Here is a 60,948-nt window from a genome sequence, read left to right as displayed (position 1 = left end):
CTAACAGCTTGCTGATCCAAGTTAACTCAGCAGCAGTATTAGCTAAAGAACGATATTTCGAGAGTTTAGAGAGAGTTTAGAGAGAGAAAGTTAGAGAGAGAGAAGAAATAAAATTGTGAATTGTATTATCTTGAATAAGATTACACTTGGTATATATACTAGCTATTTCATATGTCCCAGCTGCGTTAAGGGTTCGAGTTTATTACTTTGTCCTTATACTTATCCAAATGTTTGAGCTACTTCTGCATGCATAATAATGGCCGAAGACTCAGCAAACAACCTTACATTATACAGTCCACATATACACGTACGTGTTCTTCTCAGAATAATATCGACATGTAATGGATGCCACATATTCACGTAGGTCGGCATGAACTACAAAATCGATTACTTCGTAATCTTGATCTGTCGTTCTACATCTACCAGAAATTTACTGTATATATTAGATGTGTGTGTGAATAGTGATAAATTCATAAACATTTTGTTCAAGGTCGTTCCAACATATCAATAATTTCATAACCCTTTTGTGTTTATATATGAAAGCTTGAGTTGGTTAAAAGTCCTATATCGATTCTGACCCCTTCTAATCATACAGTCCATCAAACTTCAAAAATTTAAGCTATAAGCTCGACCTCCTTGCAAAATATATGACTCACCTCCGTTGTAAAGCAGCTATATATCCTCATTCTTACTCTCTACAATTACTACGGCTGGAAACTAAAGGGTAGGACACCATAAAGTCGGTCCAGCCCCAAAGGAAAGGTTCTGAATTGTTGCCCTTGATTTTCCCAGCAATATAAGGTTTGATGTACAATTGTGGGTACATTTGTGGTCCAAGGATAAAGTGGAGGGGATCAAGAAAATACCAAATGTGATGGTGATAGGTTCAACATGCCGTATTTTCAATTATTAAAAAAGTGGGTGACCTTCAATCGTTCATTGACATATAATTATTCATACGAATGATCTTTTTGAACAATTAAGGCCATCTCCAACCAAAAGGTCCAGAGGGTTGGATGAGCAAAAATAGTCTGAAAATCATCTCTAACCGAGCAGTGGCGAATGCAGGAATTTTCGGCAGGAGGGGCGAAATTTAAAAGCGTAAAAGGTTCATAAAAAATATAGACAACCAAATCTTTGTACATAATATACAATATTAATATTGTTCATAACTACCTAGAATACTTGAAGGAGGATTTGGAGTAACCGAAATATTCGAAGAAAGACTACCTGGAAATATTCGAAGAAGGACTATCTGTTGTACCGGGAATATTTGAAGAATGATTTAAACACTATTTCTTATAGTATTGTTACGTACATTATGTAATTGTACAATAGAAACAAAATGGATAAAAAGCATATTACGCTAATTCTATATCAATTAAACAACTAATGCAAAACACCACTTACAAATTGTAGGTATTATAGCAGTCAAACAATGTGCATAGTTATTATTTTTATATAAGTATGATAAATGTTTTATATAAAAAATAGATAAGTATACCTAGTTCATAAAAGGAAAAAACAAACAAAAAAAACATAAAAAAATAAAAATAAAAAAATGAATGAAAAATTAATTAGAGATGCTTGGGTTCAAATGACATGTGGACCATAAATGTCAAAGGATGTGTTCTATTTGAATAAAACGTCATCGTCCACTTTAAGTGCTCAGCCAAACGACATCGTTTGCTAAGATTTGTTTTATAATATTGCTTCTTCCTCCTTGCCGATTTTGTTGCTTGGGTTTTGCCTTTCCTCACAAGGTGGTTTCAGGTAGTCTGGGTGGGTAAAATAGACTTCGGTGAAGGGGTTTTTCGGGAACCGGATGGGCAACTTCCCACTCTTTCCATAACGTGTGTCCGCCCATGGCAGCAGCAAAAGTTGTAGAACGTTCTTACAGGTTTTCCGACTAACGAGAGGGGCGGCTAAGGGAGTGGTGGCCGCCACTCCTCGTCCTCATGTGGCTTTGCCATTGCAACTAAGGGCTAGGCCAGAGGGCTCGTGGGCCCCACGGAATCTGAAAGGGCCAACCGGCTGGCCCAATCCAGCCAGCCAGCCCCGAGCTGGGCTAGAAATTCTAGTATTCCTGTCAGATATAACCGACAGGAATTTTAGGTCAAATTCCAAATGTAACGGCTAGCTGACGTCAGTTAGCCGTTATTTTTGAAATGTTTTTTACAGTTTTTTTTTATTTTTTAATTTTACACAATTTTTTTCCTATAACTTTTTTTTTTTTTTCTATAACTACTATTTTACAAAATTTGTTTTATATTTTTTCTATAACTTCCTATAACTTGAATTTAAGTTGTAGTTTTTAAATAATAAATTATGTTTAGCCCTATGGCCCTTTGGCCCTCGGTTGGAGACAGTTTTTTTGTGATAGGGCTAAAACGAGCCATATGACCCTTTGGCCATCGGTTAGAGATAGAGGCAAATATGGTCATATATTGTTCATTAAACTATTAATTTCTTGGAGGGCCATAAGGCTAAAACGAGCCATCTGGTCAGCCTTCGGTTGGAGATGGCCTACCAAGCATCCTACACTACAAAAAGAACACCACTCAAAAGAAAGAATTTGGTCGGGCAAAGTTAATTGGGCAAATATCGTAGCTGAAACTTTTGCCCAGCGAATTGTAGGACTTCGTTGGGCAAATGTTGTTTGCTCGATGAAACAGTTTTATTGAGCGAAGTGCGTTGATCAACTTAGCTTGACTTTTTAAACATTTTTAATTAAAATTTTAAATACATTAATTAGTTTTAATTATATTAATTTTAAAAAATTACAATATAAAAAAGTGTATTTAATTATATTAATAAGTATTGAAATATTAATACAAATGTATGGAATATATTCCTAGGGTGATGGCTGAAGGTTGCTTGGAGGATCATGAAGGAGAATGCCAAAGGTTTCCATTGTCTGCGCCATCCCAGCAATGCACGGCTGAAACTCATCATCCCACAGGGCCCAAGCACACATCTTCTTTCTGAGCTTTTTCTCAATGGCGCACTTCTTCTCGATGGCGCAAAGCCTCTAACTCCATCTCCAACTGCTATAGTTTGGAAGACGTCCCACTTGGAGACTGAGAGCTAGATGAAGAAGATCCCCCAAGGTCCCAACCCTAACCTGCTCCTAGGCTGTGAAACTACTGGCCTTTCTGTCACCCAACCCCATCCATCAGCAACTGTAGAGACACATTTGGATCAGATGTCAACTGCTCTAGTGGTGTGTCTGGTTGCTAATGGGAGAGATTGGCGAGATACTTTTCCTTCTGCAACAAACAAGCTTACCAAAAAAAGGAGAAATTAATTCAAATTATCAATCACAATTCTAAAATTTTTAAGTGCAATGAAATTTGAAATTAAAATTTGGAACATAATACTTACATAAATGTCGTCAGTCACATGGTTGCCATAATTGACATGTGTATCCCCCCAAGCGTCGACTTTCGGGAAAAGCAAACTCTTCTTATGATGTTCATTGATTCGGAATGTCAATGGCCGAGAACTAGAATGATAGAGGTTTTGCTTCACTTCATGGTTACCCTTATTTGCTGTGATTTCCAATGTGAATAAAAAATATTAACTAAATTCAAACAAATTTAAATAAATAATAAACAAAAAATTGAAATAAAATTAAAAAAAACTTACAAGAATTTTTGGGCTCTAAAAATGACCACAAAGTTAGTGACACTCCTCTATCCTTTTTGCGAACTCCATGGGTGGATTAGTTATAGCTTCAGCAGGAGATGCACAAATTTGGTAGTACATGTGCAACTCGTATTTTTACTCCCTTGTACCGATTAGTCCACACCCAGTTTACATAATCGGACATACCTGACACTTCCACATCGACCTCGAAGTTAACCTGAAATAGACAAAAAGCAAGTGTATTTGTTTAATGTTACTCTAAATAAGTAAAGGTAATAAAAATAATAATTTTATAAAACACATAAGATCTCTTTCATCATTGCCTCATGCACATCAGGGGCGAACTTGGTGTGGATGATGGCTCTCATGTCATGAGTCAACATGTTGTTGACTTTGACGTCCGCTCACTGTTGTAGTGGGTCATAAACGACCACAATCTTAGCTTGCATTATGTTGGTGATCTAGTTCGAGGACAAGCCTCTACAAATCCCTGCAAATTTACCTTCTTCCGACCCCGGCTAGAAGTTCTCTGTCTCCTGTTGGGCGCATGACCGTCGAATTAGCATCTGCCTCTACGGTGTCACCAGTGGGGGCTGGAATGGCTCAACGCCATGCCATTTCTAGTTGTGCATTCGTCAGGCATATCAAGGCTCCCAAATTGATGAAGCGAAGGAGTGGGCCCAGCCGCCGACTTGGCGATGGCCAGTTGGCTGCCACTGGTCCTACCCGTGGAATATCCGACATCACTGTCGTTGAGTCATTATACAAAAATACACTATTAAATACATTAATTCATAAAATTCATACAGAATCACCTAATACTTCCTACAAATTTCCAAATTTCAAATATTTCCTACACAGTACAAATATTTCCTACAAATTTCAAAAATTTCCTATAAATTTTCACAAATTACACATGCAACTTACATAAATAAATAAAACACCCCAAGATTTTACACATGCAACTAATATAAATCAAAGAGATGGGCAAACATACCTTTGGTTATTTGAGAATTTGAACATGACGGAGAAAGGGAAGTGAGCGAGAGGGCGAGTGAGCAAGAGGGCAAGTGAGTGAGGAGGCAAAGAGAGAGCACAGAAAAGGCAAAGATAGAAAGAGAGCACATAAAGAAAGATCAGCAACGATGTGATGAAGAAGAAGTAGAAGAAAGCTCTCGGGCTGATATAAAATTATCAAACCTTTGCACGACAAATAAGGTTCTAAAATTGTGTCACATGTATTTTGATCAGTGTGCAGACAGAGATTGCATCACACAGAGTAACATGTTCTTCTTTTGAAGAGTATAATCTCGACACGTTACGACGCTACTCATGAGTTTGTTTTGCATTTGAATTCCATACCCCATTTAGTCGTGGTACAAGCAACATATTAATTAGTACCTACAACTGTAAGTCTGTAAGTGCACAACTAAATCCATATTAATACCACAATTAACAAGAGAAATTGATCATTTCTAATCTCGATCGTTCTATTCTGTTGAAAATTCAATAATAACAAATCTGTAACATTTTTTTTAATGGTGTGTAAAACTATGTATATGTTAAAAGTTCGGTGTTAATTTCAACGTATTGCAGAATAACTCACTTCTACGTCATTATTGATGTCGAAATCTATAAGACCTTTTGGATATCTACCTATGTAGACCATCAAACCCCAAAATTTTAAGATGGTGATTATCTAAACTCATTCTGGTGACACTACCATTTTAAGCTTAGATGCGAGAAAAATTGAGATTCCATAGTAAAACTAATTGGCAATATAGGGAATAGTCCAACTTATTTATAAGCACATGGAAGGTCTCTTCTCCCGTCAATGTGGGCTTCATTCTCAACACGCCTCTTCACGTGTGACAAATTTTTAAGTCTAACATGTATACAACACAAAGGGGTGACGTGGAGATCGTGTGGTCCTTTGACTTCACACATGGGACAATATGCTTTAATACTATACCCATGAAAATTGAGGTTTTACCATAAAACCAGGTGGTAGCATAGAAAGTACTCAACCTAACTTATTTATAAGACCATGCAAGATCCCTCCCCATCAATTTTGTGAGATTCAATCTCACCAAGATGATCATAAAATCCAAGCTTCGAGCTCTCTCTGTGGTAGTAGTACACAATGACATCAATGATAGAAGATCAAATCCACTGTCGGCGATGCCAAACATGATCAGGGTGACCCGGATTTATGTACAGCTGGAAAAGGGTAGGGTTAGGGTACCATAAAGTCCGTCCAACCCACCAAGGCTTATGAAATGTGCATTTTATTTTCCCCAACCATAAAGTTATATGTACATTTGTGGTCCAAGGATAAAGTTGGTGCATATAGATTAAGAAAATACCAAATGTGATGGTTTAGCACTAGGTTCTTCAACATTCATATGGGACAAAATTTTCCACACACATATGCATCTTTTACATGTCGCAAATGCCTTGCTAGAAATAGTTTTTCAAACGATTATCACCAACGTGGGGACCTTCTCGGCCGTGCATGCCGAATTTATTCAAATACAAATCTCAAACAACTAAAACGAAATTTATGGTTTTCATTTGTCTAAGATGGAAGCAACATATTCCACAAAACCTACCAAACGAAAAGAAATGATGTGGATAGTTTTCACTGCTGAAGGAAGGATTTCTCATGACACAACAACAATTGAATAATTGAAGTGAATATGATGCCCAAATGTTACTTTATCGTAATGGTAGAAAACAATCATGTCTATATATCATGGTGCGAGTTTGATCTAATAATTTACAATTTAACTAGCTAACGCTATTATTTCTAAAAAAAAAATATGAATATGATGTCAGTTTAAAGTTGCATGTTGCGCATTGCGATGTGTATTTTTAATTATTTCTATTAACTTAAGATCAAACATATGATTTTAATTATGTTACTCAACAAGTCAAATTTTAATTATTTCCATAAAATCGCGATGAAGCTTCTTGATTCAAGCATCTAATGAATCTTAACATCCTTCCATGGCGTCGAACCTTTGGAGTAGCATGTTGAGAGTGTTGTTTATCATAGCAAGATGATTATGCGATTCCATAGCTTTCTTCGTCAACTTAGGTAGCAGAGAAGGGATGGAGGAGTCAAGATTGGCTCAATACCAATAATAGATCATCGATCAACCTTAACTCAGAGAAGCCATGAGAGAGAGAGAGAGAGAGAGAGAGAGAGAGAGAGAGAGAGAGAGAGAGAGAGAGAGAGAGAGAGAGAGAGAGAGAGAGAGAGAGAGAGAGAGAGAGAGAGAATGACAATTGAATTTCAATACTATTTCATAACTGCCTTTCTGTTACTCACAAGCCAAACTATATAGCAACTATCCCTAACTAATTTTATCCAATTACAGCTGTACTAACAACCTTATTACAAGTATTACAGCTCAATCACTCAGATGATGACATTTGACACAATCACAATTGCTCTATAACTACTCTTAGCTACGAGTAATCCCATTAGAATCCTAACAAATCATGATCAGGTGACCCGGATTTATGTACGGCTGGAAAAGGGTAGGGTTGGGTACCATAAAGTCCGTCCAGCCACAAGGCTTATGAAATGTTGCACCAAGTATAAAGTTGGTGCATATATATTAAGAAAATACCAAATGTGATGGTTTAGCACTAGGTTCTTCAACATTCATCATATGGGACAATATTTTTCACACACATGCATCTTTTACATGTCGCAAATGCCTAGCTAGAAAATAGTTTTTCATACGATTATCACCAACGTGGGGACCTTCTCGGTCGTCGATGCCGAATTTATTCAAATACCAATCTCAAACAACTAACATAATTTTATTATATGCACGAGGGATATTCTTATTCGTGATTAAGATTGTGAAAGTTGGTAACGAAATTTATGGTTTTCATTTGTCTAAGATGGAAGCAACATATTCCACAAAACCTACCAAACGAAAAGAAATGATGTGGATAGTTTTCACTGCTGAAAGAAGGATTTCTCACGACACAACAATAATTGAATAATTGAAGTGAATATGATGCCGCAAATGTTGCTTTATCGTAGTGGTGGAAAACAATCATGTCTATATATCATGGTGTGAGTTTGATCTTCACCCTTTTCCTCTAATAATTTACAAGTTAACCTATTAACGCTATTATTTCCTAAAAAAAAATTATGAATATGATGTCAGTTTAAAGTTGTGCATGTGTAATTTTAATTATTTCTATTAACTTAAGATCAAACATATGACTTTAATTCTGTTACTCAACAAGTCAAATTTTAATTTAAAGATTATTGCATAATATACTTTTACCATCACCCTGCATTCAGGTTCAAATAGGAATCGCAAAATGAAAAATCAGATTCTTTCCGTGTAATGTGGACGTGGAGTGCGTCGGCTAATGCCTGAAACAGATTCCATTCATGCTGCAAGTAGCAGCAAAAGAGAATATTGATTTCTACTACATTTTTGAAATCTATATTAAGGGAAGGGGATTCACAATATACTTTAATCCAAGTATTATTAGAGTATTCTTAAAAGAAATATTAAATGTAAAACATTAAAATGATATTTGATGACTTATACGATAATTGGACATTTTGTACGATTTTTTCTTCACTTGATATGTTAAATAAAAATGTTATTCTATAATTTATTTTCATCTCTTTGTAGGGTTTAACTATTGAGACAAATGATCAAATACTTAGAACACTCAACAATATTTATTATGATTTTTTTTTTTTATCAAGAAAAGAAATTTATTGAAAGGGACTACCCCAAGAACAACCAGTACCAGTATAATCGAAACGTAAAGCTTGGGTCGAATAGGCAGAAAGAGTGCCATACCAGATAAGAGTATTTGCACTACTGATACCTACACTTGTAATCACACCAGCGAGAACATATTCCATGAAATATTCTAAAGGCCAGACTTCTAATATCTTCAATAATTGTTTTGATTCTCCAAGAAACTCTAGACCTCCCTTCAGCCACCTCAATTACTAGTTCAAAGCCACCTTCCACGCGTAAGTTTTTAATAAATGTATAAGAAAAAGCACACAAAATAAAATCTAAAAACTAAAAACTTTTTCACCTCCATGATTTTGTTTTCCTTTTGTTCTTTTTTAGTCTTCAACTCTCTTCCATCAGCTTTTTGTCCCTCATTTCCTTTATATATATTTTCCTCATATCTCAAGTACGAAAAGTGAAAATCAAAAAATAAAAACGAAATATTCATTAAATAGACTATAAGTTATTTTGATTTTCTAGATGGTTGCATTAATTCTTCTTTGTTTATTTCCCCTCATTTCCACAGCCCTTCTTGTCACTTAAATTTATCGCAGTGGAGAAAAGTAATCATGTCTCTGTATCTTGATGCGGGTTTGATCTCCACTGATTCCCCATAGCAACTAAGAATTTAACCCATTAACGTTATTGTTTGTAAAAAAATGAATATGATGCATGACCACATTAAAGTTGTGCATCACGATAATGTAATTTTAATTAGAGAAACTTTGAATGCGATCCCTAACTATCAATATTCCTTGACTGAAACCTTGTCTGTTTTGTTTTTTTATCAAAGTCCTTGACATTAAAGTAATAGTGTAACACTATATTTTTTAAATTAAAAATTGAAATTTGTATTTGTTTATATGATAACCCATAATTTGTGGGATTAACAATAATAAAATATAAATTATACTCCCTATTATATTTTGTGTCTTACGTATATATATATGGTACCTTCATAAAAAAGTATTGTACCAAAACATGGGTACATTCTTCAAAACACAGAAAAAAAGAAGATATTAGGCTTAATAACATTAGTAAATTTCTTCGATTAAACTTGATATAGATACATTCTCAAATCAACGAAAAAAAATGTACCAATATAAGTTTAAAAATGGATTAAAATTTATGCATAGATTTTATATTAAAAAATTGGGTACATTTACATTTTATATTAAAAAATTGTACATTTTACATATAACAATTCGGTATATTTAAGAATTGGTACATTTCAGATTAAAAATTTGAGAACCTTTTTATAAAAACTAATGGGTACAAACTTATTCTAATTTAATTTTTTTTATTTTGGAAATGTTTGAATTGAAAATTAATTAGGAGTTTAATAGAGGTGTGAGTATTAAAACCCTAAATCAATTGCTAATTTTTGTTTTAAAAAATATGTAATAAACATGTAAATTTATTATCATATTAATGCTAGGAACTTAAACAAAAATTTGAAAACTAATAAAGTATCAGTTAATGAACATTTGTAATTAGGAACTAGATACTAATTTTTCCTTTTAATTATTTCTTTTAACTTAAAGATAAAACTTATGATTTTAATTCTATTACTCATTAAGTCAAATTTTAGTCTAAAAATGATTGCATCACCTGAAAAATAAACTTTTAACATCACCCTGCAAACAGTTCTAACAGGAATCGAAAATGAATCAATCAGATTCTTTCCACGTAAAATATACGTGGAGACGATAATTAAAACGACTGTGTGCGTTGGAATTTAGAAGTGTGTCGGCTAATTAATGCCATGAAACAGATTCCATTCATGCTGCAAGTTGTGACAAAAGAGAATATTGATTTCTACTAAATTTTGAAGTCTATATTAACTAAGGGAAGGGAATTCATAATATACCATAGGCTGATTTGGAAGTATCTTTAAAATTATTGAGAGCATTTTCAGAAGAAGTCGAAATTATCACATAGATATATAATAATAAAAAATAATAACAAACTCTTTTCAACAGTCATCACTTTCTTAAATGACGTTGAGTCAATTGAAGGCAAAACGATATGTTATCAAATTTGACAGTTGCTGTCAAATTTATTTAATAATTTTTTGATAGATGTGATGCAATCAAGGTTTAAAATATTGATATTTCGTCGATAATATCATTTTTTTGAGAGCGATGACGGAGACTCCTGGGAGGCGCCGATGACGGAGAGGACGGCGAAAAGGACTGCCATGAGAGCGACAACGGAGGATGCCTTTGAGACTGCCATTGTTGATAGGGTTTGGACCTCTCTGTTCGTTTAGGAATCTAGGGTTTTTGAAGACTCAGAGAGACTGAAAGCACAAAGTGGCGCAAGTTGGATTTGAGATCCAATTTTGAGGTTCTGAAAATGAAAGGGCGAAGAAGAATGAAGATGAGGGAAGAGAGAGAGTAAAAGATTCAATTTTGAGTTTCTAAAAGGGCAAGGAAAGAAGAAGAAACGAAATTTTCTTCTTGGGTTTCTGAAAGGTCAAAAGCTGGTGATGGGTGGTGATGTGAAAGAGGTAAGGTGGGCAGCTACTTTCATCAGATGGTTTATTATGAAAACCACCCACTTGCATGGGCGTGGGCTTTTTATATTTTAAAAGTTTGGGAGGTATATTATATATATATATAAATTATAAATTATTAGATATTTTTTTTCCTAGGCAAGCATATTAGATATGTACATAAAACATTCACATATGTATGTTCTTTTATAAGAAATAACATATTATTCAATAATTATTTACATCTGATATAGTAAATTTAATTAATTCATATAATATATAAGAAATTTACCTAAATTAGCCTAAGCGCTCGCCTAGATCCCGCCTAGGCGCTAGGCGCCAGCCCACCGCTCGACTAGCGCCTAGCGCCTAGCGTTTTTTAGAGCCTTGGTATTTATAGCTGGGGGTTTTTTGTGGGGAGTGGCAGGCAGGTCGGGCAACTGCTCGTTAGAAACAGGCTAGCCAATTGTTATTGGTTCGGCGCAACAACTCACATTGCTTAATCCCTTGCTTAGATGAGTGTAAAATATTGTACTAATTCATTATATATAAATGATTATGGTGTGTTTAAACTTCTTTCATTAATTACTACATATTTTCTACACTCACAGTGTTTGCCAGCTCGCTATATAATCAACTTAAATCAGTTAAATCCATCATGCAATGCATTTCCTTCCAATTTTTTGTGATAAACTAATAGATAATTGACTAAATAAACATCCTGCAAAGTTTCAATAAAAATTTGTAAGTTTTTCTTACAATTTCCGTGGTTTTTATTCAATTTTTATCGATATCGATAATTTCCTGATATTTCTATCGAAATTTTCGTGTTTTTAGACTACTGATATTTCCGATACCATCGATATTTTAGACCTTGGATGCAATACATAATAAATATTGTTGTATGTTCCAAGTATTTGATTGGTGATCTCAATAATAGGACCCCCACAAAGAGATGAAAAATATTATAGAATGACATTATTATTTAACATATCGGATGAGCAAAAAATTCTGAAAAAGTTTTAAGAGAAAAAATTTGGGTCCCAAAAGCACTTGGAAGTGCTTTTTGTAAAAATCACCAGTTATGTGCTTTCTTGTAGGAAGCACTTCAAGTGTTTTGTTAGGATTCACGTACATTTGGAAGCAGAACATATTGGTTAGAATATATCAATCCTTCTGTTTGGGCAGTGTGACTTACGTTTTGGAGCCAAGGTTCCAGAACATTGTCCCAAACATCATTGCCACAAAGGTTGTGTAGATCAATTTGATGGCTGTGTACAGCGGATTGTGCCAATAGGACCAATGTTGTTTCCATAAGCAAGCTATGTTAGGAATGTCGGTACTACAAGATAGAGAATGCACAAGGTAAAGTAGAAAATGGACACCAAGAATTTATGTGGTTCGGCAATTTATGCCTACGGCCACGAAACAAGGATCAATCTTCACTATATGAAAAAGATGAGTACAACAAGAGTAGTCTTACCAAGCCAAAGACAAGGCTTGATGGATACAAGAAAGTATGACACACACTTTCTATCACTCTAAATTTCACTCACAATGTGCAGTGGAACACTCTCACTCTCACTCTTGGAGTGGAACTCTAGCTTTGGACTTGATCCTTTGCTACTCACACTTGGTTCTTAATTGGTTACATCGCTACAACATCACACCCATATTTATAGGTGAGGGTTTGGCATTTTACTAGTTTCTAGTGTATTCTTCAAACCTCTAGCATAAAAAATTCTAGACTAGCCATAAAATTGTAGCTTCTAGATCTTTCCATTTGCAACCAAGGAAGCTAGTACTCTCTAGCTTCTTCCATCAACTTAATAACATGCTAGAATTGTCTAGCATGATCCAGCCACCTCACTTGCTTACTAGAATAATCTAGAACATTGATCATGAGCTGGACCATATACCAACAAGCTATGCATTGGGTTAAAAATGGCTGAGAGTATTGAGTAGGGAAATGAAGATCCTTGGAATCAGAAGCAGGGGTGCTTAGTTCTTTAATAAGTTCTTTGTTTCTCCGGCAATTTATGCCATATATAAGTACGTTTTGTCGAGAAATCTTGTTTACAAAGAGAGACATTCATTCATAAATGGTTTTTTAGGCCGATAGGTAATAAGCAAACCTGTACAGTTCTGAGTTCTTATACACTTCAGCAAAATCAATCTCCATAGCCATTTCTTTGGCTGACGAAGTGACTTCCAACATCCATGTTGCTGGATTGTAGCCATCCCTAATCTTACTGACGTTATCAATCCCCTATATATAAAAGTGAATGCTGAAAAACCTTCAACAATTATAAAGCTATCGAGACTTGAAATTTCTTCCTTCACTATACCTCAAAGTACTTGATCAAATTGCAACAATGGCGGCCTAATGATCCTACGTAGATCTCTTGTCGTCCTTTCTTCAGAACGAATAGCTGCAACGACATGTTATATACATATCATAGTCAAGTAGAAAAGACCAATCAAAATAGAGTTCAAAGTTCAAACAATTTATATCAGAGATGATTTTGATTTTCACCTCATCGAAAGCATCAAATATGTCAATGCTTGGCTGATGGATGGTGCAGACGACTGTTCTTCCAGTGTCAACGGTGTTCCTAACTGCTCTCATAACAATGGCCGCAGCTCTTGCATCCAAGCCTGAAGTCGGTTCATCCATGAATATTATGGAGGGGTTAGCCACTAGTTCAACCGCAATGGTCAGCCTCTTACGCTGCTCAGTTGAAAGACCGCTCGCACCAGGCAACCCTACTAATGTTTGCCTCAACAGATTCAGCTCCACAAGTCCCATCACTTCCTCAACGAACATCTGCAATCATGTCCAATTGAAAGTTAATGATCGACAATGAGGCCGGTAATTGCCTTAAAACAGGACCAAATTTTCCATCAGTTCATAAAGAATTAAATTTAAGCTTACAAATTAAGTTCATATACCACCTTCCTGGTTTCAGAATTGATTTCTGAAGATAAACGCAGCCATGCCGAGTACGTCAATGAGTCATAGACAGTAACATGAGGAGAGCCGATGTCATTCTGCTCACAATATCCAGAAATCCGGGCAAACGATTCTTGCTTTTTAGGGTACCCGGAAATTATGATATTTCCCTCAATATATCCACCAGTTTTTCTACCAGCCAGTACGTCCATTAGAGTTGTTTTACCAACCCCACTCACTCCCATTAGAGCTGTCAAAACACCTGGCCTAAAAGCACCACTCATGCGCCTAAGGAGCACCAGTTTATCCTTGGGAACACCTTCATTCTTCATTTCCTGCAATTTCGATTCAAGGAAATGTCTCACAATATTGGATTTGCACAAGGCTGTCAAGTGTCAAACACATTTTAACTTTGGTTGCATATACATTACCTGTGGCACGTCCACGGAGTATGTGATTTCATCAAAGGTGATGGAATGTGGTTCGAACGGAAGAACCATTCCTCTTTTCTTGTTACCATTTGTGTCATCAGTAGCTTCTTTTGTAACTGAGGAAGACCTGGAGGAGTTACTTCCATTTCCATTTTCTGTACATCCACAAAATTTGGTTTTCGTCAATAAGATGAAAAAAAAATTAATGCCGGATAGAACTATTGTACACAAAACCGACATACACACAATGTCAAATGTATTACCTCTACAAACTTGAAGAGTCGAGATAGGATCTTCCAACGTAACAACCTGTGGCTTCCCAATTGCTGCACAATGTTTTATATATTATGAGTTAACTCTCGCTTAAAAGATATGGTTCAAATAATTAAGATGAAAGTACTCACGCTTTAGATACATGAGAGCCAAAGTGAAAAAACTGTTGAATATAAGCATGTATCCAGCCAATACTCCCGCACTAATCCAATACCAATGAGGCTCTGTGAAGAATCCTAGCGACTTCAGAACAGTGACTCCCAATGGTTTCGTTGAGTTCGGAAGAACCTTCAAGGTAAAAAAGAAAATTCGACTATGAATTGGGGAAAACACATACTAGAATGTTAGAAATGGTTAATGTTCAAAGGGATTACATGTCTCCAACTCTTTCCGAGGAACTCATTGACTACTAATGCATTCTGTCCATACATCAAAGGCGATATCCAATAGCCCCCTGTCCACCATTTCTTTATATCCTCTGTGCCGTCTAAGCCGAAAGATAAATATACAAGTTCAAATAACAGTAAGTAATGAAACATGAAGTGTCTTTTTTACTGTTATACCTCTTGACAGGACAAAACCACCCAAGGCGAAAAGCACGAGAAGAGCAAATGATTCGAATGTTTTGGAATAGTCATGCTTCTACCAATTCCAGCAATGGATCGGAACAACCCCGAAGCCATCTGATTAAGGAGTAAGAGTAGAAGGTATTGCTTGACCAACCTGCAGAATGGGCATGTATCTATCATTTCGGATGGAGAAAACATGAAAAAAAAAGTGGGAGAATTTTCTAATTATTTTTACCTTCCAACATTTGGATCGTATCCAATGACATAATAGGTGATAAATAAAGATGAGGATGCCAAATCATGACATACATTCTTTTTTAATTAACTAATTGTAATGTGCTATGTGTACAAGTTAGTTAGAAAGGTTATTAGCTGTTGTTGCTGTTATGACTATAAATACCATACTGATGTAATTATTTTTCAGATAAGTAATGAAATTGTAATATTTCAGAAACACATTTTCTTCTCAGTTTCTTTATGGTTTCATCGCCAACAGCCTCACGGCCTCTCTCGATCCTCTTCTCTTCCGCTCTACTTCTTTGATCTCTACCCAAATTCAATCGAATTCCTTGCTGATTTTGTACTCCGATCTTCGATCTCGATCTGTTTTCTTGATCTTCAATGGCGTATCCGTCTGCGACTGCTTCTCTTTTTGAGTCGGTTTCAATTCCAAATCCTTCTTCAAACCCTAATTCCTCTCCTTATACCTCTCTCACGATCCAAAACATTGGCAGCATGGTGCCAATCAAGCTCAAGCGGTCCAATTATCTCTCATGGTGCTCTCTGTTTGCCCCAATTCTTAGGCACTATCGGCTTCTTGGTATCGTCAATGGCACCTAACCTTGTCCGGCACCACTTATGCCTGATCGCACTCTAAATCCGGCGTTCGAAATTTGGTATGAGAAAGATCAAAACCTCCTGATCTGGTTCAATTCCACATTGTCTGAGGAGGTGATTCCGTTCACCGTTGGAGTTTCGTCGTCTCGTGATCTCTGGCTCAAACTCGAGCAACGATTTGGGGGCATTTCTGATGCACATGTTCATCAGCTTCGATCGCGACTTCAAAGCATTCAAAAGGGTTCACAATCCATGTCTGATTACCTGCAATAGCTCAAAGAGATCTCTGACTCTCTAGCTGCTGCTAGAGCCCTAATCTCTGATCGAGATCTAATTGCAACCACTCTTGTTGGTCTTCCTGATGATTTTAAGTCCTTAACTGACTCAATCATGCTTCGTTTATCCTACATATCTTTGGATGAATTGCATGGATTGTTACTCACCAAAGAACTTTCTATGATTCGTCGCAAGAAAGTTGCCTCATCTAATATTACTAAACCGTTTCATGCTTTATCGGTCCAAACTCAACCACCACTACTTCCCACACCGCCTCAGGCGTATGTCATTCAGAATCAACCACTACAGCAATCTTTTCGATATAATTCGAATCGTGGAAAGAACAATCGCTTCTCCAATAATTGTGGTAATTGAGGAAATTATCGAGGCAATAATTTCAACAGTAGCTTCAATCGCAACAATACCACAACTCACTCTCGAGGCTCTTCTTCTGGTCCTCGAGCCTCTTGTCAAATCTGTGGAAATTCAAGTCATGAAGCCATTGATTGCTTTTACCGTATGAATTCGGAGATCTCTGGTCGAATTCCTCCTGCCAAGCTCCAAGCAATGTGTGCACGTTACAATGCCAAGTCCTCTCCTACTTGGTTGATTGACTATGGAGCTACCTCGCACATCACCAATGACATATCCAATATTCACTCTCCTACTCCCTACAATGGTGAAGAAAAAGTATACATAGGTGATGGTAAAGGTTTGTCCATTTCTCATGTTGGTTCCTCTACATTACGTACACCTGCTACTTTCTTTAAACTGAACAATGTCCTTCATGTTCCTCACATGAAGCACAATTTATTATTTGCTTTTCAATTTCTCTGAGATAATTATTGTTCATTAACCCTTGATTCTAATGGATCCGTTGTTAAGGATCGTTCTACGGGGAAGACGCTTTTGCGGGGTTCAGTTAAAAAAGGTTTTTATCCTCTGCAGTCCTCTACATCTAATCGTTCTTTCTCTGGTAATGTTCCTCCTTCACTCACTGCATCAGCTTTCGTCAATATTAAAGCTCTAGTCAAGATATGGCATAGTCGTTTGGGCCATCCTTTCGTCAGTAATGTTCCTCCTATTTTTTGCAAGGTTCTCTCTAAGAATAAACTTGTTGTGCAAGGTGCATCTTCAGTTGAATTCTTCTGCTCTGATTGTGCTATAGCTAAAAACCATAAGCTTCCTTTCAAAGCTGCAAGTTCTTCTGCATCCCATAGCTTGGCATTACTTCACTGTGATGTTTGGGGACCTGCTTCTGTCATTTCAGTTAGTGGTTTTCGCTATTATTTGTTGATAGTAGATGATCATACTAAGTATACCTGGTTTTTTCCATTGAAAGAAAAATCTGAGGTGTATTCTACATTTGTAACCTTTAAAACATATGTAGAAAATATTGTTGGGAATAAAATCAAGGCTATTCGTTTAGATTCAGAGGGTGAATTTGTCAGTTCTTCTTTTCAAGCTTTTCTTCAATTACATGGCATTTCTCATCAACTTAGTTGCCCACATACTCCTGAGCAAAATGGTTGTGTAGAAAGGAAACACCGACATCTTGTAGAGACAGCTCGCACTTTCTTAGTTGCATCTCATGTTCCTCACAAATATTGGGTTGAGGCTATATCTACTACCCTCTATTTGATTAATCAATTACCTATATCTGGTCTTCTTTGTTCTCCATGGGAATTGTTATTTCATACTTCACCAGATTATACTAGATTTAAGATCTTTGGCTGCAGCTGCTACCCTTGGTTAAAGCCCTATGTCTCTTTTAAGTTGGATGGTAAAAGTAAGGAATGTGTTTTCCTTGGCTATAGTCTACAACATAAGGGCTACAGATGCTTGGATCTCCTCACAGATCGGGTATACATATCCAGGCATGTCTTGTTCAATGAGAAATCCTTTCCTTTTTCACAAATTCATACTTCATAGTTCTTACAATCCACTGTTCATGTTCCTCCCATCATTGATCTTCACTTCCCTCTTTCTTCATCCTCACATTCCCCTACTCCTCAACCTCCTCCACTTGTTGTTCCACATATTTCCTCACCCTCCCCTTCTCAATCTCCTGATCAATCTATTGCTCATCCCTCTTCTGCAGCAGTTACTAACCATCATCCCATGGTTACTAGATCCAAAAATGGTATCTTTCGACCTAAAGCTTACTCTGCTACTAAACACCATTTGCCATCCACTCTTGATTATATTCCCACTACTTATAATCAAGCTTCTAAGCCCAGTGAATAACGATTAGCTATGCAAAATGAGTTTAATGCTCTTCAAACTACTGGAACTTGGTCTCTAGTTCCTTCTTCACCTTCTCAAAATGTGGTCGGTTACAAATGGGTATTTAGAATTAAGAAAAGGCCTGATGGTTCTGTTAAAAGATACAAGGCTCGATTAGTTGCCAAGGGCTTTCATCAACAACATGGACTTTATCAAGAAACCTTTAGCCCTATAGCTAAACCAGTCACTATTCGGATTTTGTTAACCTTTGCAGTTCAATATAATTGGTTTCTAAATCATCTTGACATAAGCAATGCATTTCTTCATGGTGACTTACAAGAAGAGGTGTTTATGCAACAACCTCCTGGTTTTATGGATTCCAATATGCCAAATCATATGTGTAAACTCAAAAAGTCTCTCTATGGCCTCAAACAGGCTCCTTGAGCATGGTTTGATAAACTCTTTCAAGCTCTCAAGTCCTTTGGATTCACTCAATCTTGTTCTGATGCATCTCTCTTTGTCATCAACGATCCTGTTCTAGTTATAGTATATGTTTATGTCGATGACATATTGATCAGTGGTCAGCAGTTTATTTAGAAACTTGGGTCTCTATTTCCAGTCAAGGACTTAGGTACCCTTCACTATTTTCTGGGGTTGGAAGTTCACAGATCATCCAAAGGTTTATTTCTTCATCAAAGCAAATATCTTCTGGATTTACTTCAGAAAACAAAAATGGAAGGTGCCAAGCCATGTTGTACCCCTCTTGGTACTACTAAACTGGATCACTGTGGCATTCCTCTATCAAATCCCACTGAATATAGATCCTTGATAGGTGCCTTACAGTATTTGACATGGACTAGGCCTGATATCTCTTTTGTTGTCAATCAAGTATGCCAATTCATGCATACTCCCACTGATCTTCATCTGCAAGCTGCCAAAAGGATTATCCGATTCCTCAAAGGCACCTCTGATCATGGTTTATGGTTTCAGAAAAGTTCTCTTCATCTTTCTGCATTTTCTGATGCCGATTGGGCTGGTTGTCTATTTGATTGACGTTCAACTAGTGGTTTTTGTGTATATCTTGGAACAAACTTAATCAACTGGAGTGCTAAGAAGTAGCCTACAGTGGCTAGATCCTCCACTGAAGCTGAATATCGATCTCTGACACATACTGCAGCTGAAATTACATGGATCTGCAAAGTTTTTCATGATTTTGGTTTTCCCTTATCTTCCAAACCTACAATCTGGTGTGATAACATATATACTATCTCTCTTGCCTCCAATCTTGTCTTTCATGCTCGAACAAAGCATGTTGAGATCGATTATCATTACATTCAAGAGTTAGTTCTTGCTAATCTGCTTCAAGTTCAGTATGTGTGTACTAAGGAACAAATTGCAGATACTCACACTAAATCTTTAACCAAGAACCGGTTTCTTCTTCTTCAATCCAAGCTATCTCTTGGAACTCCAACTTCTTCCAAGCTCAGCTTGAGGGGGTGTAAAGATGAGGATGCCAAATCATGACATACATTCTGTTTTTAATTAACTAATTGTAATGTGCTATGTGTACAAGTCAGTTAGAAAGGTTATTAGCTGTTGTTGCTGTTATGACTATAAATATCATACTGACGTAATTATTTTTCAGATAAGTAATGAAATTGTAATATTTCAGAGACACATTTTCTTCTCAGTTTCTTTAATAAATACCCAAACCACAACTTCAACGCAGTTGATAGGGATCTTTAGGATCCACGTGGGAAGGGCATATGCCCACGGTGGAAAGAAGTGGAGGTTTCTCTGCTTATAAAATACCGGGAGCCCTGTAACAGTCATCGAAAGATCTGCCAGTCCATTGAACAAAACAGCGACCATGGAGAAAACAAAGCACTGGTATAAACTACCCCGTCATCTACTGAATCGCAATGCATCTCAGTTCGTAGGAACAATGTCATTGTAATCATAGCCATGATTGAGAGCTAAGAAAAATAAGTAAAATTTTAACAAACATTAAATGGAAGTTTGCGCGCAGCATCGAATGGGTCAAATAAAGTGAAAACAATACTTGGGCAAGCTTGAAAAGGTAGACAAATGAGTTCCTCTTCAGTTTACTAACGCCATATTTTTTTGTTGTTAATGCAGTTGGGTGGCTCTTGGCCTTGTCAAATGGAATTGCGAGTTCATCTGTAAGTTTGTGTCCGACATGGAATGATTGGAATGCCTCGACAAATTCTTCTACCGTAATGAACCTGTAAGGCTCATCTCTGCTTGCCCAATACTGCTCCTGATCTTTCCTTGATGTCACCTGCAAAATTAATGATTATTCACACATGAAAAATTATGTTTGCGACACTTTTGTGTTAATGCTCAAACAAAAGCTATGTAGTGACCTACTTCTTGCAGGAAGTCCGCCACGCCTTTCCTCTTGGGACATATGAACCCCATGGATTCGAAAAATTCAAGAACATTTTCGCGAGGACCTTGGTACACAATGTGACCATCGGAAAGCAGAACAATGTCATCAAACAGGTCATAAGTCTCAGGTGCTGGTTGCAGCAGTGAGATGAATGCAGTTTTTTTTTCAAAATGTGAACATATTGCTTGATCAAATTCACAATTTGATACGTTGTGGAACTATCCAAACCCGTAGATATTTAGTCCATGAATAACGCCTTAGCCGGTCCAACAAGCATCTCACCTACATACAATTCATTGATTAATCAGAACTTCTCAAAAATTTATAAACCATGCTCTTTAAGAACTAGAATTATGTTTTTACCAGTTGTGACTCGTTTCTTTTGTCCGCTGGAGATGCCCCTTATTAAGTTATCCCCAACCAAGGTATCTGAACTTACATCTAATCCCAAAATCTGGAAAAATCAAATGAATTACTGATCAATAAAGTGTAATTTCAGAAAGTCCTCCTCTTATAGTACAAAATATAAACGTGATTTTGCCTTTAGTATATTCTGTCACAACTTACGGCCTCTGGCTTTCTGATGCCACTGCCTATAATAACCGAAACAATGAATTAACAACACGTAAGTCGTTGATTAGATTGAAAACATAATTAACAACACACTAACTAACTAGTAGACCTCTCAAGTAGATATCTAAGTTCTGCTAAGTAGCTTTTCTTATTTCTCACCTTCATGTAGATATCTATGTCTACAACCGGCTTGATATTCTCTTCTTTCTCTCGTCTGTTTAACTCTACTAGGATGTCTGCCTTAATTTAAACCAACCACAAATAATCTTCGATTAATAGTCATCGGTTTGGTTCTGAAAATTGAACAAAGTCAGTTATCTAAACCCACCATAACGGGCTCCGACCCCTTGGCATCTTGCAGAGAAGTTCAATGTTTCTCGGACTGTCAATTCTCCCATATGAACATCATGTTGGCTGGTATAGGCAGCAGTCCTCTGAGGCACAAACTCATGCATGCCGTGACCATTGTAGGTCACACTTCCTGAAAACTGCACAACAATTATTGCTAAATTAGTGAAAAAACCAACAGCAGCCCCAAAGCTAAAATCGAAAATCTGAAATCCAGATTGCATGTTGTCTAACCTGAAGATCCCGGTCAAGCTGTCCAGCCAAAGCCAACAAGAGGGTGGTCTTTCCAGAACTCGGAGGACCCAACAGCAGTGCCATTCTGTACAACAAACACATGATCAACCAAGTCATTTTCTTTTCGACCAAAAAATAAAACACAGATGAACCAAATTTGCAACATTCTCTCACCTGCAAGGCCTAATGATCCCACTAACATCTTTCAGGATAGACTAAGTGTTTTTTCTTGCTAGGAAGAATATGAAGGAAGTTCAACAAACCCTTTGGAACCCGAAAAACAAATAGTTAAGTAAGAATGTATGAAAACTAAAAACGAAATGGTTAAAAGATGGGTCCAAAGATTATTATATGCAAACTCTAGTAGTTAATGATTTACCTCCACTATATTAACACAGTAATTAAAAACTGTCGGCAGAGCCCTGCTTCCTGCATAAGCTTCAGCAGCAATTTTCAAATTCTGGAATCTAACTTCTATTTTCGGAATATCAATTCCAACTCTGAGATAAAAACAAGTAAAACAACCCCATTATTATCATAAACCGAGAAGATGGCAACACGCACAGTTGCGAAAACATTCAACTTCTTACCTATCAATGCGGCTCTTGAGTCTCAACCAGAAGTTCTCATGATCCTCCTCAGCTACGCCAACTAACCGCTCGATCAAATTCTTCCTGTCTTGCACTTCAAGATTGCTCACGTCAACTTCGTTGGCATGCCCTTGAGGAGTAGAGAGCAGGCCTTTGTTCAAGCGGTGAAAAGTCGGAAGTCTCTGAAGTGCAGCTCATTTGAGAGCTTCCTCATCGTCCTCCCCGCGTGAAGACGTTGAGAAAACATCGCTGTTATTGTCAATCCAGAAGGAAGAACTTCGTTTAAAACTGTGGCCTGCTTTCTCAAGATTACAACTGATCTCCATTGAAGAAGAACAGCTTGAACTTGGCCAGCTAGTAGCCTGAAACTAAAAACCAACAAAAACCCAAGTTTCTTTTCCTTCCAAAGTACCAAACTTTATGAATTAAAAGATAACAAATTACGTGTGTTGATATACACCCACACGTACATATATATAGAAAGTATGATGGAAATGGAAAAAGACTTTGGCTGCGTTGTTTGGCTGGCCACTTTCTCGAGCTTCTGTAGAAATTAATTTTAGAGGAAGATGAGGTATTAATTGGTGCTGTTAATTTCATTGGATATCATGTTAAAAAAAAATATTATTCTTATTATTTTTTTTGGTGGTAAAATTGGGGGTCAAAAGACCCAAAAAACTATTAACAAAACGTGTCTGAGGAAACTATTAACAAAACGTGTCTGAGGAAACTGAACAGCATCCTCAAAGATCAACCTATCCAGAAGAGGAGGCTCATATAAAGACCAATGTCGAACTTATGGCCTAAATCTGCCAAACCATCGACGACTCTATTCTTCTCATGATAAACATGTGAAACCATGCAAATCCAATCCTTGCGTAATAACTCTCGGCAAGCAGTAATGAGATGAGCTAAGAGGGTGCAGAGAGGAATTAAAATCCATTACTAAAGTAACAGCCACAACAGAGTCCATTTCAACAACACTTTTCTATAACCCAATCTCCAAGCAAGAGAGAAATCACCAAAAAGACCCCATAACTCATCATTAAGCACACTCCCCACACCAATATATATGGTGAAACCAGCAATCCACTCACCTATGCAGCAACACGTAAAATCCCACTAGCACTAGAGCACTCCTTGCCACTCTTCCTACTACCATCCACATTCAACTTGACATAATTAGGAGTTGGAGGAACCCAGGCTAAAAAAATCTTACTCTTCACGGGCTTATTACCAAAATTTTGCACCTCAAAGCAGAGCCGGCTTTGGGGAGTGTGACTGGTTCTATTGCGCAGGGCCCCAAAAATATTTTTTATTGAATATAATAATATATAAAATAATATTATATGAAAATACTATATAAAAATACTAATCAAATAAAAAATATATATATATATAAATCTAATAAACCCAAAAGCCATAAGACTACATACCTAAAATATGTACGGAATTATATAAAATTATAATTAACAAGCTATGTTGGCAAAGCTAATCAATTAAAAGGGAAGAACCCCATCGAGGCAAACAATTCAGTGTCAGAGACTCAGAGTCCACTTTTCTTCTCTCACGCCAAAGTCCCATCGTTGCTTCCCACTTTTCTTCTTTCACACCAGAGTCCCAAACGTCAGAATCCCAAATGCCGTCGCTAGTGTCCCAGTCTGCTTCCCTTCTCTCTTCGTGCCATTGTTCTTTTTCCCACAAATTATTAAACCCTAATTTATAAATTCATAAAATTGAAGAGAAACTGATGAATCATGAAGACAATTCAACTGATCAAAGTGATGTAGACTTCGATTAAAGTAAGATATTTACTAATTTAAGTATATTGACTTGGAATTTGAAGATTTGGGTATTTCTCATCTATAATGATTTTTTTTTTCTTTTGTAATTTTTAGGGCAAAATCAAGAGGAGAGCAGTCACAAAAAATCACTAGACGCACACGTATTGCGGACTATCAAGTGTCATTGTTCATACTTACTACAATTTTATTGTGATCTTGTTTGAGATATAAAAGATGACAGCTTCTAGAAAATATCCATCTAGCTAATTGAAACATCGAATAAAAGAAAAGTTGAACAATTGACTCAGTCTCAAAAATGAGCTATTGATAGGTTCTTTTTGAAAGAAAAAGAACCACAAAGTTCAGTGAATGATATAATTTCGGAACAACAGGATGACAATGAGAAATTAGTTGATGATTTGGGCAATGTTGAAATTGATGACGACCTTGATGAGAATGATAATCATGATGATGCTCCTATTGTCACTGATCAATCGAGTGAGTCCATTCCTCAAACATTTATGATCCTTAAATTTGGGATAGTCTTGAGCCTAAATGGATTGATTTGTTGGCAGAAAAAGGTCATGCAAGAGATCCATCAATTGAGAAAGGTCATAAAGGCCAGTTTAATAGGCATTTTAATGTGGCCTTTTACACTCGATACTTATCCAATAAAGAGAAACATGATAGAGATTGACTAGTCTATTCAAAGGATGTTGATAAAGTGTTCTATTTTTTGTTACAAATTGTTCAAGAAAGGGCCTCTCAAGGGCCAATTAGCAAATAAGGGCTACAAAGATTGGACACATCTCAATGTGAGACTAAAAGAGCATGAAAACAGTTTTGATCACATCTCGAACATGACCGCTTGGATTGATTTACGTCCTAGATTGCAGAAAAAAGAAACAATTGACAAAGTTGTGCAAGACCAGATCAAGAAAGAAAAAGAGCATTGGAGGGAGTTACTACGAAGGTTGATTTCCATTATGAAATATCTAGCTAAATACACAATGGCTTTTCGTGGAAATAATGATATGCTTTATCAAGAAAGTAATGGAAATTTTATGGGCCTAGTTCAAATGATGGCTGAACCTGATCCATTGATAAAAAATCATCTTCAACGCTTCCAAAATAATGAGATTCGCTATCATTATCTTAGTCCTACCATCTAGAATGAGTTGATATTGTTGATATCTTGTGAAATCGAAGTTGCAATCATTCAAAAAGTCAAAGAAGCTAAATATTTTACCATGATACTTGATTGTACTCCTAATTTTAGCCGCCAAGAACTGATGACCTTGATCATAAGATGTGTGGATATGAACAGTACTCTAGTAACAGTAGAAGAATATTTTTTGCAATATATGATTGTGAGTAACACATCAAGAGAATGACTGTTTGAAGAGTTATACAATGTATTAAAAGTTCTTGATCTTGATATTGATGATGTGAGAAGGCAAGGTTATGATAATGGATCAAATATGAGAAGGAGACACCAAGGTGTATAAAAGAGGCTTTTGGATATAAATCATAGGGCAATGTACACTCCATGAGGTTGCCATAGTATTAACTTAACACTTTGTACTCTTGTGGCAAAGCGAAAGACTTCTTTGAAACAGTACAACGTATTTACAGCTTGTTCGCAAATTCTACAAAATGATGATTGATTCTGAAAGAAAATATAAAAAGACTTACTCTCAAATCATTGTCGGCCACACGATAGAAAAGCCGTGTTATGAGTGTTAAAGCAATTCAATCCCAACCTCTACAAATAAAAAAAGTTTTACTCCAATTAGCAGAAAGTGACAATGACTTTGTTTGTACCATACTTGACCAATCCCGAAACTATTGAGCATCAGTCAACGTTATACCATCAAGAATCCCCAAGAGTTTCCCTCCAACCAGGAGGCCAATCACAACGCAACACGTGTCAATACCAAGAGGCCAATCACAAGGCGACATGTGTCAACATCAGGGGCCAATCACAACATGACACGTGTCAAGGGCAGAACAAAGCTAGAAACTCTCTTCTATAAAAGGAAATCATTCTCCCACAATAATCCCTAATGTCATTTGTACTAAATCATTCACTAGTACTCATTAAAGGAGAGCTTGAACCTATGTATTTGTGTAAACCTTTCACAATTAATGAGAACTCCTTTACTCCGTGGACCTAGCCAATCTGGATGAACCACATACATCTTATGTTTGCTTCCCTGTCTCTATCCATTTACATACTTATCCACACTAGTGACCGGAGCAATCTAGCGAAGGTAAAAAACTTAACACTTTATGTCGTACCAAAGTCCTCACTGATTTTGTGCATCAACAGACTTAGTAACAAGAAGTGCAACTAAATCTTTGGCAACATACAACATTGGGAATTTTGAATTTTTATTGGGCATGACTATTTGGTATGAAATATTGGCTGTTGTTAATGAGGTTAGTAAAGATTTGCAATCTAAAGACATGCTTATTGATGTTGCTATAGAACAAGTACAAGGATTGATCGCTTATTTTGAAAAGTACAGAGAAACTGGGTTTACGGAGGCTATGATTAATGCTAAAAAACTTGCTATTGAAATGGAAATTGATCCCGTGTTTCCAGAAAAGCGTCAAGTTCATAGAAAAAGACATTTTGATGAGAATGAAGGTGAATCATCACAACCAACTGAACAATGAGCGGAGGAATCTTTTAAGGTTCATTACTTCTTGTATATAGATCAAGCTATTGGTTCACTGAAGAGAAGGTTTGAAGAATATCAAGTGTATGATAATATATTTTGATAATATATTTGGGTTTTTGTTCACTTCAGAACAGTTGAATTCGATGGACAATGATAAATTGAAAGATTGTTGTGATCAGCATCAAAACTTTCTCACGAAAGATGAGCTCTTTGATGTTGATGGGGATGCATTATTAGTAGAGTTGAAGCTTTTACGAGAACGTTTGCCAAAAGAAATAAAGATATCCATTGACATATTGAACTATTTGAAGAGGATGTGTTGTTTCCCGACTGCACGAAGAGCCATCTTTAAGTGAAACTTCAGTGCTAGACTTTTTTAAGTTTTGTTTATTTGGTTTCTTTAGATTGAACTTATTGTTAGTTATTAGTACTATGGTTACTTTGTAGTTTTCTTTACAATTAATAATGTTGATGCACAAAACCGGAGGGGTCTTGGAACAACGTAAATCCGACCATGAATATGCAAGAACGTAAATAACACAAGATGTATCGTGGTTCACCCCAATGTTTGGGCTACGTCCACACTGATGTTGATATTGTTTCTCTTTAACTATATGTATGGGTTACAAGTGTAAGGGGGAGTCCCCCCAGAGAAAGAGAGAGTTTGAGAGAACTTCTCTGTTTGTGAGAGGATGAGAGGGTAAGCGCTTTGTAATGTGAGAGTAAGGCTTGAGGTTTGTGAGGGTGATGAGGCCCTTTTATAAAATAAGGGCTCCTCACTTAATACATATTTGCCCCTTCATTTATTACATAATTGCATTTGAGTCCCCCCGAGTATTTATACGAGGTCTAAATACGGAGGCCCTAAGTATGGTACAAACAGTAGTCCCTCAAGTCTTTAGTTAAGAGAGTCTTTTGGCTGGAGACTTGAAATTCAGTCCATGTGTGGGCCGAAGTAACTAGATGTCGTCTTGAATTGATACTTGATATGAGGCGGTGCTCAAAGTGAAATGATGCTTAACTAGAAGTAGCACATGTTGCGAGGCTGCTCGGTTTGTGGCTTATGTTGCCTTGGTTGGCTCGGCTTGTGGCGTTGAAGGTAAGGGAGTCCCTTTTATAGAATAAGGGCTCGCTCCTCAATACATGAATGATGGGTTAGAGTTGATGTTCTCTAATGATGGTGAGGGAGTTCCTTTTATAGAATAAGATATTGCTCCTCAATACATAAGTGATGGGTTAGGAGTGATGCTCGCGGCGTGCTCAACTGGTGGCGATGCTCTCTAATGATGGTGAGGGAGTCCCTTTTATAGAATAAAGGTTTGCTCTTCAATACATAAGTGATGGGCTAAGAGTGATGCTCGCGGCGAGGCGGTTGCTCAGTAAGCGGTGATGCTCTCTAATGAAAGTGAGGGAGTCCCTTTTATAAAATAAGGGCCCGCTCTTTAGTACATGAAGAATGGGTGCTTTCTAATGAAATTGAGGGAGTCCCTTTTATAGAATAAGGTTTCGCTCCTCAGTACATAAATAATGGGCTAAGTCCCCCAAGTATTTTTTATGAGGCCCAGTTGTGGAAGCCCAATATATGGTACATAGTGTAGTCCCCCAAGTCTTCAGTCAATAGAGGTTGTTGGCTAGAGACTTCAAATTCAATCCATGTTTGGGCCGAAGTGGCGGTTGTTTGGAGGCGGTATTTGTATACCCTGCACTGAAGCTTTGTAGGTGAAGCTTTTGAAAGTGAAACTTTGAAGCTGGAGCTTTTGTAAATGCAGCTTTGAAGTCGGAGCTTCGTAAATGAAGCTTTCGAAGCTGGAGTTCTGTAAATGAAGCTTTCAAAGCTGATTAACATAAGTGATGCTCATGAATGTTTATGTTGTTTGACATGAGTGATGCTCATGAATGTTGACATGAGTGATGCTCATGAATGTTGACATGAATGATGGTCATGAATGTTTATGTATGATTGTCATGAGTGATGCTCATAAATGTTTATGTATGAATGACATGAGTAATGCTTATGTATAATTTTGGAGTACTGGACGTACTTTTGATCACTTGGTTGGTGATAATAGCGGCATGCTGCCGAATAATTTTGGAGTATTGGACGTACTTTTGATCACCTGGTTGCCGAAATTTTGAAGTACTGGGTGTACTTTTGATCACCTGGTTGGTGATAAGAGCGACAGGCTGCCGAATAATTTTGGAGTACTGAGCGTACTTTTGATCACTTGGTTGGTGATAATAGCGGCAGGTTGCCAAATAATTTTGGAGTACTGCGCGTACTTTTGATCACCTGGTTGGTGATAAGAGCGGCAGGCTGCCGAATAATTTTGGAGTACTGCGCGTACTTTTGATCACCTGGTTGGTGATAATAGTGGTAGGTTGCCGAATAATTTTGGAGTACTGGACGTACTTTTGATCACCTGGTTGGTGATAATAGCGGCAGGCTGCCGACTAATTTTGGGATACTGGACGTACTTTTGATCACCTGGTTGGTAATAATAGCGGCAGGCTGTCGAATAATTTTTGGAGTACTGGACTTTGATCACCTGGTTGGTGATAATAGTGGCAGGCTGCTGAATAATTTTGGAGTACTAGACGTACTTTTGATCACCTGGTTGGTGATAATAGCGGTAGGCTGCCGAATAATTTTGAAGTACTGAACGTACTTTTGATCACCTGGTTGGTGATAAGCAAGTGGGTGTCCGGTCAGACAATAGATCACCATGAACACGTGGCTTATCAATCTATAAGTTGGTAGACTTCTTTAATCAACAACAATGTTGATCAGTGGATCTAGTTGCTCAATAATTCCTGACAATAAATGACAGTATAAGTACGACCGTATAATGAATAAATCAAATTGACAAAGTTTGTTAAGGCAAAATTTTGTATTATGTGCCTTTTGTGAATAAATGATTTATTCTGTTCTGTGATAAATGACATGCTGCATAAATCAACAATATATTAGGTATTGCCTAAATGTGTGTGTATATATATATAATCATGAATAAATGATTTATTCAGTTGTTTGATAAATGACATGCTGCATAAATCAACAATATATTAGGTATTGCCTAAATCTGTGTGTTTATATTTATAATCATGAATAAATGATTTATTCAGTTGTTTGATAAATCACATGTTGTATAAATCAATAACGTGGTAGTAATCATGTGATATCAGAAATAATAATTGTATTATTTAATCATAAGTCATTATGACATAAAAATAATAAAATTATTATTCTATAATTAGTCATCATGACACAAATAAAATAATAAGATATTAAATAAACAATGATACTGAGAAAACATAATGATGGGATATTAAAGGAGAGTATCTTATCTTTTTCCATGTGGGTGGTCGACAGTTGTAGATCGTTGGTGTGTAGCAGATCCATCTCACATGACTGTACCAACAACAATCCCAGAGACCAAAAAAGTATGGTCAAAATATTGTTGAGTATACTGAATTTATCACATGGTTGCTGGGTAAAGCTTCGGATGACAGCTCAAAACATCAGAGACCAAGAAAGTATGGTCAAAATATTCCTCTCGCACGTTCCTCCACGATTGTGTCTGTCAAAATATTCCACAATATTGAGAGGGTTCTGATATCAGCACCATTTTTAACCATATATCTGGACACATTCTGGCGAACCCACAAATCAGAGGCGTCGGCGGAAGAGCTCAAGGCGGCCAACATCTCATTGGGGATGCCAACCATGACCTGGATGCCGCTGCCCAAGAGAGCCCGAAGAGAATCTGGGTCGGCATCGAAAAGCTTCACCTATGATATCTTGTTATCTTTCATGAGATCCACCACCACGGAATGCTTGAGCCTGTGGAAGGACATGCTGCCCCAGTTCACTCTTATGGCTGACTTCGCCCTCCAAACCACCACTAGAAAAAATAGAGCTGCTGCAAATGCCCAACTCCATTTCCTCTTGGCTTCTAACATTTTGTCAGATTAATAAATAATCTTATCAAACCCCAACAATTATGAACCAGATTATTCATTCATTCATTCCCCACCTGGGTTCATTAACTCGACATCTGCTAGGCAGAGACTGAGAGTCTGAAAGTGCATTGTATTGTATGTGGTTGTCAGATTTTTTTTTTTTTATGGGTGCTTGGGAGAGTGTGAGTCGGCTCTCCCTGTTTGCCGTCATGGCCGTCGTAGATGCCGAAGAAATGAAAGGGTAAGATCTCGACGGAGGATGTGGAACCAGACGCTGTACAACCGCTCAATCGTCGTCCACGAGACCTCGCCGGAGCTCATTCAAGCTTCTGTTGTTACATGAGCTGAAGCGTGAGCCTGTCCTTACTTTAGAGGAAACTTGGAATTTCTTGCAACTTTTGGCTATGGCGGAAAGCTGAAGACGGAGAGAGACTGAGCGTCGACTGAGCTTTTGGTTGCCCTAAGATGGTTCCTTCACCATGAGTACGAGTCTCAAATTTCAACCAAGATGTGTGGAGATTGCTTGTGGACGAGAGAGTTGTACAGTAACAGCCAATCCCTGCCATCGAAAGAGTTTCTCGAATCCTCAAACTTCTGAGTTCTATCCTCCGTTACTTGTGGACGTAATCAACAGCCAATGATGGCCCAAGAAATTTGGATGCGGCAATGGGTTTCTGCAGATTCACGGTGGACAGTGTGAGATTTGATGAAAAAATGAAAGATAACCGACATAGCTTTTCGTGTCGAATCCCACAAATGGCGCCAAATGTTGATGCACAAAACCGGAAGGGTCTTGGAACAACGTAAATCCGACCGTGAATCTGCAAGAAAGTAAATAACATAAGATGTATCGTGGTTCACTCCAATGTTTGGGCTACGTCCACACTGATGTTGATATTGTTTCTCTCTAACTGTATGTATGGGTTACAAGTGTAAGGGGGAGTCCCCCCAGAGAAAGAGAGAGTTTGAGAGAACTTCTTTGTTTGTGAGAGGATGAGAGGGTGAACGCTTTGTAATGTGAGAGTGAGGCTTGAGGTTTGTGAGGGTGAGGAGACCCTTTTATAGAATAAGTGCTCCTCACTTATTACATATTTGCCCCTTCATTTAGTACATAACTGCATTTGAGTCCCTCGAGTATTTATACTTGGTCTAAATACGAAGGCCCTAAGTATGGTACAAACAAATAATATTTAGAAATAGATGGTTAGTGAGTTTTAAAGTTTATTTCGATATTGCTTTTTAGCATCAATACATCGTTCAATTTTTTTTAAGATGTCTTATAAGAAGGGCCCCTCTATGAATTTTGCACACGACCCTCGAAATCTCAAAAACGGTCCTACCTCAAACCACTCTTTAGTAACTTTGAAAATAAGAATCTGAGGTTGACTTGGGAAAACAAAATCAAACGCGAAATGCTTAAATTCCACCATTTCCATAACCATCAACAAGCAAAGGAAAAAATACACCACCAAACCAGATTATGGCATAACAATATTCTCGAAAAAAGATTCATTCTCATCCAATCATGAAAGTCAATAACAGCCTAGTACAATAAATTTCAATGCATACCCAATTAACTCCACACCAACTTTGCACCATCACATCGTCGAAGAATATGATCAATAGATTCAACACAACTATCACAAAAGTCACAATAGGAATTATCAGTCATACCTCTCTTAGCTCTATGCAGGGCTGGTCCTGAGTTTTTGGATGCCCAGTGCGAAAGCTCAAAATGTGCCTTTTTTTAATACTGAAATATATGTTTAAAAAAAAAAATTCAACGAGGGCTGGAACCCAGTCGAAGCTAGGGGGCTAGGCCCTCACACCCAAATTATATTACTTGAGAAAATATACAACCGGGGAGGGGGGGACATAGTACCTAAACCCTGATAATCAAAAATACAATCATATACAACCATTCCTAGCAAAGCTCCTTGAAATTTCAACCTTTAAGAAATTGTCTTCTAGCATTTTTTGAAGCAAAATCATCAATTATATCATCATACTCCAAGTCTTCAATCTCATCATTTTCAATGCATAAGATTGCTAATCCATGTAGCCTATCTTGAGTCATAGTGGTCCACAAGTAAGATTTTAATAATTTCAATTTTGAAAAACTTCTTTCTGCAGATGCCACAGTCACAGGTACAATCAACAGTACACGATAAGCAATCAATACACTAGGACACATGTCAGTTTCTTTTACAAAGTTTGCTATTTCCATGGATGTCCAAGGGTTATTAGAAAGAAATGCTTCTTCAGGTAACATCATTTGCAACACATGTAATTTAGAACATAAGTCGGCTCCATCTACATCCATGGTATTTCCATGTTTCAAATGTGCTTCAAGATTCATACAATTTTCTTTTAGTTGTTGATCATTTAATGAAATTAACTTCGGTGCATCAAACAAGAAGCCAAAAATAGATTCAAAAGTCTTTAACTGTTCAAACCTGTTTTTCAGTTGAGAAAGAGCAATATCCACTATAACAAGAAAATAATCTATTCTAAATAATTCTTCAGCAAACTGTTGTTCCCTCTCATTACCATCAACTTCGTCATGATGTCTTTTTCTAGGTCTATGACGTTTAATTTGAAAAACAAGGTCAATTTCCAAATCAAGTGCAATTTTTTTAGCATCACGCATAGCAGAAGCGAAACCAGTTTCTCTGTAGTTTTAAAAAAAGGTAACAAGTGCTTCCAATGCCTTTACAGCAACATCAAGACGCATGTCTTCAGATTGTAATTTTGTGCTCACTGTGTTAATCTTCAACAAAATGTCATACCAAATAACCAAACTTAATACAAAATCAAAACTGGAAAGTTCTCCTGATGCTAAACATCCTACATCCCTACTCAATTGGGGATTCTCAGTATTTTCCACCAACGTAAACAAAGCATTTCTAACTTGGGCTACTTGGGATTTAATTGCTTTAACACTTTCAATGTGACTTTCCCATCAAGTAGTTGACAATGATTTCAAAGTTAAACCATCAATATGTTCAAGCAAAATATTCCAACGCTTTGTAGAGTTGGAAAACACCGTATATATGCATTGACATGCTCCAAAAAAAAAGATTTTGCTTTAAGACATGAACTTGCCATATCACAAACTATTAAATTAAGACAATGAGAACCACATGGCATGTAAAAGGCTCTGGGATTTATGTCTAGCAATCTTTTCTGGACACCTTGGTGTTTCCCTTTCATGTTAGATCCATTATCATAACCTTGTCCCCTCACATTAACAATATCAAGATCAAGAGACTTTAGAACATCTTGCAACTCATTAAAAAGTCTTTGTCCTGATGTATCTTCCACACTTAAAAACTCCATGAAATACTCCCTTATATATAATGACCTGCTTAACAAGTCAACACATCTCAAAATTAAAGTCATATGTTCCACATGACTTGCATCAGGAGTACAATCAAGAATGACAGAAAAAAATTTGGCTTCTTTTACTTTTTTAATGATTACGGTTTTGACTTTTGAAGCTAAAGTAGCTATCAACTTATTTTGGATTTTACGGCTCAAATAGTGGTGATGAATCTCTTTATTCTCAATGAGTCGAAAATGCTTTTGCATTATTGGATCAAACTCTGCAATCATTTCAAGTAAACCTAAGAAATTGCCATTAGAGTCTTCATAAGGTCTTTCATTTGTTCCACGAAATGCTAAATTACGTATGGCAAGACATTTCACAACAATAATTTTAAGCATCACTTGTTTCTAATGATTTGTCTCTTTCTGGATTCACAATTGAAATTCTTTATTAATTGTCTGATTTTTTTGTCAATCTACTTTTCAACTCAACCCAAGTTCTCGAATTAATGAGATGCTCTTTACTCCTTTCATGTTGATCAAGCTTCACACCAAGATGTCTCCGATCATTAATTCCATCTTTTGCTAACTCACTTTTTGAGGCAATTGTTTTAAACAATTTACAACAAAATCAAAAGACTTTATCCAACTCTTTTGAGTACATGAGCCATTTCCTATCATAAATTTCACCTGTTGGTAATTTTTGATCATAGTAGTGTGAGGAAAATTTTCTAGAGAGTTTGTCCTTATGATAAATGATATTAGTTTCTCGAATTTGTCCCTTTTCTACAAGTAAGTCTCTCATTTTTGCATTAAGACCATCCCAAACTCTTGGAACATAAATGTTTAAATGAAAAATAGGTTCAAGAGATTCAATATTTTCCTCTACACCAATATGATTATCATCAACATTTAAATTCACATCACCACCATTTTCATGGTCTTGAGACTCATCACCAACATTTTCTTCTAAATCACTACTATTTTCATGATCATGAGACTCTCCAACAACATTTTGTGATTCTTCACCAACATTATTTTCTCTCAAATTTTTTACTGGCTCATTTTTTGTAGAGAAAAATTTATGAAGAGATCCTCCTAAACTTTCACCAATTTCGTTATCCTTTGCCTTTTTTTTCCTTTTCATATTACCGGAGAGTTGTTTCCTAAAAGACATGGCTTTGATAATTTGTTTGCAAAAATTACCTACACATGATATAACAAAAATTTCCTATCAAAATTATCATTCCAACACATATTATATATTATAAAAATACGAACACATAGTCTAACATATTATAAAAATTAAACCTAAAAATTGGCTTTGAAATGAAATCAAATAATTCAATTCATCAACAACAACAATTCTATACATCAATTATCATATAATTCTATGTCACTTGCAAAATTTTATATTAAATTATGAATTGATGATTCAAATTTTAAAAATTAGTTTACCTCAAAACTCAAAAGGGTTGGTGGTGAGTGAATGCTTTTGGCACTTGCACTTGCAGCAACCAATGAATGGTGAATGGGCTTGGCGCTGCTGAGGAAGAGGTCATGTGCAGCTGAAAAGGGAGTCAGGGTCAGACGGCAGGGAGAGGGAAGTGGGGAACAAAGGGGGGGGGGATATCGGGAAAGGGGGAGTGGGGATATGGGAATACGGTTAGTAGGGACCGAGTGGTCCTTTAATGATGTTTTGTATTTTTTTTTTTTTTTTTGGTTGTGATGCCCTGGACCGAGTGGTCCTTCTAATCATTTAATATATATATATATATATATATTATTTTTTTTAATTAAACCTGGGCCCTTTTTTTCACCTTTCTTGGGCTCTTGCCCTCTAGCTCCTATTTGGGCTTTGGACTTTTTTTTTTAATACCTAGTTATTTGGGTTATTTTTTTGGGAACTTTAACGAAAAGCTCATGGTACTGTTCACTTTAACGAAAAACCACATTTTTACACTAAAAAGTCAATCCTGGTACTATTCACTTTACCCTTTATTTTGTCCTTATCATTAAAACTCAAAGTGTTCAAACCCTTTTCATTAGTTTTCCTTATTTTTTTTGGTGCCCCCTTTAGTTTTGGGCCTTGGACAGCTGCCCCTGTGGCACTGGCCCTAGGTTGAGCCTGGCTCTATGCTCATTGCAAAGCAATCCCTAATGCAGAGTCAACCATAAAAAATGAAGCACTCGAGTAGGTAGCTTAAGCTTCCATATATCACCCCAACTCCAATCGGCAAAAACTTCATCAAGAATGAGAGATAAACCTATAGGCCGGCATGCCTAAGAAATCTTATTGCATAAAAGGAAGAATCTCAAGAGGAGGATCAACGTGTCAAACAAGAGAAGATGAGAGAAGCCATAAATTGGCTAATTTGTCAGCAATTGCATTCTATTATGGAAATGTATGGGTACAACGAAAAACCATGTGATGCAATCAAGAAATACAGTTTCTACAACGAGTCCGGAGCGACCAATAAGGAAAAAGAAATCATGAGCAAAGCAAGATACCACACTAGAAGAATCATTTTCAAGCCATAAATTTTACCAACCACGTGCATGAGCTAACTCAATAGCAAGAATGATAGCATAAAGTTCTGCTGCATGCAATCCTCGTTGATGCGCTATCTACAAATTTCTACGTAAATCCATACTAGTGGCAGCTGGTAGTTAGGTACTACTAAATCCTTACAGCTCCAGGTTATCGGTACGCCTTGATGCTAGTAGTGAGAGTAATCAATCTTCTACTAAATTCAAAAAGATGGCTATAATTCTATAGAGTCTAAATTTTTGTTATTTTTCCAAATTTTCCATTTATGGGGAGAGGGCAATTATTGTAGTATCATATGACGTCACCAGAGACGTTGACCTATGTATTTAATCGCTCGTGAGCTGTGGTATTTGAAGGAATTTCCTTATATAGCTTCCTTTTAACCTAAAATTAGCGTGAAAAGTCTAAATTTAACAACACGCGAAGGTGAAGGAAAGTTCGAATTGTTATTTGCTAAAATTAGACTTTTTGTACCAACCTGTCCCGATTTTATCAGAACAAATAGGGTATTTTCTTGAAATTTCACCCTAGGTTAGGTCTTTTTCTTTTAAAATTGGTTTTTGGGTCTTAATTGGTGACCCCAAGGGGCCCACCCCTTTATTTCTGTCTCTGGTTCCCTTCTCCCTTTTCTACCACGTGGCAGTTCCTTCCTCATCCCTTCCTCGAGTTAACTCTCACGTTTCTCTCTCTGTCTCTTTCTATCTCTCCTCTCTTTTTCTCTCTCCGAAACTCTCTGCAACTCTCTCTCGACCTCACTTTTCCCTCCTCGCCGTTGAATCAACACATACCCACCCATACATAATCACATGGTTACACCTAGTGGCCGTCTCAGCAAAGGAAGGAGTCGGATACCAGTCTTCAAACCCGTAAGCTCGGGGAACTACAACGGTGAACCCTCAACCTTGGTAAGCTTCGGGACTCTTTCTAATCTTTCTCTTAGATCGATCAAACTTTAGTTAGGACTCATTTTAGTTGCTTTGGTGAAGGTTTGTAGTGAGGAACAACTCGGAGCGTGTTTTCCCAGTTTTACCGGTGCGTCCGACGACTTTCGAGCCAATTTCCAACCAAACCACGGCGTGCAAGGTATCAATCTCTTCGTCTCGCTGAGTACTACAACTTTCCTTTTTGTTTCACCCAATTTCGTTAAGTATTGACAAAGTTATGAACATTTAAAGTTTGTTACTCACCTGCTAGGGCCTTTGGCCCGTTAAAATTAAACCCAACCCATTTAATTATTTTAATTATTTTCTGAAATCTAAAGTCATGTGGGCTAGGCTTTCAAGCCCAAACCCATTAGAAACCCTTTAACCCAAAACCCTTTTAGTTTAGACCTTTGGACCTAGGACCTTTCGGCCAGAACTCACCAACCCAGCCTAGATTCGGTTGGAATATTCCTCTGTTGACTTTTGTTGACTTTTCAGAAATTTAACCGAGACCCTTCTTAGGGTAATTCAACGTCCTGAATCCATTTCGGACGTTCGTTTTTCTAAATTCAATTGTTATAATAGAGTTTTATTAATTTGACCCTTTATGTGCTTAGGGGCAATTTTTGTGACGATTCCGTGTTCGCTAGTTTTGCGTGACTTTTCGGCAGCTAAGTATCTGTGAGTGGATCCCTTCTAAAAATACATGTTTTAATAGTAGAAATGCATACATGGAAAAACATGATTTAACAATTATGTTCTATGAAACACTTTGAGATATCATGCTTACTGAGGCTATTTTGAATTATTACTATTTTTCCTATAACCCGTGTTCTTATAGAATATTTGATGGATGACGATATGATATTTAGAACATGTTTAGAACACCTCTTTATAGTATAGATGATGGATGACTTTATACTATGAAGTTGCTTTTCAAATGTATGTATGTTCAATGGTTTTGTACTTACCTAGTGGTCCATATTTCGCTACGGGACGAAGGGATAGATTCTGGTCCATCCCGGGCTACGGTTATGGTGTTGGCATAGGGCTTGAAGTGTTTTTCTTCTAGTTATTAGCACAGGGATGGGGAGCCGGCATGGGGCCTGGGGGTAATTTTCCTCTAACTGTTTGCTCAGAGACGGGGAGCCGGCATGAGGCCTGGAGAGATATTAGACATTCACTAGTGATTATATATACAAGTTATGATTTGAGACATTGCACGGCATGCTAGGTTTCGGAAAACCTATATTTATCATGATATATATGTGTTTTCATAAAATATGGGGGGTTAGCATGTTGATAACTATTTTAGTATATATATATATATATGATCTACTTATGTTTGTTTTGCGTCCCCTTCAGAATTTAGAATAGAGGCATACAATGCTGGGCATCAAGGCACTCCCACATCGGCATCTTCGAGTCCTGGGACCCATTCTTTTATTCATTCAATTTTATATTATTTTTTTTAGTGTTCTAGTTAGTTGTGTGCTCTGAACACGTTCCTTAAATGCATATTATATATATATATATATATATATATATATATATTTATTTATTTATAAGTCTCATCTATCCTTTGTTTTCAGCATTTGCACTCAATAAATGACTTTCGTCACCCACGGGTGTTGGCCAGCACGTGTCTATCCTGGTATTCGGGAAATATCGGAATTGGGGCATGTCACTTTTACTTTGGTCTCAGCTTACGTACAAATTGAGTTGGCTACTGATCACATTTTAAAGTATAAGCTTCATCAAGGTGTTAGCTAGAACAGTCTGTTTCATACTTGAGCGGCGTTAATTAGAACAATATATTCCGTACTATGCGATCAAGTTTGAATTCTCTAATAACTTAATTAATTTCGAATTTAACTTGAATAAAAGATATAAAAGTTTTTATGGATTTGGGATTAAATACTAAATCTAACACTTCAATTTTAAATACTAATTGTTTATATTTATGCAAGGTGTATAAAGAAAAAATAGGGTTCTATCAAGAACAAATGTCCACCATGAGTTTGCCAAACAAAGAGCCCAAATTACTACTTAATTAATTACTACATTTACAAACTTAGGAAAAGATTGACCAATTACAAATAGTTGCAACATATAAGATCAAAGCAGTTCCTGCTGATGTAACAAGCAACAAAACCTTTTTATCTCCTCTGGAAGCTCAACTTCTTGATGGACAAGGCAAAGATGAGTGCAAAGAGTAGAGTGAATCCAACAACCACAGCTGCAACCACTCCGATAAATTCTTGCTTGAAGCCGAAGTATTGCCTCATGAATTCTTCCACCGTTTCACCCGTCTCAAGCTTGTCCTGTATATCTCCAAACTGCGATGTAGCCAGTCCGTACAAGGTCCAAGCCATTGGGCACGCCCAGTAGTACCACCTCCACCATACAGGAATCCTCTGCAGTTAGGCAAAATGAACATGAATCAGAATCGTAGGATCAGAAAAAAAACATAAGTATAGGTTCTAACTTTTAAGGACATCAAAGCCTGCATTAGGAGCTAAGGGGCAAGCAACACTTAACAGTTCGTGGGATGATGAACCCTGAGAAGAGATTCCATATTGCGTAAAACGAGCTGGAACTTATAGCGGCAATGTGCTGGTCCGGCGTCAAGGCCACACCCATCATGCCATAGTAGGTGAAGTACAAAAATGTGAAGTACATGAAGAATAGGTACCACAAGAATTTAGCCACAGTCCATTCAAACCCAATCGTTGCGTAAACTATGACACTGTAGAAAAGAGCTTGTACAAAAACATACGGGATCTCAATTGTAACCTGCAACGAAATATAGAAACGGAGTAAGATAAGACAAATAATGCAAATAGTCCTATAACTAGAACTTAATATAACTTAATCTTAGTACAATGTGTGATTAGCCACCTGCGCAAAGGCGTATGCCAAGGCAGAATACATTCCAGCAGCTCGTTCTCTGTAGAAGACTGTTCTTTCGACATCCACAACGGGCTGCACAGTTGTACAATTTTTGATACCGAGAAAGAGAACAGCAGCGTACATCGAACCAATTGCATTGAAGAGATCCTTTTGCTTTTTTCTGTACTCAAAATTTTCAAAGTTACATTTGGAAGCAAAACATATTGGTTAGAATACATCTATCTTTTGTTTGCGCAGTGTGACTTACGTTTTGGAGCCAAGGTTCCAGAACATTGTCCCAAACATCAATGCTACAAAGGTTGTGTAGATCAACCTGATGGCTGTGTACTGCGTATTGCGCCAATAGGACCAATGTTGTTTCCATAAGCAAGCTATGCATTGGGTTAAAAATGGCTGAGAGTATTGAGAAGGGAAATGGAGATCCTTGGAACCAGGAGCAGGGGTGCTTAGTTCTTTAATAAGTGCTTTGTTTCTCCTGCAATTTTATGGCATATATAAGTACATTTTGTCGACAAATCTAATTTACAAAGAGAGATATTCTTTCGTACGTAAATGGTTTTTTAGGCCGATAGGTAATAAGCAAACCTGTACAGTTCTGAATTCTTATACACTTCAGCAAAATCAATCTCCATAGCTATTTCTTTGGCTGACGAAGTGACTTCCAACATCCATGTTGCTGGATTGTAGCCATCCCTAATTTTACTGACGTTATCGATCCCCTATATATAAATGTGCATGCATTAGAAAAACCTTCAACAATTATCAAGGTACCGAGACTTGAAATTTCTTCCTTCACTATACCTCGAAGTACTTGATCAAATTGCAACAATGGCGGCCTAATGGCCCCACGTAGATCTCTTGTCCTCCTTTCTTCAGTAGGAATAGCTGCAACGACATGTTATATATATCATACCCAAGTAGAAAAGACCAATCAAAATAGAGTTCAAAGTTCAAACAATTCATATCAGAGAAGATTTTGATTTTCACCTCATCAAAAGCGTCAAATATGTCAATGCTTGGCTGATGGATGGTGCAGACGACTGTTCTTCCAGTGTCAACGGTGTTCCTAACTGCTCTCATAACAATGGCCGCAGCTCTTGCATCCAAGCCTGAAGTCGGTTCATCCATGAATATTATGGAGGGGTTAGCCACTAGTTCAACTGCAATGGTCAGCCTCTTACGCTGCTCAGTTGAAAGACCGCTCGCACCAGGTAACCCTACCAATGCTTGCCTCAACGGATTCAGCTCCACAAGGCGCATCACTTCCTCAACAAACATCTGCAATCATGTCCAATTGAAAGTTAATGATCGACAATGAGGCTGGTAATTGCCTTAAAACAGGACCAAATTTTCCTTCAGTTCATAAAGAATTAAATTTAAACTTACAAATTAAGTTCATATACCAACCTTCCTGGTTTCAGAATTGATTTCTGAAGATAAACGCAGCCATGCCGAGTACATCAATGATTCAAAGATAGTAACATAAGGAGAGTGGATGTCATTCTGCTCACAATATCCAGAAATCCGTGCAAACGATTCTTGCTTTTTTGGGTACCCGGAAATTGTGATATTTCCCTCAATATATCCACCAGTTTTTCTACCAGCCAGTACGTCCATTAGAGTTGTTTTACCAGCCCCACTCACTCCCATTAGAGCTGTCAAAACACCTGGCCTAAAAGCACCACTCACGCGCCTAAGGAGCACCAGTTTATCCTCGGGAACACCTTGGTTCTTCATTTCCTGCAATTTCGATTCAAGAAAATGTCTCACAATATTGGATTTGCCCAAGGTTGTCAAGTGTCAAACACATTTGAACTTTGGTTGCATATACATCACCTGTGGCATGTCCACGGAGTATGTGATTTCATCAAAGGTGATGGAATGTGGTTCGAACGGAAGAACCATTCCTCTTTTCTTGTTACCATTTGTGTCATTAGTAGCTTCTTTTGTAACTGAGGAGGACCTGGAGGAGTTACTTCCATCTCTATTTTCTGTACATCCAAAAAATTTGATTTTTGTCAAAAAGATCAAAAAATTAATGCCGGATAGAACTATTGCACACAAAACCGACATACACGAATGTTAGATGTATTACCTCTACTAATTTGAGGAGTTGAGGTAAGATCTTCCAACTCAACAGCCTGTGGCTTCCCAATTGCTGCACAATGTTTCATATTTATGAGTAACTCTCGCTTAGAAGATATGGTGCAAATAATTAAGATGAAAGTACTCACGCTTTAGATATGTGAGAGCCAAAGTGAAAAAAATGTTGAATATAAGCATGTATCCAGCCAATACTCCCGCGCCAATCCAATACCAATAAGGCTCTGTGAAGAATCCCCGCGACTTCAGAACAGCGACTCCTAATGGTTCCGTTGAGTTCGGAAGAACCTTCAAGGTAAAGAAAATTAGACTATGAATTGGGAACAAAACACAAACTAGAATGTTTGAAATGGTTAACGTTCAAAGGACTACATGTCTCCAACTCTTTCCGAGGAACTCATTGACTACTATTGCATTCTGTCCGTACATCAAAGGCGAAGTCCAGTAGCCCCATATCCACCATTTCTTTATATCCTCTGCGCCATCCAAGTCAAAAGATAAATATACAAGTTCAAATAACAGCTAGTAATCAAACATGAGGTGTCTTTTTTACTGTTATACCTCTTGACAGGACAAAACCACCCAGGGCGAAAAGCACGAGAAGAGCAAATGATCCAATTGTGTTGGCAATAGTCATGGTTCTACCAACTCCAGCAATGAATCGGAACATCCCTGAAGCCATCTGATTGATGAGAAAGAGTAGAAAGAATTGCTTGAACAACCTGCATAATGGGCATGAATATCTATCATTTCGGATGGAGAAAACATGAAAAAAGTGGGAGAATTTTCTAGTTATTTTTACCTTCCAACATTTGGATCGTATCCGATGACATAATAGGTGGTAAATACCCAAACCGCAACTTCAACGCAGGTGATAGGGATCTTTAGGATCCACGTGGGAATGGCATATGCCCACGGTGGAAAGAAGAGGAGGTTTCTCTGCTTATAAAATACAGGGAGCCTTGTAACAGTCATCGAAAGATCTGCCATTCCATTGAACATAACAGCAACCAGGGAGAAGAACAAAGCACCGGTATAAACTACCCCGTCAGCTACTGAATTGTGATGCATCTCAGTTCGTAGGAACAATGTCATTGTAATCATAGCCATGATTGAGAGCTAAACAAAAATAAGGAAATATAAATAAAGATTAAAAACATGTAAGTTTGCGTGCAGCATGGAATGAGTCAAATGAAGTGAAAACAGTACTTGGGCAAGCTTGAAAATGTAGACAAATGAGTTCCTCTTCATGAGCAAGAACTCCCTTTCAAAGCAAGCTTTCAACAGTTCAGTTCTACTAACGCCATACTTTTTTGTTGTTAATGCAGCTGGGTGGCTCTTGGCCTTGTCAAATGGAATTGCGAGTTCATCTGTAAGTTTGCGTCCGACATGGAATGATTGGAATGCCTCGACAAATTCTTCTACCGTAATGAACCTGTAAGGCTCATCTCTGCTTGCCCAATACTGCTCCTGATCCTTCCTTGATGTCACCTGCAACATTTATGATTTATTCACACATGAAAAATTACATATATGACACTTTTATGTGTAATGCTCAAACAAAAGCTATGTAGTGACCTACTTCTTGCAGGAAGTCTGCCACGCCTTTCCTCTCGGGACATCTGAACCCCATGGATTCAAAAAATTCAAGAACATTTTCGCGAGGACCTTGGTACACAATGTGACCATCGGAAAGGAGAACAATGTCATCAAACAGTTCATAAGTCTCCGGTGCTGGTTGCAGCAGTGAGATGAATGCGGTGCCATTCAGAATGTGAACATATTGCTTGATCGTATTCACGATTTGATATGTTGTGGAACTATCCAAACCCGTAGATATTTCATCCATGAATAACGCCTTAGCTGGTCCAACCAGCATCTCACCTACATACAATTCATGGGTTTATCAATTCTCACAAACTCATAAATCATGCTCTTTAATTTAAGAACTAGAATTATGTTTTTACCAGTTGTGACTCGTTTCTTTTGTCCGCCGGAGATGCCCCTTATTAAGTCATCCCCAACCATGGTATCTGCACATACATCTAATCCCAAAATCTGGAAAAATCAAATGAATTACTGATCAATAAAGTGTAATTTTCAGAAAACCCTTCTCTTATAGTACAAAATATAAACGTGATTTTACCTTTAGTATATAATCTGTCACCACTTGCGCCCTCTGGCTTTCTGATGTCACTGCCTATATTAAGAGAAACAGTGAATTACAACATGTAAATCGTTGATTGTATCGAAAACATAATTAACAACACACTAACTAACCAGTAGAACTCTCAAGTGGATATCTAAGTTCTGCTAAGTAGCTTTTCTTATTTCTCACCTTCATGTAGATATCTATGTCTGCATCCGGCTTAATATTCTCTTCTTTCTCTCGTCTACTTAACTCTACTAGGATCTCTGCCATAATTCAAACCAACCACGAATAACCTTCGATTAATAGAGTCATCGGTTTGATTCTGAATATTGAACAAAAGTCAGTTATCTAAACCCACCATAACGGTCTCCGACCCCTTGGCATCTTGCAGAGAAGTTCAATGTTTCTCCGACTGTCAATTCTCCCGTATGGACATCACGTTGGCTGATATAGGCAGCAGTCCTCTGAGGCACAAACTCATGCATGCCGTGACCATTGTAGGTCACTCTTCCTGAAAACTGCACAACAATTATTACTCAGATAAATTAGTGACAAAAAACCAACAGCAACCCCTAATGCTAAAATCGAAAACCTGAAATCCAGATTTCGTGTTGTTTAACCTCAAGATCCTGGTCAAGCTGTCCAGCCAAAGCCAACAAGAGCGTGGTCTTTCCGGAACTAGGAGGACCCAAAAGCAGTGCCATTCTGTACAACAAACACATGATCGACCAAGTCATTTTCTTTTCGACCAAAAATACAAAACACATATGAACCAAATTTGCAACACTCTCCCACCTGCAAGGCCTAATGATCCCACTAACATCTTTGAGGATAGACACGTGCTTCTTCTTGCTAGGAAGAATATGAAGGGAGTTCAACAAACCCTTTGGAACCCGAAAACAAATCGTTCATTAAGAATGTATCCAAACTAAAAAGGAAATGGTTACAAGACGGGTCCAAAGATTATATATGCAAAGCAAACTCTACTAGTTAATCATTTACCTCCACCATATTAACACAGTAATTTAAAACTGTCGGCACTGCCCTGCTTCCTGCATAAGCTTCAGCTGCAATTTTCAAATTCTGGAATCTAACTTCAATTTTCGGAATATCAATTCCAACTCTGAGATAAAAACCAAGTAAAACAACCCCATTATTATAAAAAAACCAAGAAGATGGCAACAGCAGAGTTGCAAAAACTTTCGTATTCTTACCTGTCAATGCGGCTCTTGAGTCTCAACAAGAATTTCTCATGATCCTCCTCAGCTACTCCAACTAACCGCTCGATCAAACTCTTCCTGTCTTTCCCTTCAAGATTGCTCACATCAACTTCGTTGGCATGGCCTTGAGGAGTAGAGAGCAGGCCTTTGTTCAAGCGCTGAAAAGTCGGAAGCCTCTGAAGGGCAGCCCATTTGAGAGCTTCCTCATCGTCCTCTCCTCGCGACGAAGACTTTGAGAAAACATCGCTTCCCTTGTCAACCCAGAAGGAAGAACTTCGTGTAAAACTGTGGCCTGCTTTCTCAAGATTACAACTGATCTCCATTGAAGAAGAACAGCTTGAACTTGGGTAGCTCCTAGCTTGAAATTATAAACCAACAAAAATCCCCAAGTCCCCCTTCCTTCCAAAGTATGTGTGGATATAAATTTAGAAACACATATATATATATATATATATGGAAATTATGGTATAAAAAGGCTTTTTGGCTATGTTGTTTGTCGGCCACTTTCTTTAGCTTTTGCAGAAATAATTTTAATAGGAAGATAAGATCTTAATTTGTGCTGTTAATTTCAGTGGGGTTGCTCCATGTCATGATCCTAAGTTTGTGCTGGCATTAGACATCATGGATGAAATCATGACAACGTCCCCCTCATGTGTATTTCTATTTGGGTGTGATATCCACACATCCTATTTTACTTCTCACACATTTTTTTAATTTTCGTTCGTCGGATCGAATGAATTGAAGAAAATTAACGGATATAAATTATCAAGGGTGTGAGAAGTAAAATGAGGTGTGTAGATAGTAAATCCCTTTCTATTTTTATCTTAATAAGATTATGGGGTTGAAAGAAAAGAAAAAATAAAAGGAGAGGATGAAATCATGACATCATGGATGAAATCATGATATCATGTACAGTTAAGTTGTTTCCCCTTTTTTTTTTTCTGTCAAAATTGATGCCCCTATATTTTTGGTCAAAATTGTTGCCCTATTTCTATTTCATCATGTGAGGGTCTGGCTTTTTTAACTTTATAATTCCAGCAATGTACGGTACTGCGGTCGGAAGTGATGTCCAAACATTCAAATCCAAGAGGAGAAAGAAAATTTTGGTTTGTATTTGTTCAACCAACTTACGTGTGTGTAGTTTCGGGTTCGTTCATATTTTTACACAAGCACACAAATTATTAGAACGCAGTATTACTTGGGATAGGTAGAGAGAAGAAGTGCTATTTAAATCAAGATACTAGTACAGGTAAAACACGTCAAGGCCGTTAATGTGTTTGAACAAAACACAACGAACTTTTGACTTTTTATTTTATTTACTTTGTTTGTGAGCAACACTGTTGTTCTAACTAAATTTAAGATTCCGATTCTCATCTATTTCTTTTTTCCTCTTTTTGAAATATTGTCTATTTAAAACGCTCACGATTAAATCACGTCAATATTTTACGTTGACAACTTTATAGAAAAACAGACAAAAAAAGCGAGAGAGATAAAAATAGAAAATTTAAATCGGAGAGAATCCTGCTCCTTAAAGTTGAGGCAGCACTAACAAAAAGATAATCATGATGAGAGCCCAAGATAAGTGGAGGAAGGGATTTGGGATGTCAATTCTTAGGTGAATTATTGGATTGGGGCCCCGCGGCGCGTGTAGGATTTAAATGGGTTGGAGATGGATTACAGAGTCCAAGGGGCCAGAAATTGGGCCAAATTCCCCCAAATAGCTTTATGACAGAATTTCTAAACTTAATTTGCCAAAAAAAGAAAAACATAAACCCAATATATAACTACATCGTTGATCTATGAATTTTCATCATAATTTAGATTTGATTTATGAATTAAAATTTTGTTAACTAAGGCTCCTAAATGTAACAAAACGCGCACCATTATTCATTTTTTTGTGAGATTTTCCATCAATTTGATTACATGATAAGACATAAGACCCATAATTAATCTCTGAAGTTTTACTATAATTTAAATTTGATCTCTGAATATATTTAGGATTAAATATGTGAAATCAGCATGTGTTCTACGTTATAAGATTAGCAGAGTTTTTTTTATGAAAGTTAACGACATGGACCAATGATACACGTTTTGCACCATTAGTCCCTGTATTATATTTACGAAAGTTAACGAGGTCAACTTCACTGGATTTTTAAATAGTATTTGGTTGGATTTCATTCTTGTTGTCATGGTGGTTATTTTGGTTATGCTTTTTGTAAACAGAATAAAATAGTTGAAAGGAAGCATGAAATTAAAGAGTTAAGATTACTCAGTAACATATATCTCAGATTTGCAGTAGCACTTTATGGATCTAATTTAATATATTTGGAAGAACTGACTATGATCTTGGTTAAGAGACTTATTAGGGTATAATTATAAATGTATAGATTTAGTGGTTTGTATATAATTAGGGGTGTGATATTTACACACTCATTTTTATTTCTCACACCCTTGTAATTTTCAGCTGTCGGATCAGATGAATTGAAAAATATCAAATGACAAAAATTAACAGGAAGTGTGGGGATAGCACATCCCCATAACTAAGATGCATGCGACTTTCATACCCTAATTTTTTTTTAAATTCATAGCTTTCATTAAGATTTAATATACTTTATCTTCAGCAAGATACCAGATGAAATTCTTGTTAATAATTGTCTCCTTTGCCGTTAAAGGAAGCAGCAGCTACTAGTATTCTTTGACAGCGATGATAGTATGTGTGGATGTCTACTATGACTCTCAACTTTGATGCTAACTGCCATCTTAATAGAATTGGATTCTTGCAATGGAAAAGGTAGTTCAAAAACTTGAGTTGGAATTCTTTTTAAGATTAGGTGTTATGAGAATGATATGTATACATTTCTTGACCACTTATTAGGTCTCGGAAAAGATCCCTTGTATTCTTACAGTCCCAACCAATCAACATTCTCATGAGTACAATATTGAATTTATGTTCTTAAAAAAATCTTAATGTGCGCTTGTTGTTATGATTGTCGGTTCCTCGATTGTACTAAAGTATCTTATGATAGATAAATGTGTTCACCTCAAAAGCATTAAGAATTTGAGTTCAGACTCCATTGATGACTAATCTAACAAAATATATTGTTTGACTCAAACAAAAAAAAAGAAAGAAAAGAAAAGGCATTGAGAATAGTTTTTTTTGGGGGGGGGGGGATGACATATGGAAGGAAGAGAGATGGAGAGTCAAGGGAAAAAGAAAGAAAGAGCGTGTAAAAATCTATTTTTAATTGATAATAACGAAAAAGAAAATTATAGTAATAGTTTCTCAATTTTAATTCAATTTGAGCAATGGTCATTCAACTAAAAATCTATGATTATTGGTCCCTTAACTCATCAAAACGTGGTTATAGCTATGATCATTTTCGTTAATTCCGTCAGAATTCCATCAAAATGAGTTATGTTGGAAGAACATTACTACAATTGGGTTAAAGTTAAGGGATTCCAATTGGGTTAAAGTTGAGGGACCATTTCTCCAGTTGAGTTAAAGTTGAGGGACCATCGCTATAATTTTTCTCATTTAGTTTTTCATATTTGCCCCTCGATTCATTCTCATGTGCGTTACATGTGACTCATTTTGACGGAAGTTCTAACGGAGTAAACAAAAGTGACCATAGATGCACGTTTTAAGGAGTTAACGGACCAATGATCATGGATTTTTAGTTGAGGGACCATTACTCCAATTGGATTAAAGTTGAGGGACTATTGCCACAATTTCCTCTAAACAAAAATATCACTTTTGGACAAATTTGCTAACGAATTACATCACGAAGGTTTAAATCATAACTTTTTTTTTACCACGAGGCAATCTTTCGAATACTTATCACCAAAAAGAGCATTTATTCGATTAGGCTTTTCTTTTTCTTTTTTTTTGCTAACTACATTTCACACTCAACTATGAAGTTTCAATTCTCTCATTTTACATCATAACGGATAGAAATTATATGAATTTATGTCATTTGTTGGATTGATTATTTAGTCTTGCATTAAATTTTCTAGGGTAAAGTACAAAAAACTACCTCAACTATTGATGTCACGACACTTTCATACCTCATCTTTTAAAATTGATAATATCATACCTTATCTTACGAATTTGTGACAATGTCAGACCTCCGTCAGTTTTTCTGTTAATTTTTCTGTTAAATGCTGACGTGGCCTGACACGTGTCCCACTCACTAATCCAACTGGATTAAAAAATAATTAAATATATTTTTAATAATTAAATATTCAAAAATTAAAAAATTAAAAAATGGCCTAAAGGGATGTTGGGACCCCTCTCTCTCGCCTCTCTCTCTTCTCCCTCTCTGCGCACCCTAATCCCCTCACCCTTTCTTCCCCTTCCCGTCTTCCCCCAACCCCAACCCAAATCCCACCCGCCCCAACATCTCCCCCTCCCACCACTGCCATTTGCTGCACCAGCTCCTACAACACCTGTTGCTGCACCTAAACCCACCACCCATACCCGCCACCGCCACTAGCCACAGACATACTTCTCCATAGCGAGACCCACTTCTCCAAGCTCTCGCTATGGAGCTCTGCCTCAGCGCAGCTCCAGCGCCTCGCTCGACTGGGTCCACCCCCCAAAAAAAAAAACCCAACCCCCTGCAACCCAGAAAGAAGAAGAAGAAGAGGAAGAAGGAAAAAAAATGTTACAACCCAGAAAGAAGAATGAGGAGGAAGAAGAAGAAGAGGAAGAAGGAAAAAAAAAAACGGTGCAACCCAAAAAGAAGAAAGAGGAGGAAGAAGAAGAAAAGGAAGGAAAAAAAAACGCTGCAACCCAGAAAGAAGGATGAGGAAGAAGAGGAAGAAGAAGAAGAAAAAAAAAACGTTGCAACCCAGAAAGAAGAAGGAGAAAGAAGAAGAAGAAGAAGAGGAAAAAGAAAAAAAAAGAAAAAAAAAACGCTGCAACCCAGAAAGAAAAAGGAGAAAGAAGAAGAAAAAGAAAAAAAAATGTTGCAACCCAGAAAGAAGAAGAAGAGGAAGAAGAAAAAGAAAAAGAAAAAAAAAACGCCCAGAAAGAAGAAGGAGGAAAAGAGGGGAGAGAGAGAAGGGTTGGTGCTGCTGCGGGTGGAAGGGAAAGCCGGATCCTTAGGCCATTTTTTTTTTTTTAGTTTTTAAATTTTTTGAATATTTAATTATTAAATTTTTTTTATCCAGTTGGATTAGTGAGTGAGACACGTGTCGGGCCACATCAGCATTTAACAGAAAAATTAACAGAAAAACTGATGAAGGTCTAACATTGTCACAAATTCGTAAGATGAGGTATGACATTGTCAATTTTAAAAGATGAGGTATGAAAGTGTCGTGACATCAATAGTTGAAGTAGTTTTTTGTAATTTACCCAATTTTCTATCAATTCAAGGTGCAATGTGAGAAAAATAGAACCTTATGGCCCATTGTTAAATTACCTCAAAATAAAATGTAGTTAGTCATTTTATTACATTTATCACCGCATTGGTGTATAAGGATTAGGGGTGGAAAAAAATACCAAAAATTCCAAACCGAACCGAAAAAATCTCAAACCGAAAATCCCGAAAATTTTGGTATCCAATCTTGAACCGATCCCTAAATTTCAGTACGGAATCAGTCTCACATTATCATTCGTTCGATAATCCCAAACCGAACTGAAATTAAAAATATTATGTTATTTAATTTTAAATATATATATATATATATATATTTAGAATTATAACAGTCATCGAATTTGATTGAGATATCCAAATAAAACCCTCACTCGATCACTCTCTCTCGACCTCACCTCACCCTGCTCTCTCATCCTCGCTGATTTCTCTCGATCTCTTTTCTCCTCCTATTTGTCGTCTTCGAATCCGGCCGCATCACATAAATGACTGACCTCTCTCTTGACTGACCTCTCTAATCTCTCTCTCTCTCTCTCTCTCTCTCTCTTTCTCTTTCTCGACTTCTCATCCCTCACTGAAAAACACGTTGCAGGAATGGCAGCAACTCAGGTGATAACATCGTCGATCCTTACCAAGAGTGGCCATGTTTGAAGGACTCAAACCTTCAAGCCTTAAGTTCACTCAGTCTCGGACTCTCTCTGTCTCTCTATCGCTCATTCTTGAATTCGAAGCTCAGCAACCACCTACATTTTCACAATCTGACTCCAACGAACTCTTTCCACTCCGGCCACCACCACACCTCACGGCTTCATCTCCCACCACTAATTCTCTCTAGTCTCTATGTGTGTGGGGTTTTAAATTAAGGTTATGGTTTCAAATTGGGGCTTAGGGTTTCAAATTAGGGCTTAGAGGTTTCGAATTAGGGGCTCGGGTCACGAAAAGGACACAGGTTCGTCTGACTATCTCTTCACTCTATCTCTCTCTCGACCACTGATTCACTAACACTCTCTGATTTCAATTTAGGTTTTTAATGTAGGTTTAGATGATTTCAATTTCAATCTAGATGATTGGGATTTTGATACAGGTTTGGTTTCGGAAAATCCCAAAATATCGAAAAGATTTTGAGAATCCCAAAATTTCGGTTCGAGATCGGTCGTCGGATTTTTTGTCCTGAAAATTTTTGGTTTGGGATTTGGTATGCCATTTTTGGTTCGGTATCCCATAACGAACCAGCTGTAATAAGAATTCACTAAATGCACAAGAATAGTATCAGTTTACGGATTAAAATATTAATTAAAAACCATCACATAAGCTCTCAAGTGATAGAAAAAACACGTAACAAATACATCATCATTATGGCATTTCAAACCAATGAAAAAAATATGCCTCTTCCTTCAACATCATTCTTAGCAGCACTAGAGCCACCAAGGCTGTTGAAAAGTCATAGCAAACAAAGTTTCCCTTTATGATCGATGTTTTTCATGCTCAATATCTCTTATGCCTGCTATATCATCAATCTTCTGGGAGAGCCTGTGGGAGTCACAAGTTTCACAAACTTTGCTCAAATTTGTAAAAATTGAGGGGCTTCTGTTTACACCTAAAAAGTGTCATTCGGGCTAAATATGGCAAATATGGCATTTGGAGGATGATGGGACAAAACATTTAACTTGGAGAGATATTTGGCTGCAAGTGGAATAGTTTAAACATTATAATATTGTTTTTCCCTTTTGTTTTGGTGGTGGAGGTTTGCCAAGAGCTTTCTTTAATCAAAGCAATTGCATGCTTTCAAGTGGATTGGAAAGGCACACAGACATTCTTGCAAAGAACATGTGAAAGAAGCCACTTTGCTTCTTTTAAATGTTTGTTTATTGCAAGTGGTGGAGACATGTGGTGAAAGCATGTGGTGGAGATACAAACTTGCTTATTTTAATATTATTTCACAATGCAAGTTGTATAGGAGTTTCTTTCGAGCAAGTCCATTGTTCTCAGCAAGGGGACTCTTTTAGATCTCTATATAAAGAAGCAGAGGCAGAATGATTATAGACACTCAACCAATCAAACAAACAAATACACAAACTCTACTCAAGCCAGATTTGCATACGAAGCTGTAGTCAGCCCCCAACCTCAATCATTTTCAGGATCAGCCCTCATAAAGCCATATTTTGTCTAGTTTAATAGCTCTGTTTCTCACCAGTAGTATCGATCTCATTTGTAGTCTTTATGTACAACTCATTTCCAGTCATTTAATGTCACATCCTGGCCTGGGCCCCCATCACATCAAGGGCTAGACTCCACCATAGCACGATATTGTCCGTTTTGGACCCCGACCACGCCCTCATGGTTTTGTTTTTAGGAACTCACACGAGAACTTCCTAGTCCTGGGATTGCTCTCGAGCGAACTCGCTTAACTTTGGAGTTCTGATGGAACCCGAAGACAGTGAGCTCCTAAAAAGCCTCATGCTAGGTAGAGATTGGAATATACATATAAGGCTTAGATGATCCACTCCTCTGGGCGATATGGGATGTTACAATCCACCCCCTTTAGGGGCCCGACGTCCTCGTCGGCACACTTCCAGCCAGGGATTCGCTCTGATACCAAATTGTCACATCCCGGCCCAGGCCCCCACCACATCTGAGACTCGATTCCACCGTAGCACGATATTGTCCGCTTTGGGCCCCGACCACGCCCTCACGGTTTTATTTATGGGAATTCAAGCGAGCAGAACTTCCCAGTGGGTCACCCATTCTGGGAGTGCTCTGGCCCATTCTCGCTTAACTTCAGAGTTCCTACGGAACCCGAAGCCAGTGAGCTCCCAAAAGGCCTCGTGCTAGGTAGAGATGGGAATATACATACAAATCTTACATGATCCACTTCCCTGGGGCGATGTGGGATGTCACATTTAATCTACAAGCAATCTGCAATATTAGTCATTCACTTTCCTCTGTCATGAACATTTCCAACAACCTTACCATTTACATATTGTTTCATCTCTCCATATAAGTAAAGTCCTTATCTTTAAGGCAAACAAAGAACCTTAATTTGAGCCACTCCTACTCAATGGCATCATCTCTTGGTTCGAAGTCAATCTCAGGCGCAACCTCAATCATTCAAAACCCATATACTAGTGGCATCTAGTAGTGGCACGCCGCACCCAACAATCTCATGTTTGAGTAAATTTTCGATATGCCCGCGAGGCCCATGGCGAATTTAGGGAACGAACACAAACAACTTAGAGATTGATTTGATATAACCCCCGAATGCTCTCTGTTATGGTTAGGATGATTAATGCTTTAGATACTGATACATAATCCTTTCTTCCATAGTATGCATACACTTTGAATGTCACATATTCTTGCAATTGCAGTACTCAGTGGACGAATATGCGGCCAATAAGTTGAAGAAATTCTGCTTCGCTTAGCGCGCCCGCCAAGTGTTCGATATAATGCCCAAAAGATCACGAAGATATCCAGGCTGCAAAATGTGACAAAGTTATAATAACGGAAAAAACCTGAATTAACTGAGTCATCATCTGTGCTAATGTATTTGGAATACTTTTGTAAAGTTTTCACAAAACCTAATGCCAACATTGATAAAGGGAAGAAATAGAGATTTCTTTAGAGTTCAAATTGATTTTGCATTTAAAATTTAAGAGAGAAAGGAACGCGTGTGCATAACTGTAGTGGTTGAAAGGATGTGCAGCACAACAGAACTTCCACCATCGAAAAGGTGAGGCCCTTCAGGGCTTCGATGGTGCCCTCTTCTTCATTGGGCATGAATTTGCCACATCCATTCATAGCAGTCCCTCATCTTCTCCATTGGGCTTCGATGGTGCCCTTTTTTTCATAAACAGTGTCATAAATTTTCATAAACAGTGTAATAAATTTCATAAACAGTGTCCTAAGTTTCAAAAATAGTGTAGTAAGTTTCATAAACAATGTCCTAAGTTTCATAAACAATGTAGGAAGTTTCATAAATAGTTTTTTTGTGTGAGGACACATAGGTTCGAGCGTCAGATTTTTTTTAATATTAAAATTATGTCTTTTTTCATTCAAAATTAAGTTCTTTTGTCATTTTTATTAAAACTTAAGGGGTTTTCATTAAAATTAAGTCTTTTTGAATAAATAAAGTTACGGTTAAACTCTGTTTACTACCATTATGTTTCATGGTTTTCAACATTTAGTACATTAAGTTTTTTTTTTATTCCAGAGTCATACCTAAAGTGTTAATTTTGGAACAGTCTCATACATCCGTTAGTCAAACTGCTAGTTCTCCTGTTAAGTGATGACGTGGCGGCCAGGTGGACAACGACTGGGCGCCACGTGTCATTAAAAAAATTAATTAAATAAAAGTTAATAAAAAAAAGAAAAGAAAACCATTCCTCCCCCCCCCCAACCTAGAAAAAGAAAAAGAAGAAGAAGAAGAGAAAAAAAAGCCGAATCTGCAACCAAGAAGAAAGAGAAGAAAAATGAGGAAGAAGAAGAAGATGAAGAAGAAAAAAAAAACCAAATCTGCAACCCAGAAGAAGAAGAAGAAGAAAGAGGAAGAAGGAGAAGAAAACGAAAAAATTAAAAAAAAAAAAAAAAAACTGAATTTGCAACCAAGACGAAGAACCTTCTGGGTACGCGTTCGCAGTCGCGGGGCGGGGGGAAGGCAGGTGGATCGCAGGGGGGGATGAACTGGGTTTGGGCTGTTTTTTTTTTTTTTCTTCTTCCTCCTCCTTTTTCTTCTTCTTCTTCTTCTTCTCTTCTAGGTTGCAGATTCATTTGTTTTTCTTCTTCTTCTTCTTCTGGGTTGCAGATTCGTTTTTTTTTTTTTTTTCTTCTTCTTCCTCCTTCTTCTTCTGGGTTGCAGATTCGTTTTTTTTTTATTTCTTCTTTTTCTTCTTCTTCTCCTTCTTCTTTTTCTTCTTCTAGGTTGCAGATTCGTTATTTTTTTCTTCTTCTTCTTATTCTTCTTCTTCTTCTTCTGGGTTGGGGGGGGGAGGGATGGTTTTTTTTTTTAACTTTTATTTAATTAATTTTTTAATGACACGTGGCACCCATTCATTGGCCACCTGGGTGTCACGTCATCACTTAACGGGAGAACTAACAATTTGACTAACAGATGTATGAGACTGTCTCAAAATTAACATTTTAGGTATGACTCTGGGATAAAAAAAACTTGATGTACTAAATGTTGAAAACCACGAAACATGAGAGTAGTAAACAGAGTTTAACCCATAAAGTTATAACATGGTTTTTTTTATTAAAATAAACTTAGCCCAAGCCATTTTCATGAAAGTTCCCTAGTTTTAAATCATATATTGTAAATTATAATTTATTATGTGTATCAATATTGACTCGGAATACCATAATAAGAATATTCTATTTTAAAATCACTTTAGTTAACAATAATAAAAATTTTATTTTATGGGGTTGGAAAATAAGTTATTAATTAATCGATATCTAGTTAATAATTCAATCGCTTACAACCATAATATTTGGTTTAAAAAATTTAATGTCCGTAAAATTACCTTTTGGAATTATGTTGTAATGTTAAATTTTAGGGATTGGGTACCAAAGTACATTGGGCTTTAGAATTTGGGCTCAGTCCGAGAAACACAAAAATTGGGCTAGCCTACCAGCTATTTCTCCCGGTTAATGGCGGTGGAGCCTAGACGCATAAGCCTTTGTCGGAAAACACCAGAAAAACGTCGAAGTTTCAGCCATCGACGACGAAAAGAAGCAGAAGAAGGAGAAGAAGAAGAAGAAGAGGAACAGTGCCGTGAAGAGAGACAGAGACAAAGTCCAGTGGCGGACGACGAGGCGGAGATATACGACGGAATTAGGGCTGCGTTTCCTCTCTCATTCGGGAAGCAATCCAAGTCTCAAACCTCTCTCGAAGGCCATTCATAACACGACTCGTTCTTCCGTCACCAACAAATCTACGGAAAAACCTTCCTCAGACGCTGTCAAAACGAATGGCCTACCTTCTCTCTCCCCCTCAAACCTGGCTCAGCTCCCTCCGCACCCCCAAAAACCTTAACCCTGACCCCGTCTTTAACGAGAACGACGATGGCGATGCCATGGTTGGACCACCCCCTCCGCTGCCGCAGTCCGATCTTGGCGACGACGATGACGACGAGCGTGATATGATTGGACCACCGAGGCCGCCGGCGGGGTCCAGTAGGGACGACTCCGATTCCGATTCCGATTAGGAGGCGAATTTCGAGAACAGGTTTCGGATTCCGCTGAGCAATGAGATTGTTCTCAAGGGCCACACAAAAGTCGTTTCTGCCCTCGCCGACGATCACACTGGCTCTTGAGTTGTTTCCGGCAGCTACGACTACTCCGTGTGCATGTACGATTTCCAGGGAATGAATTCAAAGTTGCAGTCTTTCCGGCAGCTCGAGCCATCGGAAGGCCACCAAGTTCGAACCATCAGCTGGAGCCCCACAGCGGACCGGTTTCTCTGTGTTACGGGCTCAGCTACGGCAAAGGTAGTGCTCAATCCTTACAGTTCATCTTCCAGTTATTGTTTTGCATTATTTGATTTGGGTTTTGTGTATGGGGTGAGCTATCCACACACTTCTTTTTATTTCTCACCACTTCTTGTTATTTTTTATCTTTGATTTTCTTCGATTCATCCAATTTGACGGCCAAAATTTAGAAGGGTGTGTGAGAAATAAAAAGAGTGTGTGGATAACATACCCCTTTGTGTAATTGGGGTTGGTGTATGATAGGCAATTTGCATTGCTTATACCCTTTTCGATTTCGTGCAGATTTTGCAGATTTATGATCGTGATGGAATTACTCTGGGGGAGTTTGTCAAACGGGACATGTATATTCGTGATCTCAAGAACACCAAGGGCCAGATTTCGGGATTGACTTGTGGAGAGTGGAATCCGAAAAGTAAAGACACGATTTTGACTTTGTCCGAGGATGGATCGCTGCGTATTTGGGATGTCAATGACTTCAAAACTCAGAAATAGGTTCGATATTGTTTTTGATTTGCTTAAAAGTAATGTTTCGTTTGCCATGCATAACTAATCAACAACAACAACAACAACAACAAAGCCTTTTCCCACTAAGTGGGGTCGGCTATATGAATCCTAGAACGCCATTGCGCTCGGTTTTGTGTCATGTCCTCCGTTAGATCCAAGTACTCTAAGTCTTTTCTTAGAGTCTCTTCCAAAGTTTTCCTAGGTCTTCCTCTACCCCTTCGGCCCTGAACCTCTGTCCCGTAGTCACATCTTCGAACCGGAGCGTCAGTCGGCCTTCTTTGCACATGTCCAAATCACCGGAGCCGATTTTCTCTCATCTTTCCTACAATTTCGGCTACTCCTACTTTACCTCGGATATCCTCATTCCCAATCTTATCATTTCTCGTGTGCCCACACATCCCACGAAGCATCCTCATCTCCGCTACACCCATTTTGTGTACGTGTTGATGCTTCACCGCCCAACATTCTGTGCCATACAACATCGCTGGCCTTATTGCCGTCCTATAAAATTTTCCCTTGAGCTTCAGTGGCCTACGACGGTCACACAACACGCCGGATGCACTCTTACACTTCATCCATCCAGCTCGTATTCTATGGTTGAGATCTCCATCTAATTCTCCGTTCTCTTGCAAGATAGATCCTAGGTAGCGAAAACGGTCGCTTTTTGTGATCTTCGCTAGATTGCTCCGGTCATTAGTGTGGATAAGTATATAAATGGATAGAGATAGGAAAGCAAACACAAGATGTACGTGGTTCACCCAGATTGACTACGTCCACGGAATAGAAGAGTTCTCATTAATTGTGAAGGGTTTACACAAGTACATAGGTTCAAGCTCTCCTTTAGTGAGTACAAGTGAATGATTTATTACAAATGACATTAGGAAATATTATGGGAGAATGATCTCATAATCACGAAACTTCTAAGTATCGGAGTGTGGTGTCGTCTTGACTTGCCTTATCTGTCTCATAGGTAGATGTGGCATCTTCTCTGGAAGTACTCTTCCTCCATCCAGGGGTGGTATCTTTAACTGGTGGAGATGCACAAGGTAATGTATCAATTTCACTTGAAGCTTACTTGTAGTTTCAGGCTTGGTCAAGCGCGATACAAACCATGTAGTAGGAGTCCTCCAAGTCGCCGAGCTAGGGGGTCTGCTGAAAGAGGTGACAGACAAGGTAAGCAATCAGAGCTCCGACTGATTGTTCACCTTCTCCCCATCTTGCAGCAGCATGAAGGATAAAGAGAAGAAAAATGAGAAGAGATGATATGAGATACTTTTGCTTTTGAAGAAGTAACTTTCCACAGGCTTATTCTTGAACTGAGCTGAAGGGTTTTCTGGTTTCCTCCAGAGTATAAGGCCGACTGGAGAATTTGAGGGTCAAAACAAGTCCATCAAATCTAGAGTACGTTCCACCCTGCTGATATGGGATACTTTTGCTTTTGACAGAGTAATGGATGTATCGGCACGTGTGCTGTTACGCTTGTCTCCACATGCTTCCTTGTATCCTTCGCATTTGCCCTATCTGTTCCTCAAGCAGATGCGGAATCTTCCCTGGAAACATAAGATGTTGAAGATGAGTACTCGAGAGCAATGCCAGGTAAGTAATCAGGTAAGGGGTTCCAGGCAGTCAGTTCCTGGCTGGAAGCTTGATTCCAAGTGCTGACTGATTGCTCTCTTTCTCCTTGTCTTGCAGGTAAAAACAAGGCCAAAGGAAAAGACAGGGAAAAAGCATGATATGGGATACTCTTGCTTTTAACCCTGATGATATGAGATATTCTTGCTCTAGTATAGCTTGTTTGCAGAGGTATTATCGGGGGGAAAGAAAGCTGAATATTTCGAAAGGCTTCGTTGGGAGTGCCCTCTCAGATATGATGAAGGGTTGAGCATTTTTGCAGGTCTGCCTGTCCGTTGGGGATGGAGGTCAACATATATAGGAGTCTCCCTAACAACAAGTAGTAATGTTATTCCTTTACCCTGCTTGGTCATAGCACGGTAGTGGGAGCTGCCAGTTTCACATGTTTTAACTCTGTCAGAGCACTTTGAAAAAAGTGGTCTGTGGTATCTGGCTCTCGAGATTCGGAGAACGATGCCTCTTCAATTTTTGAGAAAGCAATCATGCTGGGGGTCTGGCTCTCGAGATTCGGAGAGCAGTGTCTCTTCGATTTTTGAGGAAGTAATCATGTTGGGAGTCTGGCTCTCGAGATTCGGAGGGCGGTGCCTCTTCGATTTTGGAGCAAGCAATCTTGTTGGGAGTGTTGTCTCGAATGTGAGTAAAGGTTGGGCATGTTTGCTAGTCTACCTTGCCACGAAGCA

At 37.7% G+C, this 60,948-nt stretch overlaps 1 protein-coding gene, 2 long non-coding RNA genes and 2 pseudogenes across 5 annotated transcripts; 1 reads left to right on the top strand and 4 right to left on the bottom strand.

Moving 5' to 3' along the window:
- Positions 1-2,786: 2,786 nt before the first annotated feature.
- Positions 2,787-4,637, bottom strand: LOC114825236 (uncharacterized). Of its 2 annotated transcripts, none has more exons than XR_011581032.1 (4): positions 3,972-4,637; positions 3,649-3,865; positions 3,385-3,551; positions 2,787-3,283 (listed from the first exon to the last, which is right to left on the bottom strand). It is a non-coding gene; the product is annotated as an uncharacterized lncRNA (long non-coding RNA). The 2 variants fall into 2 exon arrangements; XR_003773890.2 differs by having other exon boundaries at positions 4,151-4,637.
- Positions 4,638-10,326: 5,689 nt separating this feature from the next.
- Positions 10,327-23,218, bottom strand: LOC103435942 (pleiotropic drug resistance protein 1-like; annotated as a pseudogene).
- An 869-nt stretch (positions 23,219-24,087) lies between these two features.
- On the bottom strand, positions 24,088-36,055 carry LOC139195737 (uncharacterized). The gene is made up of 2 exons (XR_011580596.1): positions 35,875-36,055; positions 24,088-24,373 (listed from the first exon to the last, which is right to left on the bottom strand). It is a non-coding gene; the product is annotated as an uncharacterized lncRNA (long non-coding RNA).
- A 3,773-nt stretch (positions 36,056-39,828) lies between these two features.
- On the bottom strand, positions 39,829-46,891 carry LOC103409154 (pleiotropic drug resistance protein 1-like). Of its 2 annotated transcripts, XM_070821103.1 has the most exons (24): positions 46,273-46,891; positions 46,061-46,181; positions 45,854-45,942; positions 45,679-45,763; positions 45,417-45,576; positions 45,245-45,321; positions 45,053-45,106; positions 44,874-44,964; positions 44,489-44,790; positions 44,116-44,397; positions 43,709-44,025; positions 43,468-43,628; positions 43,279-43,382; positions 43,038-43,194; positions 42,899-42,961; positions 42,640-42,794; positions 42,211-42,543; positions 41,791-42,081; positions 41,605-41,688; positions 41,389-41,522; positions 41,051-41,278; positions 40,792-40,963; positions 40,432-40,686; positions 39,829-40,307 (listed from the first exon to the last, which is right to left on the bottom strand). In XM_070821103.1, exons 1-24 carry the CDS (start codon positions 46,599-46,601, stop codon positions 40,050-40,052), a joined length of 4,302 nt encoding a protein of 1,433 aa, XP_070677204.1. In that variant the 5' UTR covers positions 46,602-46,891; the 3' UTR covers positions 39,829-40,049. The 2 variants fall into 2 exon arrangements, with proteins under 2 accessions (XP_070677204.1, XP_070677203.1); XM_070821102.1 differs by having other exon boundaries at positions 41,605-42,081; positions 46,273-46,767.
- Positions 46,892-57,275: 10,384 nt separating this feature from the next.
- Positions 57,276-60,948, top strand: part of LOC103435947 (uncharacterized) — a 12,689-nt pseudogene continuing 9,016 nt past the window's right edge.

This window comes from Malus domestica, chromosome 05 (assembly GCF_042453785.1).
Source record: "Malus domestica chromosome 05, GDT2T_hap1".
Classification (NCBI taxonomy): domain Eukaryota; kingdom Viridiplantae; phylum Streptophyta; class Magnoliopsida; order Rosales; family Rosaceae; genus Malus; species Malus domestica.
The sequence above is the reverse complement of the archived record's forward strand: the minus strand, read 5'-3'. Positions and strand labels throughout refer to the sequence as shown.

What these genes read in the sequence shown, in the direction of transcription:
- LOC103409154 (XM_070821102.1), bottom strand. Translation starts at nt 46,601, where the DNA reads ATGGAGATCAGTTGTAATCTTGAGAAAGCAGGCCACAGTTTTACACGA. An exon ending in AGCTTGACCAGGATCTTGAG is followed by an intron (nt 45,577 to 45,678) that starts GTTAAACAACAC and finishes ATTGTTGTGCAG; the next exon opens with TTTTCAGGAAGAGTGACCTA. An exon ending in TCGGAAAGAGTTGGAGACAT is followed by an intron (nt 43,195 to 43,278) that starts GTAGTCCTTTGA and finishes TTTACCTTGAAG; the next exon opens with GTTCTTCCGAACTCAACGGA.